Source organism: Anomaloglossus baeobatrachus, chromosome 1 (assembly GCF_048569485.1).
Source record: "Anomaloglossus baeobatrachus isolate aAnoBae1 chromosome 1, aAnoBae1.hap1, whole genome shotgun sequence".
Classification (NCBI taxonomy): Eukaryota; Metazoa; Chordata; class Amphibia; order Anura; family Aromobatidae; genus Anomaloglossus; species Anomaloglossus baeobatrachus.
The window spans coordinates 16,844,495-16,916,583 of NC_134353.1; positions in this window are offsets into that span (position 1 = coordinate 16,844,495).

A 72,089-nucleotide genomic window follows, 5' to 3' on the forward strand; every position below is an offset into this window, starting at 1 on the left:
TGTAGAGCATATAATAGCTGGACTAAAAGCAGCTTTTGAATCCACTGCTGGCAGCCGGGCTAAAATGAGGTTCTTTGGATGCAAGCAAAAACCTAGAGAGAGCGCAAGAGACTTTGCCTTAAACTTGCAGGAGGCGCTCAGAGCACTTAAATTAGCAGAACCTGCCTTAGCCCCTGGAGCAGATAAGCTGCTGATAGACCAATTCCTGGATGGACTCTCATCCCCTTCCCACCGGGGACAACTGAGCATGATGGTGATCCAGGATCCAGGACTAACATTTGCCCAGCTAAAGGATAGAGCCATCCGCCTCCAGCAGGTGGAGGAGCCGCAGGATATAGACTCTGTTCAACACCTTACAGTGGCACCCCAGCAGCCAGTAGTGCCGGTGACATCGGCCATGTCAGCGGCTGCTGCTAACCACCTGGAGCCCATCACTAATGAGGCTCTCCATCAAAAGCTTGATGCTCTGACAGACACTGTTGCTTCCATGGCTAGAATCGTCCAGGAGCTGCGTGGATCCAAGTCTGCACCCAAGATTGAGCTGGCGACCAGCAAGGAGGATGTCCCATGGATGAGGCCTAGGAGATACCAAGCGACGAGAGGACGACCCAGCGACCGCTACCAGCCGGATGGACAGCCCATTTGCCGCCGTTGCAATGAGCCAGGTCACTTTGCCCGTGAATGTGCTTTAAATGGGGATCCCCTGGGGAGGCGGGCCGCTCCTCAGGAATGAACTCTCAAGGTCCTTCACCCTGGCACGACAAGTATGTGGGGGGACGTCCAGTCATCCCCATCGTGCTGGATGGCATTCCGCTCAACGCCTTGCTGGACACTGGTTCCCAAATATCATCAATTCCGCATGTCCTTTATAAGAGGTACTGGGCTGATTCAGACGTTAGCAGTGGTCCATCTAATGTTGCATTGAATATATGGGCTAGCAATGGTGAATTAGTACCACAGGTTGGGTTCAGAGAAATGACCATTAAGATTGGGAGAGTAGAATTGCAGAATCAGGGTATTATCATTGTTGATGTTGACCGACGAGAACGTGAACCAACTATGCTGCTAGGAATGAATGTAATTGAAAATTGTTTTGCAGAGGTAATTACTGTCTTGCAGCAGATCGTCGAGACTGCCAAACCTGGGCAACAGAGACTCCTGCAGAAGGAAATTAAAGCCTTGATGCTGAAGCAGCAGGTAGAAATGTCAGGAGGTGAAATTGGCAGTGCAAGGGTAAGTGACCCAATACCTATTGTAATTCCTCCCAAAACAGAAATGCTGGTCTGGTGTAGAGCTGCAATAGGCATCAGAGGGCGAGACTATCAGGCCCTGGTAGAACCCGTGTACTCAGACAGTAGGCCCACTGTACTGACGGCCAGAGGAATAGTTGAGGTACACAGGGGGAGAGTGCCAATACGCCTTCTAAATTGTGGGGAAGATGAGGTCACCCTACCTAAGTATGCTACCATGGCTAAGCTATATACGGTTGATAACAATGCCATCACCACCGTTGAGCCCTTGAAGCCGTCAAATCAGGCGGAGGACAATGGCTCAGAGGGAAAGCTGGAGGATTGGTGCCAAAAGCTACATGTAGGTACCAATTCTACACCCTCCCATCAAAAGCATGGAGTATACAGGGTAGTGAAAGAATATGAACAAATATTCAGCAAACACCCATTAGACTTTGGGCAGATCAAAGGGGTAGAGCACACTATACCCACAGGTAACCATCCACCCATAAAGGAGAGGTATAGACCAGTACCACCGGCTCACTACCAATGCGCCAAAGACATGCTCAAAGAAATGAAAGAGGCAGGGGTAATAAGAGACAGTTGTAGCCCCTGGGCAGCCCCACTAGTGCTAGTTAAGAAAAAAGATGGGACCATGAGGATGTGCGTAGACTACAGACGGATCAACCGCATTACACACAAGGATGCATACCCATTACCTAGGATAGAAGAGTCATTGGCTGCATTAAAATCCGCTACTTACTTTTCCACCCTGGATCTGACTAGTGGGTATTGGCAAGTTCCTGTGGCAGAGGCTGACAAGGAGAAGACAGCATTCACCACGCCGATGGGCCTCTGTGAGTTCAATTGTATGCCGTTTGGACTCTGCAACGCACCTGGTACCTTTCAGCGACTGATGGAGTGCTGCCTAGGACATAAGAACTTTGAAACTGTCCTCCTGTACCTGGATGACGTCATAGTCTACTCCAAGACCTATGAACAGCATCTACAAGACCTGGCGGAAGTGTTTGAAGCCTTATCCGGATACGGAATGAAAATCAAGCCATCCAAGTGTCACCTTCTAAAGCCAAGGGTACAGTACCTGGGACATGTCGTGAGCTCAGAAGGGGTAGCACCAGATCCTGAAAAAGTTACTGTGATCAGAGATTGGCCGAGACCCACCAGCGTGAAAGAGGTGAGGCAATTCCTGGGACTGGTGGGCTACTATAGAAGATTTATAAAAGGGTTCACGAAGCTAGCAGCTCCCCTTCAAGACATCCTGGTAGGACAGTCAAAGAAGTCTGCAGCCCGAAATCCTCCTTTCCAGTGGGGTGATGAGAGAGAAGAGTCCTTTAAGAAGTTGAAGTGGGCACTGACAGGAGAAGAGATCCTGGCATATCCAGATTACCATCAACCCTTCATTTTGTACACGGATGCCAGCAACGTAGGACTGGGAGCAGTATTGTCTCAAAAGCAGGAAGGCAAGGAGAAAGTTATTGCCTTTGCAAGCAGGAAGCTCCGGCCTACAGAAAGAAACCCAGAGAATTACAGCTCCTTCAAGTTAGAACTACTGGCAGTAGTTTGGGCTGTAACAGAGCGTTTCAAACACTACCTGGCAGCTGCAGAATTTACCATCTTTACTGACAACAATCCATTGACCCACCTGGACTCGGCAAAATTAGGTGCACTGGAACAGCGGTGGATAGCCCGACTGTCAAACTACAACTTTGTCATCAAGTACAGGGCAGGCCACAAGAATGGGAATGCAGATGCCTTATCCCGGATGCCACACTCGGGGGACGTGGAAGAGGAACCGGAGGGACTGGAAGAAATTGAGTTACCGGCCTTTCACCGTCCTAAGGTGGGACAGTATCAACCAAGTGTCTACCAAAAACAACAGCAGGCAACTCTCAACCCATTAGCACACCACGGATGGGCTGAAACACAAGACAGTGATCCAGCTGTGAAGCTAGTGAAAGAACTGCTTACACAACAAGGTGCATACCCTAATCAGAATGCCCCAGCTGAGACGCAACATCTCTGGAAAGAGAGAGGTAAATTGTTCCTGTACCAAGGGAAGCTCTGTAGAAGGCACACCAATCCAAAAACACATGAGTTGGTCTGGCAGATCATCGTGCCCAAGAGAGACGTCAAGATGGTTCTGGAAGCTTACCACGACGGTGCTGGTCATTTTGGTTGGAAAAAGTTGGAAGTGCTCTTAAGAGAAAGATTCTACTGGGTTGGCATGAGAAAATCAATTGAAGATTGGTGTAGAAAATGCGGACCGTGCAACCTCAGAAGAAAGGATCAACAGAACCAGAGAGCTCCACTCCAGTCCATAGTAACCAAGCAACCACTCGAGCTAGTCGCATTAGACCACGTCAAGTTGTCACCAAGCCGGTCTGGCTATGTCTATGCCTTAACCATCGTGGACCATTACTCACGCTTCTTAGTGGTGGTACCCGTGAAAGACCTTACAGCTAGAACAGCAGCTAAAGCATTCCAGACGTACTTTTGCAGACCCCATGGTTACCCAGAACAAGTCCTTGCAGATCAAGGTCCAGCTTTTGAATCACAGATTTTCCAAGAATTCTGCAACATGTATGGCTGTAAAAAGATCCGCACAACAGCATACCATCCCCAAACAAATGGCTTATGTGAGAAGATGAACCATATTGTGATTGACCTGTTGAAGACCTTACCAGAGTCAGAAAGAAATCAATGGCCAGAGAAATTGCCAGACTTGGTGGACTTGTACAATCATGTCCCGGTGAGTTCTACAAACTGCACCCCCGCTTACCTCATGCGTGCAAGGCCCGGTAAACTGCCAATTGATTTAGATATGGGAATTCTGAAGCCAGATGCAGAAGTTCAAGAATCCAATTGGGATACCCTACGTCAGCAGCAGTATCGCCAAGTACAAGAGTGCGTAGAGAAAAGTCTCCAACAAGCTAGGGGAAGACAGGAGAGAACCTTCAACCAGCATGCTCTAGCAACCCCATTGCAACCTGGTGACCAAGTTCTCAAGAGGAAACGGCGCACAAACAAATTGGATAATCAGTGGGAAACCACCCCATATACAGTCTTACCATCCAGTATGGATAATCCCAAAGTGTGTCTAATCAGTAAGGATGAAGGAAGGACATCAGCTGTCGTGTCAAGAGATCAACTCAAACTGTGTCCTGAAACCCTGAAGACACCAGAAGTCACCTTACCCATACAGGTACAACCTGTCAAGAAGGAAGAAGATGTATTCCATACAGTCTTAGGAGATTTCCCAAAAACATGGCCAAATTACTATGGAGCAGTAGTAGTCCCAATGATCGCCTTCCCTCAAGTGGCAGAATCAACATCAGAATCCATACCACAAGAAGTCTCAAGACAAGAAGAACTGGAAGTTGAAACCGTAGAGGAAGAACAGATTCCTGGTCCCAGTGAGCTTGCCAGTCCTACAGTCAGTCCACCATCCTCGCAAGTATTAGAAACACCAAATAGGTACACTTCCACCCACACCATTATGCTAAGTACACCCAGTACACCAGCAGTACGCAGGTCACAGCGTAGTACTCAGGGTCAGATACCAGCAAGATTTAGAGACTAATGTGTAATTGCATATAAAATGTACATATGTTATAATGTTTATATGAAAAACCGTAACAGTTTAGTGTACAGAAAAGGTGAGAGAAGAGTGGTGTAAGGTGGCAGCACGGAGAGTTACAACTTGATCACATTGTTGGTGGCCCGAGGGCCGTGAGGTCTACTGCACTTACGACCAGAGTAGAGACACCTTTAAGAAGTGTTTGTTGATTGAAATGTTTATTTAATTGCAACGTTAAGACCAAAAGCCCAGTACCTACAGAGACTATACTGTATGAACACTTACATATTTCTGAACATTTTGGACTCTTTTTGAGCTTTAAGGTTTTTGTATTTTTTTTCCTTTTGAGACTCTGTATATATACAATTGTTGTGATAACTTGTTTGTTTGTTTCACAGTCCCGGAGTACTGTTCTTCACTAAGGGGGAATGTGGCACCCCAGGGTTGCCACAGTAACAACACAAAGGGTTAACTCCCCACACACAACACCAAGACCTCCTGGCCAGAAGGGGGAGACCAAGATGCTTCCCTGTACATTCTGCTGGGGGGGAGGAAATGGTCAGGAGTAGTTTCAGTTTGGAAGTTCAGTGCAGAGCACTGAGGAGAAAGGATCTGTAGGTTGGAAGCTGGCTTTAGCTCACCTCAGGATCCACTGACCAATTCCAGGCCTAGCTGAGGGTCTGAGGAAAGGAGAAAGCGTACACAGAGGAACATTCCTGGGAGACAGAGCATTGCTGAGATTATCCCAGTGGAGCACACAGAACGGATGCTGGATCCGAGACTGCAAGTTACATACTGCACAGTTACCACCAGAGAAGTGAAGATTCCAGATCTTTCACCTGTACCACAGACACAAGCAACAAGCGCAGAGTTCAGGAACATACTAGTAAGGACTCGAGTTGCCTGTCATGTGGGTACCGAGGAGCACAGGGCCGGCTGCATAGTTCACACAGCGGCAGGGCCACAGACACACAGTGCAGGCAAGGAAGCCAAAACGGCCCGGCTGGGTGGGAGAAACCCTGAACCCCTCACAGACTCCGTGGACAGTACTCTGCTGAATACCATCATCAGTAAAGGACAAAGAAACTGCAAAACCGTGAGTCTGCCTGTTTATTGTGCTCGTGTCCTGCACTCCCCCCATAGACTAACATACTGCCCCGGGGAAAAGGCTCTACCCGTGGGGAGCCGTCCCATCTCAAGCTGCCTTCCATCACCCCGGAGGTTCTGCAGCAGCGGTGGTCATCTCTGATCACATTCCACGGGTGGCGTCACGAACATAACCCCCCCCTTTTATTGTGGAACCAGGGAGCACGGACCGGGTCACGACACCGTGATCCCCTTTCCAGAAGCAACCCCTTGGCCCGGTTCTGGGTATCCCCTTAACCCCTGGCGACACATTTACATTCATTCCTCAGCTGCGACATGACTTCAGGGACAGATGCAACAAAGTAAGCAGCTAACGGAGTGTACTTATTTACAAGTCTCAGGTCCACAACCATGCGAAAGCTACCATCTGTCTTCCTGACAGGCAGGATGGGGCTGTTCCACAGGGACTTTCTATGCACGACCACTCCCTGTTTTTCCAACCCAGAAACTGCCACCCGTATGTACGGGATGGCTTCTTCAGGAATTCGGTACTGTCGCTGGAAAGGTGGTAGCTTATCACCATCAATTTTAACCTGAGTTTGCATTAGACCACAATCAGTTTCATTTGAAGTCCACAATTCTGGGAACAACTGTTTCAATTCATCTTTTAAAGCATCATTTGCAACATTTTCCCCAAAATTTCATCAGTACATAGATTCAAGCTGGCAATGTCTACTTTATGACTCTCCAGCTCTTCTTCCACAGGCACAATAACGGAACAAACAGTGGCTCTCTTGTCACGCCACAGAGCTTGGTTACATAAATCAACAATTCCCAATGCTCCTAGTACATCAGTTCCCAAAATAGTGGAGTCCAACTGTGGATTTACCCAAAAAGTACATCGAAGACCCCTTTGCTTCGATCCCCCTGAGTCCTGAAATCTCAGGTTCACTGGACGGCTTTTTGCTGCTTGAATACAGGAGCCTTCAAATCCTACCAAAGTGGTAGTTTCAGGCAGTCCAGGGGGTGACTGCAATTTGTGCCCAGTTACAAAACCGAGGCTCCTGTATGAACGAGAAAGTCTTCCCACGATAGCCCCTCCATTCTCCCTCTGACATATGGTCGTCCATCCGTGCCCAGGGAAAGATGGGCAAGAAAGGTGAGGGGAACAGGGGGTTCACGGCATCAATCCGTGTCTCCCGCCGTGGGAAGCCCAAAAAAATCCATCATTCTCGTCTATGAGAATCTTTCGCCCCACAGCCCCCACCTCTGCCCCAAAGAGACCATCAGCGAGAGCCCGGTCCTCATATTCCTGCAGCTCCTTCACTGCCGGAGCATAGAAACGAGGAGGGGTGGCTCCACCCTGAATAGCATTGATCTCTGAGCCTGTGTAATTAAGAGCTAGGGGGGCGGAAGGTCCCTGAGTGGCAGGGTTATCCATTTGAAGACCATTGCACTGCTGATACTGCCGGGGATCATCCACGAGGGGATAAGGAGGTCTTACTCCCTGTGGATGGGGTCCGGGAATACCTCGGGACATGGGGGGGTTAAATGGTACCCGAGGTATGTTCCTCTGCTCCAAATGAGGACACTGACGTTTGATATGTCTCACCTGTCCACAGAAATAACACACCAGAGGACCCCTATTGGGGTTCCGAAAGGGGGGCTCTGCCGACTGGGACCAGCCCATTCTCGGCAGCTGGCCATCCCCCCCTGGAAACCCTGGTCTCCGTGAATCAGCAGATGCAACCCAAGGCGCGCGGTAGGCAAAAACATTAGATTCGTCTCCCTTCGTCTCGGACTGCATGGTTCTGACATTGGTTAACAAGGCTTCGACTACATCCTCAATAGATTCAGCATTATTCAAAACCCCTGACTTGAAAGCCCCGTCAAAGGGTAATTTCTTCACAAACTGTTCCATCATCACATTTCTATTCCCTTGATCCATACTACTCAATAACTTGTCAAACACTACGCACCAGGCTGCAACCCACTTACTTGCTTCAACTCTAAGCTCATCCCCTTTCTTAATTTTGAAGGACTCTAACAATCCTGGATTAGACTTTCTCCCTCGTGTCTTTTGGGAGATCACTAACTTCATCCTCCCCTGAGAATCTGTAAGGTCATAATGAATCCCTCTTCCTTCTTGTACTTTGTAGTGGGACAAAAATTCAGGAGGAACAAAGGACAGAAAGTATAGGGCAGCATCCTCTGTGGACTCAATTTGAAACTTATTCAACCATGATTCAAAACCAAGAACATTACGAAACACCCCTTTACTTTCATCCCAATTGGGCAGGTTTTTAATTAATTTAAGATGTAACAGGGACGCCTGGCCGGGAGCTATTTTAGGGGTAGAAGTGGCATTAGGTTTATCCTCTATCTGGGATGAATCGTCCCCATCATCAGATTCCCCTGCATCTCTCTTTAACTGCTCCTGCATCAACTGAATATGTTTTATCACTACTTCTTGCTTTTCCATATGTTCTCTCATCCAGTTCTGTAACCTAAGTCTCCATTCCTCAACTTTCTTCCCTGTCACACTCTGACTCCGTGCCAGCTCCCCCTTCTCTTTCATCGCTGCATGCTGGTCCCGGAGCTCATACCCCTCCCTTTGTGCTACCTCTGCTTGCTTTAATGTCTCATTCAGCTGTGCTTCTCTCTCCCCATACATTACTCCATTTCGCGTGACCCCACTAATATGCTGTCTCTGAGGCTGTCTTTCAATTGTCTGGTCAAAAGCCATCACTATCTTACACAAAGCCGCTACTCGGCACCCTTCCCTAACTAGCGACTTCTTTCTGTCTAATTCTCTATTCTCTTGCACAAACCAGTGCATCCTTTTTAACGATGTAACTTCTGTATTAACCCCTTCCACCTGGGGTGTGACAGCGTGCCTTTCTGCCTGTCTTTTTAACCACTCCATATCAGTTCAGTGGTCTACAAGGACGCGTTTTAAGTCTGCTCTAGTATCAACCAGTGCGATTCAAGCAAGAGTTAGATACTCACACCTCTCTGTATGGAAGACCCGTGTGCCGGCTTGAGTCGACCAAGTGAGATGTAGTTGCTTTCCAGCCTCACTCACTACGCTTGCCAGGCGTATCCCTCCGTCTTTTAAAGCCTCTTTGCTACCGTGGCACAAAAACGGTTCTCCACGTCCTTGTAGATAAACTCACAAAGAGGTTTCTTCTTAGTTAAACATAAATCTGTATAGTCCTTAGTCTCTTATAATAAATAAAAAAAAAACAATCGGGCAGACTGGGATGCACTCGTGAGTGGTTCTCTTCAGGCTGGCTTCCTTTGAGTGACTTCCACGTGGCGCCACGCTTTTTTCTTCTTTTTCCCTTCCAGTCCTTAGCTCTCGTCTACAAATTCTTCCTAGGTTCTTCTTGGAGGCAGCCACCGTCCTGGCTTCTCCTCCTTAGCTGAGCTCGCCACTTGAAAGAAAAAGGTTCTCGTAGACCTCGAGAGCTAAGAAGACGTTGTAGACAATCCGTTCCAAGCAAAGACTGAAGTTTATTCCGAGATAGCAACAGAGCAGATAAGACAGGTTAGCGGCAGGATGACACACGCAGGTGTCTTGCAGAACAGCAGAATTAGCAACAGATGAAGAAGTGTCCCCGATAGGCGTGTGGGGTTTTTATACATGTTAGACAAAGGAAAGCTCATACTGCAGAGAAAGGCGTACACATTAGAAAACAAAGAATATAATGATACATCATGACATTATTTACGAGCATTGCGGTAGAAACTTATCAGATCCCTATGGGCCTCCATGGTACTTTTAATTAATTCAGTAATGTCGTCATTGCTAACATCTTTGATCCCTGAAGGCGCCTCTACTTCACATAACTCTTCAAACACTGACAACTCTATTGACAACTTTGTTTCTTTATCAATTCAATATACCTGCTATTCATGACTACACATCACCATCTATCAACTGACGCAATTGTATTCTTCTATTCGATTTAACCTTTTTAGACTTTTTCTTATACTTGCTAATAACACTGATATCATCTCTCTCCTCTCTGGGGGGAGAACTCGAGCCAATGCATCTCATTAGCTGCAAAGTTAGTTTGCTCAAGTCTGCCCAAGATGGCTATTAGATACAACATGGCTGCTCCGCATATTATGGCTGACTATTCTCTAACACCCACCACAGGGGTAGTGCAAGAATCTGTAGACTCTCCTCTGGCTGTGTTTGCAGGCGAGGCGGACACACTAGAGGATGTTATAGAGATGCCAGGTCTTGAGGAGGCCCGTGATAATTTCGGGACCGCTCAACACCAAGATCCTACTTTAACAAGGGCATGGGAAAATGTGAAGGTCTCTGAGGGAAACCCAGTGTACCCAGGGGCTCAAAATGAGTTTCCACATGTGGCAGTACAACAAGGCATGCTATACCACATTGACAAGATGCGAGGAGTGGTGGTGGAACAGCTAGTGGTACCCAAATCCTTTAGTCAGGTGGTTTTAGACCTGGCACATAAACATCCCTTGGGGGGCCACCTGGCGGGAGAAAAGACAAAAGACCGTATTCTGCAATGCTTCTTTTGGCCGGGTCTGGTGGGAGATGTAACTCGGTACTGTCAGTCCTGTCCTACATGCCAGTTGACTGCGCTATGACACATTTTAGAAGCCCCCTGGTACCCTTGCCAATAATAGAGGTGCCCTTTGAGAGGATAGCAATGGATATAGTCGGTCCATTAGTTAAATCTGCCAGGGGTCATCAATACATTTTGGTGGTACTGGATTATGCCACCCGTTATCCGTAGGCTGTACCCTTACGGAATGACAATGCAAAAGCAATTTCAAGGGAGCTTTTTAACATGTTTTCTCGCACAGGCATTCCGAAAGAGATACTTACAGATCAGGGGACCCCCTTTATGTCTCGTATACTCAAAGAACTATGTAAATTACTAAAAATCTCCCACCTGCGTACCTCAGTGTATCACCCTCAGACGGACGGTCTGGTCGAGCGCTTCAATAAAACCCTAAAGGGGATGTTGAAAAGGGTAGTGGATAAGGACGAGAGGGACTGGGATACTCTCCTGCCATATCTCTTGTTCGCCATACGAGAGATACCCCAATCCTCCACGGACTTTTCACCTTTTGAATTGGTCTATGGACGGTGTCCCAGAGGCCTGTTGGATATTGCCAAGGAAACTTGGGAGCAAGAGGTGACTCCTTATCGCAGTGTAGTTGAACATATAACACTTATGCAGGACAGAATTGCGGCAGTTATGCCAATAGTCAAAGAATGTTTGGAGCGCGCACAACGCGCCCAAAGCAGGGTGTACAACCGGGCGGCTATAACACGAGTTTTTCAACCCGGGGATCGAGTGTTAGTCTTGGTACCTACTGTAGAAAATAAATTTCTTGCAAAATGGCAGGGGCCATACGAGGTGCTGGAAAGAATAGGTGAAGTGAATTATAAGGTTCACCAACCAGACAAGAGAAAACCTCAACAAATCTACCACGTAAACTTGCTTAAGTCCTGGCGGGACAGAGAGAGTCTGGTAGTGGAAACTACCCTTGATAGTGCGCCTCGAGTGGCACCAACGTCTGAGGTAAGTGACCCCCAGATAGTACCACCAGAGGTGGGTATTGCAGACACACTATCCAAGACCCAAATACAAGAAACCAAAGAGTTTGTACAGAGAAATGCAGATATTTTTTCAGAACTACCTGGCCGTACTCACCTTAAACATGACACTGTCACCAACCCTCAGACACGAGTACGGTTAAAACCGTATCGAATTCCTGAGGCTCAGAGACAAGCCATTGCCCGGGAAGTAGAGAAAATGCTGGCGCTCGGGGTTATTGAGGAGTCCCGGAGTGAGTGGGCTAGTCCTATCGTGCTGGTGCCCAAGCCCGATGGGACTATCCGGTTCTGTAACGATTTTCGCAAGTTGAATGAGGTATCGAAATTCGATGCCTACCCCATGCCAAGAGTTGATGAACTTAGAGAGACTAGGTTCAGCCAGATACATATTCACTATTGACTTAACAAAAGGTTATTGGCAGATTCCCCTCAGTGACTCTGCCAAAGAGAAAACTGCCTTTGTTACGCCACAGGGACTGTTCCAGTACCGGGATATGCCATTTGGTTTGCATGGAGCCCCAGCCACCTTCCAACGACTAATGGATATTGTCCTAAAGCCCCATGTCCAGCATGCATCCGCATATTTGGACGATATCATTATCTTTAGTGATAACTGGGAAACTCATTTGCCAAAGGTGCAAGCTGTCTTGGACTCTCTAAGGGCTGCCGGGTTAACTGCCAATCCCAAGAAGTGTACATTGGGGTTGGAAGAAGCTCGCTATCTGGGATACATCATTGGTAGGGGAGTTATAAAACCTCAGGCAAACAAAGTGGACGCCATTCAGAATTGGCCACAACCGGTCACCAAAAGACAGGTCAGAGCCTTTTTGGGGATCGTTGGTTATTACCGGCGGTTCATCAAAAATTTTGCTACCATCACAGCCCCACTCACGAATCTTACCAAGGGGTCCACCTCTGTCTCAATAAAGTAGAACGCAGAAGCAGAGGACGCCTTTCAACGGTTGAAAAAGGCTTTATGTGACCAACCACTGTTGGTTACCCCAAACTTTACATGGGAGTTTATTGTTCAAACAGATGCCTCTGGTGTTGGCCTCGGCGCGGTGTTTTCACAAGAAGTGAACGACGAGGAACACCCAGTGGGCTATCTAAGCAGAAAACTTACGGAGGCAGAACAAAAATACAGTGTGGTTGAGCGAGAAGCCTTAGCTGTGAAGTGGTCCCTAGAAACCCTGCGCTATTATTTACTAGGACGCCGATTTAGGCTAGTGATGGACCATTCACCCCTGACATGGATGTCCCAGGCAAAAGAGAGCAATGCGCGGGTGACACGCTGGTTCTTGGCGTTACAAAATTTTAAATTTTCAGTGGAGCACACAGCAGGCACGGCGCATGGGAACGCAGACCCGTTGTCTAGAACGCACTGCTTGGTAAGTCATTGTGTCCGACCCCACGGGCTCGAACAGAGGGGGAGAGTATGTGAGATGCCGAGGGGAGAAGTACTAGAGAACAGGTATGTTTCCCCTCGGTTCATTTCATATGCCTCCATGTATTGATTGTGGAGCGGTCGGCCCATGCAAAAGGGCTGGGAAAAGTTGGGAAAGTTATATCTGGCTCAGCAATAAGTTAGTCACTGAAGCCTGTTTATTTCAGTGTAATTTTGGGTTCGGTTTTTCCTGGAGCAATCAGTAGGAATGGCAGTGGGACTGGTTGCTCCCTTCTCCACATTCAATCCAGGGTTTTGATTCCTCACTGGATCAGCTGAAATAATCAGGAGGCATTCAGAACAGAGAGCCTGCTGAGGAGAGCAGTCCAGGCTCATGGCTGCTGGGGCTGAGACTCAATACCTCCACTGGATGTGCTGAGGAACTGACACAGTAAGAGAATACTGTTTTGTTTGTTACATAGGTTTATTTTGTAGTTAGCATTCTGTTGTTAGTTAGTGACCAGACAGCCTTAGACGTTTATTTTCCTGTTTTTGCATGTGTAACACTGAGGGATAAGTGTACACAATAAACACGGCAGTGGCCGTATCTGTGTGGAACCTGCCAGTCTGCTGCTGTCATCTGTGAATCCATAGCCACTCGCTTGGACCAAAGCAAAGATCCCAGCTGAGCTATATCCCCTGTCTCACAATATATATATATATATATATATATATATATATATATATGTTGCGCCCTTGAGGCTCTGGTCGCCACAGGGTACCGCACCTCAAATAAGGTGCGGTATCCATCTCAGGTAAGTGTGGAGGTTAATCACCGGTGTTCCACATTCACACTACATACAGCTCAGGAGCCTTCTCACAGGGTGGGGTAGCTCAGGGTAGGTAGGGGGGTGGCTATCACTATACATGGGACTTCCCTGGTCACTGAAGCCAGCCACCTGTGGGGCAGGGTCCACTTGGGGTAGATATAGGCGTAACACACTCTCATCTTAGAAATCCATCGGGACCATAGTTCTGACAAGACACTTCTGGAATTTTTGGACTCTATTAGGCCCGGGGCCTGGAGTGGGAGCTCGGCCGGGGTACCTAATGGCGGAAGGGAATTTCCTAGACCAGTGACATTCTCCTTTTCTCTCTCTCCTCAAACACCAGTGGTGACCCCTTTTCTTACCTGGGATTGACCGGAGCCCACGACGGCAGAGACCAGCACCTGGGTGCAGCTTTTAATTCAGTGAGTAAAAGAACCTTGAACCGCAGTTGCCGACTCAGACTCTCATGAGCGACGCCATCGTCCCGCGCTCCGGCGCTTCCAAGGGACCGCAATCCCACCGTCATCCACCCGGGGCCCGCTCTGCCTGTGGGGAGCAACATCATCCCGCCTGCCATAACACCTGCCCTGGCAAGAAATTCTGCAGCGGCGGCTACTACTGGCCGCAATCCACAGGTGGTGTCATGACAAACTTTCCCCAATAACCCCACTTTCCCCATCATTTACTGCATGCCTCAGGGCAACGGAACCGGGCTAGGCCACCCGTGACAACACCTGACCCGACCCGAAGAGGCCCAGCAACGAGAAAGTTAACCACCTGCCCCATGGGGTGCTGCATATATTCATATAATCTGTAGTCTCCAGAGCTCTCACATCTCTTTACATTACTGGTGATTTACTAATCTGTACTCTATAAATTCATTTCAATCGACTAAGACTATGATAGCCCTCCAGTGGGCACTGTAGCTAAATTATTGTAACAAATCATTACCATTGTTTCTGTGGATAAGATATAAAGTAGCCAGGCTGTAATACTAGGTGAATAACAAGTGTGTGAGTATTCCATTATATGTTCTGATAAGTAGGAGGGTCGTCCTAAGGAGACCTAAAAATGGAGTCATATTCGTTGATGCAGTAAAGACTCACAGAGGAGATCCTGGGCAGAGGACCAATGATTCCCTTTGCTGCTGTATTTTAAAATTCTATACTTACCAAAAACTGTGTCACTTTGGGAGACATCAGTGAAGGCCCTGTTACACACAGAGATATATCTGCGGCAGATCTGTGGTTGCAGTGAAATTGTGGACAATCAGTGGCAGGTTTGTGGCTATGTACAAATGGAACAATATGTCCATGATTTCACTGCAACCACAGATCTGCCAAAGATTTATCTCTGTGTGTGACGGGGCCTTAAGTCACAATAGATCTGTTAATGATTCCTATGGGCCATATGTTTATTCCATGGACAAATACACCCTTGTTGAAAATATTTCTCCAAGTTTATTTTTATTATGCATGTTCTGTCTTCATACACGTTCTCACAGCATGGAATTTGACATACAGCATAAACCTCTGTCTACCATAAAAAGCAGACAGATTCTCTGTAGTCTAAACTTGTTTATTGGTGAACAGTGCACTTGGTGCGCAAGAGCATATAGTTAAACTGTAAGATACAAACAACAACGATAAGTACTGAGCACATAATGCACATCGCTATTACATTTATATAACAGAGGAAGTGCTCTACAAAATGAAGCCTGCACATACATGTGAAAATAAATTCCTAACAGACACAATCTCCCTATGCAATAGCTGCTATACAGCACTATAGAATCATAGAATGGTAGAGTTGGAATGGACCTCCTGGGTCATCTAGTCCAGCCCCCGGCTCAAAGCGGGATTCACTAAATCATCCCAGACTGATGTCCGTCCAACCTCTTTTTAAAGACTTCCATTAAAGGAGACCTCACAACCTCTCGTGGCCGCCTGTTCCACTCATTGATCACCCTCACTGTCAATTTTTTTTTTCTAATATCTAATCTGTGTCTCCTCCCATCAGTTTCATCCCATTGCTTCTAGTCTTTCCTTGTGAAAATGAGAATAAAACTGATCCCTCTACAGTGTGACCACCTAAGATATTTGTAGACAGCTATTAAGTCTCCTCTCAGTCTTCTCTTTTGCAAGCTAAACAATCCTAAATCCTGTAACCGTTCCTCATAGGACATGGTTTGCAGTCCAGTCACCATTCTGGTCACTCTTCTCTGAACTTGCTCCAGTTTGTTGATGTCTTTTTTAAAATGTGGTGCCCAGAACTGAACACAATATTCCAGATGAGGTCTGACCAAAGAGGAGTAAAGGGGGATAATGACTTCACGTGATCTAGACTGTATGCTTCTGTTAATACATCCTAGAATGGTGTTTGCCTTTTTTGCTGCTGCGTCACACTGTTGACTCATGTTCAGTCTGTGATCTATTAGTATACCTAAGTCTTTTTCACATGCTGTTGGATAGCTCTATTCCTCCCATGCTGTATATGCTCTTTTCATTATTCTTGCCCAGATGTATGACTTTGCATTTCTCCCTGTTAAAAACCATTCTATTAGTTGCTGCCCATTGTTCCCGCTTGTTTAGATCTTGTTGAATCCTCTCTCTATCTTCTCTAGTATTAGCTATTCCTCTTAGCTTTGTGTCATCAGCAAATGTAATCAGTTTACCCTTAACCCCTTCACGACCGGCCGATTTTTCGCTTTCCGTTTTTTTTTTTTTTCGCCATTCTTTTTCTGAGAGACGTAACTTTTTTATTTTTCAGTCAATATGGTCAAGTGAGGGCTCATTTTTTGCGGAACGAGCTGTACTTTTAAATAAAACCATCAGTTTTACCATATAGTGTACTGGAAAATGGCAAAAAAATTCCAAATGCAGAAAAACTGAAAAAAAAGTGCGATAGCACTATTGTTTTTGTGATATTTTATTCACTGTGTTCACTATATGGTAAAACTGATGTGTGGGTGTGATGCCCCAGGTCAGTGCGAGTTCATAGACAAAAAACATGTATAGGTTTACTTTTATATATGGGGTTAAAAAAAATCGGAAGTTTGTCCGAAAAAAGTGGCGCACGTTTTACGACATATTCCGTGACCCATAGCGTTCTCATTTTTCGGGATCTATGGCTCAGTGATGGCTTATTTTTTACGTCTCGAGCTGACGTTTCTAACGGTACCATTTTTGCGCAGATGCTACGTTTTGATCGCCTCTTATTGCATTTTGCGCAAAAGTTGTGGCGACAAAAAAACGTCGTTTTGGCGTTTGGAATTTTTTGCCACTACGCCGTATACTGATCAGATTAATTGATTTTATATTTTGATAGATTGGGCATTTCTGAACGCGGCGATACCAAATGTGTGTATTAGTGATGAGCGAGTACTAAAAAGCTCGGGTGCTCGAGGCTCGGGCCGAGCATCCCAAGATACTCGTGTACTCGGCCCGAGCACCGAGCCCAATGTTATCCTATGGGAGACCCGAGTATTTTTATGAAATGACCCCGGTCAGCATGTAGAAACCCTAAAAATGTCACAAAAGTCTCAGAAGAGTGCTCAAATGACATGGCAACAGCATGGGGAAGACCGCTTGAAGCATTTATCACTCAAAAGTCACAGCTGTGAACAATTTTGTCCGCGTTTTACGCCATTTTTACGGACTCACCAGAAAACCTTCAAAAATGACACCAAAATGAATTTTCATGGCAGAAATGTTAAGGGCACATACCCAATAGTGAGATAGAGCTAATGTATGTTACTTTTTGAGATTAATACATGAAAGATTTTACGTAAAACATTGCGTGGCACTCCGATGTCCCTGAGAAGAGACGTACATAAAGGCCTCTCAGTCTAATGTGCCCATTTTGAGGAAGTGAGTCTTTGTAGTATTTTCCTTTGCCAGGGCAGTCCAAAATTGTGAGGTTCACCAATACCCCTGCATACAGACGTGCATGATGGCCTGTAAACCTGAAGTGCCCATTGTCAGGAAGTGGGTCTATTGTAGTATAGCCCTTTGGCAGGGCAGCCAAAAATTGGGAGGCTCCACGTTGTCCCTGGATAGAGACGTGCATGAGGGCCTGTAAACCTGAAGTGCCCATTGTAAGGAAGTGGGTCTATTGTAGTATAGCCCTTAGGCAGGGCAGCCAAAAATTGGGAGGCTCCACATTGTCCCTGGATAGAGACGTGCATGAGGGCCTGTAAACCTGAAGTGTCCATTGTCAGGAAGTGGATCTATTGTAGTATAGCCCTTAGGCAGGGCAGCCAAAAATTGGGAGGCTCCACGTTGTCCCTGGATAGAGACGTGCATGAGGGCCTGTAAACCTGAAGTGCCCATTGTAAGGAAGTGGGTCTATTGTAGTATAGCCCTTTGGCAGGGCAGCCAAAAATTGGGAGGCTCCACGTTGTCCCTGGATAGAGACGTGCATGAGGGCCTGTAAACCTGAAGTGCCCATTGTCAGGAAGTGGGTGTATTATAGTATAGCCCTTAGGCAGGGCAGCCAAAAATTGGGAGGCTCCACGTTGTCCCTGGATAGAGACGTGCATGAGGGCCTGTAAACCTGAAGTGTCCATTGTCAGGAAGTGGGTCTATTGTAGTATAGCCCTTAGGCAGGGCAGCCAAAAATTGGGAGGCTCCACATTGTCCCTGGATAGAGACGTGCATGATGGCCTGTAAACCTGAAGTGTCCATTGTCAGGAAGTGGGTCTATTGTAGTATAGCCCTTAGACAGGGCAGCCAAAAATTGGGAGGCTCCACGTTGTCCCTGGATAGAGACGTGCATGAGGGCCTGTAAACCTGAAGTGCCCATTGTAAGGAAGTGGGTCTATTGTAGTATAGCCCTTTGGCAGGGCAGCCAAAAATTTGGAGGCTCCACGTTGTCCCTGGATAGAGACGTGCATGAGGGCCTGTAAACCTGAAGTGCCCATTGTAAGGAAGTGGGTCTATTGTAGTATAGCCCTTTGGCAGGGCAGCCAAAAATTGGGAGGCTCCACGTTGTCCCTGGATAGAGACGTGCATGAGGGCCTGTAAACCTGAAGTGTCCATTGTCAGGAGGTGGGAGTATTGTAGTATAGCCCTTTGGCAGGGCAGCCAAAAATTGGGAGGCTCCACGTTGTCCCTGGATAGAGACTAGTGATGAGCGAGCATGCTTGTCACTACTCAGTACTCGCACGAGTATCGCTGTACTCGGGCTGCTCGGCGGGGACCGAGTAATCTCGCGATACTCATGCTGTACTCGTGGTCTTCATTTCTGCATGTTGGCGCTCTTTTGAGAGCCAGCCCTCATGCAGGGATTGGCTGGCAGACCACTGCAATGCCACAGCCCTGTTAGTTGTGGAATTGCAGTGATTGGCCGGCCTGCACAGCGTGACCGAGCCTTTATATCGGCCGGCGCGCTGTGCTCTGCTCACAGCTATTCAGACAGTCAGTGTAGGGAGAGTGTCGCTGATTCAGGGAAAGCTTTGCGGCCCTTTATAGCTTTTTCAGTTGCAGGGCTGCAAACAGTGTGACCAAAAGTCCTTCTCAGGACTATTCTAGTTGTATACAGGCAGGCAGGGTATAGCCAGGTCGGAGTACAGTAGCAGAGTCCTTCTCAGGACTATTGTTGCTATATACAGGCAGGGTATAGCCAGGTCTGAATACAGGCTAGTGACCAAAAGAGTCCTTGTCAGGACTATTGTACCAGTATACAGGCAGGCAGGCAGGCAGGGTAGTGGTGACCGTATACCAGCCTTCATCATATCTGGGGCTGGTGTACACAGTGTAAAACAGTCCAGATAGTGTCTGACTTGTCTGTAATTGTCGCTCCCCAAAAAAACCTGTTAGGTTATTATTGCGTCCGTGCTTGGTTTTTAAAACCGCACGTGTGTGCCTGTTGGTGGCAGCGTACAGGTGCACTTGTGTGCAATTTCCACACACTTTGATATAACGCACAAGTAGTGAATATACACGTCAGCAGTGCACAGCATTGCAAAATGCGCAAGGGCATTGGCAAGGAACAAGGAAGTGGACGTGATGGTGGTGCAGGCAGAGGCCGAGGTCGTGGGCAAGCTCTAATTTCGCCACAACAAAGGGCCACATCTAGTCGCTCACACGTCCTGTCCCAAATTCTTGGGGACCGCAGCAGTACACCGCTCTTGAACCAAGACCAGTGTCAACAGGTTGTTAGTTGGATAGCAGATAATGCTTCCAGTCAGATTGGCACCACCACAAACACTCTGTCTTCCACACGGTCAAGTGTCAGTAGCCGTGATACTGCACCGCACATTTCTGAACCTGATCCTCCTTCCTACCACCAGGCTGAGTACGCGTCCTCCTCGGACATTAATGATCCCACACTTGGACACTCGGAAGAGCTGTTCACGTTTCCATTCACACATTCTGGCCTCTCGCCAGCTCATATTGAAGTGGGTCATGAGGAGATCGTCTGTACAGATGGCCAAATATTTGAGCAGCCACGTTCTCACGAAGTTGGCAACGTGTCTCAACAAGTGGTGGACGATGATGAGACACAATTGTCAGCAAGTCAGGAGGAGGAGCAGGGTGCGGAAGAGGAAGACGACGTGGTGGATGGTCCAGTAACTGACCCAACCTGGCAGGAGGATATGCAGAGCGAGGACAGCAGTGCACAGGGGGAGGGAGGCGTAGCATCACAACAGGCAGTAAGAAGCAGGGTGGTGGCCCCAGGCAGAAGTCAGGCAACCGTTCCCCGGAACAACACGACGACACAAGGTGCCTGTACAAATGTTAGGTCTTCCCGAGTCTGGCAGTTTTTTAAGTTGGATCCAGATGATTCAAAAAAGGCCATTTGCAACACCTGCCGTGCCAGCATCAGCAGGGGTACCAAAACTAGCAGCCTGACCACCACCAGCATGATCAGGCACATGTCAGCCAAGCACCCGACTTTGTGGGAAGTACAACAGAGTCGAGGAGCAGTGCTTGCTGATGTCACTGCTACGTCTTCGCTGGTTGTGCATGCGAGCCAATCCTCTGTCCATGCTGCCTGCGAACAAGCCTCCTCCACTCCTGCACCTGCAGTTGCCTACGCAGAAAGAACACCATCATCAAGCACGTCCTTGTCCCAGCGCAGCGTTCAGTTATCCATTCAGCAAACCTTTGAACGCAGGCGCAAATACACTGCCAACACCCCACATGCCACAGTTCTAAATGCTAACATTTCGCGACTGCTTGCGCTGGAAATGTTGCCTTTTAGGCTGGTGGAGACTGAAGCATTCCGTGACCTGATGGCGGCAGCTGTCCCACGTTACTCGGTCCCCAGCCGCCACTATTTCTCCCGGTGTGCCGTCCCCGCGTTGCATAACCACGTGTCACAAAACATCACACGTGCCCTGAACAACGCTGTTTCACCCAAGGTCCACCTAACCACAGACACGTGGACAAGTGCTTGTGGGCAAGGCCGCTACATCTCGTTGACGGCACACTGGGTTAATATTGTGGAAGCTGGGACCCAGTCTGAGCGAGGGACGGAACACGTCCTTCCCACACCAAGGTTTGCAGGCCCTACCTCAGTCAGTGTTTCACCCACACTCTACAGCTCCGGAATGTCATGCTCTTCAGCCTCCTCCTCCTCCTGCGCATCCTCATCCACTGTGCCCTCCACACCAGTCACAAGCTGGAAGCACTGCAGCACTGCCTCGGCGAAGCGGCAACAGGCTGTGCTGAAGCTAATCTGCATAGGTGACAAACCCCACAATGCAGAAGAGCTGTGGACAGCTCTGAAACAGCAGGCAGATCACTGGCTCACACCTCTGAACCTAAAGCCAGGAAAGGTCGTGTGTGACAATGGCCGGAACCTGGTGGCGGCTTTGAGGCGAGGCCAGCTGACACATGTTCCATGCGTGGCCCATGTGCTCAACCTCGTGGTTCAGCGGTTTATAAAGTCATACCCAGAGCTGTCTGATCTACTGGTAAAAGTTCGCCGCCTGTCTGCACATTTTCGAAAGTCACCTACTGCTTCAGCCGGCCTTGCCGGCTTTCAGCGCCGTTTGCATCTTCCGGCTCACAGACTGGTGTGTGATGTCCCCACGCGTTGGAATTCAACTCTGCACATGTTGGTCAGGATATGTGAGCAGAAGAGGGCAGTTGTTGAGTACCTGCATCACCTAAGCCGTCGGGAAATGGGTCAAACTCCACACATAACACCTGAGGAGTGGAGATGGATGTCAGACCTATGTACCATCCTCCAAAACTTTGAGGACTCCACCAAGATGGTGAGTGGTGATGACGCCATTATTAGCGTCACCATACCGCTACTCTGCCTTCTAAAACGGTCTCTGCTGAAAAACAAACATGATGCATTGCAGGCGGAGCGCGATGAGTTGCAGCAAGAAACAGTAGTGGGTGTGGGTGATAACACACAGCCCAGCCTCGTCTCATCACAACGTGCAGTGGAGGACTATGACGAGGAGGAGGATGAAGACATGGAGCAACTCTCCGGCCAAATTGAGGATATGACATGCACACCAGTCATATCCTCGGTTCAGCGTGGCTGGCCAGAGGACAGGGTAGATGAGGAGGAGGAGGAGGAGGAGGAGGACAGCATGTTCAGTCATCTTGTTGGTCAGGCTACTGAAGTCCTGGCTGTTAAGAGTCTGGCGCACATGGCTGACTTTATGGTAAGCTGCCTGTCTCGTGACCCTCGCGTTAAGAACATCTTGGCCGACAATCATTACTGGTTGGTAACACTGTTAGACCCACGCTACAAGGAGAACTTTTTGTCTCTTATTCCCGTGGAGGAGAGGTCAACCAAAATGCAGTAGTTTCGGAAGGCCATACTCACGGAAGTAGGCAAAGCATTCCCCTCACAAAACGCTAGCGGCATAGGTCATGAATCAGTGGACAACCGAGGCGTACAGCCGAGAGAGGCACAAGTCCAATCCGCCAGAGGTAGGGGAACAGTCTTTAAGATGTGGGACAGTTTTCTCAGCCCCTCACGTACCACAGCCCCTGAGGTGCGGGGTAGTGCCACAAGAAATCCTAAGTTTGCCCAGATGCTGAAGGAGTACCTTGCAGATCGAACAACAGTACTCCGACATTCCTCTGTGCCTTACAATTATTGGGTATCCAAGCTGGACACGTGGCATGAATTGGCTCTCTACGCCTTGGAAGTCCTGGCCTGCCCTGCTGCTAGCGTTTTGTCAGAGCGTGTTTTTAGTGCCGCAGGTGGAATCATTACAGATAAACGCACCCGCCTGTCAACTGAAAATGCTGACAGGCTGACTCTGATCAAGATGAACAAGGGTTGGATTGGGCCAGACTTCACCACACCACCAGCAAATGAGAGCGGAATTTAAAGTTTGCCATGTACCTCCACTCACCCATGGGTACACACTTCTGGACTTTGGATAATCGCTGGACTCGTCCTCCTTCTCCTCATGCGCCACCATGATGATGACCGTTACAAATTGCAATACTTAGGCCTTTGTTTCAGGTATACCCCCAGTGGTAAATTTTTTCGCCCATTCTTTGCAGAATGGACATTACAACGACAGGAGACCCGCTCCTTTGCAATGGGAACAATGTTTTGAGGCCCTCATGCACGTTTCTACCCAGGGACAACGTGGAGCCTCCCAATTTTTGGCTGCCCTGCCTAAGGGCTATACTATAATACACCCACTTCCTTAAAATGGACACTTAAGGTTTTGAGGCCCTCATGCACGTCTCTACCCAGGGACAACGTGGAGCCTCCCAATTTTTGGCTGCCCTGCCTAAGGGCTATACTATAATACACCCACTTCCTTAAAATGGACACTTAAGATTTTGAGGCCCTCATGCACGTCTCTACCCAGGGACAACGTGGAGCCTCCCAATTTTTGGCTGCCCTGCCTAAGGGCTATACTACAATAGACCCACTTCCTTCCAATGGGCACTTCAGGTTTACAGGCCCTCATGCACGTCTGTATGCAGGGGCATTGGTGAACCTCACAATTTTGGACTGCCCTGGCAAAGGAAAATACTACAAAGACTCACTTCCTCAAAATGGGCACATTAGACTCAAGAGGCCTTCATGTACGTCTGTTCTCAGGGACATCGGAGTGCCACACAATGTTTTCACGTAAAATCTTTCATGTATTAATCTCAAAAAGTAACATACACCAGCTCTATCTCACTATTGGGTATGTGCCTGTGAGGTAAATCCGGAGATATGACGATAAATCATGACATTCAAGTCATGTCAGGAAGCCCTCTCCTGGTGTCACCCCCCCCCCTTCCCTTCACACAACTGGTTTAGCAACAAATCCATGGCCATGTCCTGTGATATGGAAATTAGGTGGCTTGAGGACAATGGACACAGGATGACTCCCTGCCGTCACCCTGTAGTAGGAGCTGCTAGCTAGTTAGCAAGGCTATGGAAATAGCCAGACAGAACGACTCCAGTAAAAAATGGTTCATATCTCGCAAGCCATATTTCCGATAAATATGGCAACCATAAAAATGGTGTCTCCGCATGCGGACGATGCCGGCACACCCTTTTTATGGGAGCAGGACATTGGGAAATGCCCCAGGCGTGATATCAGCCAATGGGGAACTGGCAGACAGGTCATGAGTCCCCTCGTTCTGTAGCTAAATTCATAACTGTCACAATGAGAGCATTGGCGTCCGCCTACGACGCTCCCAGGCAAAGTTATGGCCAATATCCCCTTGGCTGGATAATTCTGATCCATGCAGGGGGAGTGGCAGTGCTTCCCTGTGAGGTCACTAAGGTAGGAGGGGACCTGGATCTGCCCAGGTTGATAACCCTACTTCGGCCATTTTCCAGCGTTCTTCTGCTCGGGGGCCTGGTTGGGAAAGACCTGTGAGAGAGTTCCTAGAAACCTGGTCTACAGCGCCCCCCTGTGGCCAGACACACAAGGTAACTGATGTAATTGTATACCTGTTTGTAACCCATGCTTTATCTGTAACTGTACTCTGACATATGTATATTCTGTAGATTCCCTATTGTATATATTGTAGTTTCTAGTGTGCTTTAGGCGATTAAATTATATAATTAATCCTGGGCTGTTCTGTTATCTCGATCTAGAATCCCACGTCTGTGTGTTCGGCTAATAGTTACCGTGAAGCGGTTGGTGGCAGCGAGTTGTGCCAAGGATTATTGTGGGGAGGCCAGTGAGATTCGGGAAGATATTATATATTCCGCCCGCGGAGGTCGGGGGAATATATACCCTACTCTCACCGGGGACCCTTCAATAATCGGCATAAGTAGTATAGCGGCCTCCTTGCTTATCGTCGGGCAATTCCATAATTGGCCTGACTATAAGAGGGGCGCTAGAGAGCGCATCACGTGCTCTGTCTGTCGGTCGGGAGGTATAAAGGAGGGGTGACACCCCACTTGTTACCCCCCGATTGTGACGTACTGGTAGCCAGCGCGGGGGATTTCTGAGTGACCCCCCCCGGTGGTTTGTGACATATTGGTGGCAGCGGTGGGATCGAGATAATAGTGTGTGTGAGTGTGAGACCCATACTCCCAGACACTAAAGACTGCCTGCAGCAGCTGTGGCTGCTGGGGTCTTCAGACCAGCTCAACACTAGAGTGTCAGAGTGCAGATACTGTAAGGTGTGTGGAGGCATCAGGTGTCAGTTCTGTGTCAGTGACCAAAGTCTGCAACAATGGCTGATAGCACCAGGAGCAAAGCCAAAGGAATGGCCGATGCTCAGGCCAGAGACGATGAGGAGGTTGTCCACGAGTCCTCCAGGAGCTCGACGCCAGAAAACAGCTCTGCAGAGGACATTGCACAACCGGGCACTGCTGGACAAGATGAGGAGCAGCTCGCCCAAGGGTCCTCAACGAGCCAGATGCCAGCCCTCCGCTCTGCAATGGACAGTGAATCACCAGGCTCCGCAGCGGGCCGCAGATCACCACGTGCCATTCCACCGAGCCTGGGAGGCTCGGATAGCCTTCTTCAAATGGCTATGGCCCTACGCCAGGCTGGAGACCGGGAGGGCTACAAGGAACTCATGGCCGAGCGTGAGCGGCAAGCAGCGCGTGAAGAGCGCCAGGCAGAGCGTAACTACCAGCTGCAGCTAGCTCAGCTCCGGCCCTCATCAGCCACACGTGACCTTCGAGACACCAAACTTCCAAAGGTCCGTGTTGAGGACTTCCCAGTGCTGGAGAAGGATGGAGACTTGGACTCTTTCTTGACTGCTTTTGAACGGACTTGCTTGCAGTACCATCTGGACAAGGACCAGTGGGCCAAATACCTGACCCCCCGTTTAAGGGGTAAGGCCCTGGATGTCCTTGGGGACTTGCCTGCTGAGGCAGATCAGGGCTACGACACCATCAAGCGGGCCCTGATCCAACAGTACAACCTCACTCCAGAGTCCTACCGCAAGAAGTTCCGGAGCCTACAGAAGGGACCAAAGGACTCCTGGGCTGACCACCGGCGGGCACTTGCCCGAGCTGCCGACCACTGGACCCAAGGCCTGCAGCTTTCCACCGGACCGGAGATCCTGGACTTGTTCATCACGGAGCAACTCTTGTGGAACTGCCCTGAGGATCTCCGCCAGTTCATCCGAGACCAGAAGCCAAAGGGATCCACGGCTACAGCTGCCCTGGCAGATGACTACACCAACAATCGGGCTCCTGAAGCCAGGAGAGCAGCCACCAGCAGCACCTGGAGAGGGGGTAAGATGAACTCTGCGACTGCCCCACCTGCCCCTAGACTGCAGGGGGTGTCCCCCTCAACTCCCCTCTCCAGGCCCGTGGCAGAGCCAAGACGGTGCCACCAGTGCAACCTACCTGGACACTTCAAGGCCATGTGCCCTCAGCGTCCCAAGGCCCCGGCTCCGTCCCCGTCCCAAGGGCCGCCCAAGGTGTATTGTGTGGGTGGGGGTGGTGGTAGGTCCCTGGACAGCTTCCAACCTGTCACCGTCGGCCAGTCTGTGACCATAGGACTGCGAGACAGCGCCTCGGAGGTGACTCTGGTGCGGCCTGAGATGGTGTCCCCCCAAGACTTGATCCCTGGAAAAACCCTCGCTGTCTCCGGGATTGGAGGCATTGACCCGGCGCTGCCTGTTGCTGACATTTATGTGGACTGGGGCGCAGGGCGAGGGGTGAGGGAGGTGGGGGTAACTGATCGGATCCCTGCAAACGTGCTACTTGGGACAGATTTGGGGCAAATAACCTCCCAGTTTGGCCCCGCCCCAAAGGCTGAACCTTCAGCCAGTGCTGACGTGCCTCCGGACAATGTTAATGTGTTATCTATGAATGATGTAAGGGAGGAGGGAGTGAACTCTGATATTTCTGCTTGCACAGACACCATAGACACACACGCAGCTGCAGCTGTGACAGGGGAGGGGGTCAGAGAAAGGTGTGACAATGCCTCTACAAGTAACCAGCCTGTGAGCTGGGATCTGCTGCCCTCTGCAGGGATAAGCAGAGAGCAGGGTGCTGCAGGGGGAGGACCAGTGTGTGGGGTGGGGGCTACCACAGCAAATGTGGGGTCCCCAGAGATTTCACAGCGGGGTTCTGTTGCTGCAGGGGGGGAACAGGCAGGTGAGATTGGGGCCGGTCCAGGAGCGGAAGTGCTCCCAGGTAAGATCTCGGTGCAGGGTTCCCCCACAACCGGGGTGTCAGGAAGCCAGGTAGGTCTGCCTGAACCGGCGACTTGGTCAGGAACGGAGGAGGAGCAGGCACGACCCACGGTCGCAGCGGCTGTGGCCGCTGTCACCCGCAGTGGCAGTGGGAGTGCTGGAAGCCAAGGGGCCTCCCGGAGGTCCGATAGCTCTTCCCCTTCTGACCAAGTGGCAGCCGAGTCAGGTGGAGGCCAGGACACAGGTCCCGGGGTACTGACCGAAGATGTGACAGTCTCGTCGATTCTGGCCACATCTAGTCAGGGGTTTCAGGCAGCGTTAGAAGCTGACGACAGCCTGAAAGCTCTAAAGGAGCAGGCGGCACAGCCTCCCTCGGACTCGGACCCGGAGCGAGTGGTCTGGGACCAAGGACGGCTGTACCGGGCCACGGTCCAGCAGGGTTCACCGGAGGCGTGGCCCAGGGACCGACAGTTGGTGGTACCCTATCCGTTCCGGACGGAGTTGTTGCGGATCGCACATGAGATTCCGATGGCCGGACACCTAGGGATCGCTAAGACCAAGGCCAGGTTAAACCAGCATTTCTACTGGCCAAAAATGGGGGCCGATGTGGCTGCCTACTGCCGTTCGTGTGAAACCTGTCAGAGAGTGGGGAAGGCGGGGCCACGCCCCAAAGCCCCACTGGTATCTCTGCCCATCATCGATGAGCCTTTCAGGAGGGTGGCTGTGGATCTGGTCGGCCCGCTGGCCATCCCCAGCAGCTCCGGGAAACGCTTCATACTGACGGTAGTGGACTGTGCCACCCGGTACCCAGAAGCAGTGGCCTTGTCGTCCATTCGGGCTGACAAGGTGGCCACCGCATTGCTGGAGATTTTCTCCCGAGTGGGTTTTCCCCAGGAAATGCTCACTGACCGGGGGACCCAATTCATGTCCCAGCTGATGGAGGCCCTCTGTAAGCAAGTCCAGGTGCGACATCTGGTGGCCAGCCCGTACCATCCACAGACTAATGGCCTGTGCGAGCGGTTCAATGGCACCTTAAAGCAGATGCTTAAGATGTTGGTCGACTCCCACGGGCGTGACTGGGAGCGGTATCTCCCACACCTGTTATTTGCTTACCGGGAGGTTCCACAGGCCTCAACAGGATTCTCACCGTTTGAGCTCCTGTACGGGCGACGTGTGCGGGGCCCCCTGGCTCTGGTGAAAGAGGCTTGGGAAGGGGATTTGGCCACCCCTGGAGTGTCGGTTATCGAGTATGTCATGCGCTTCCGGGACAAAATGCAGGCCTTGACGCAACTGGTACACGACAATATGGCTCAAGCCCAGGCCGATCAGAAGCGTTGGTACGACCAGAACGCTTGTGAGAGGACCTACCAAGTGGGTCAAGAGGTGTGGGTACTGGTCCCCGTACCACAGGACAAGCTTCAGGCAGCCTGGGAAGGCCCATACCTCGTGTACCAGCAGCTCAACCCTGTGACGTACCTGGTCACCCTGGACCCTGCCCGTGGAAGGCGGAAGCCCTTCCATGTGAACATGATGAAGGCACATCATGAGCGGGAGGCATGTGCACTCCCTGTGTGCAACCTGCCCGAGGAGGGAGAAGCGGAAACCCTCTTGGATATGCTAGCCCAGGTTAGGGCAGGCGGATCCATTGAGGATGTGGAGGTTGGCCACCAGCTCTTGGAGGACCAACGGTCCCAGCTGTGGGCCACCCTACACCCCTTCCGGGGGTTGTTTACCAACCAGCCCGGAAGGACTGACTTGGCTGTCCATCACGTGGACACTGGGGATCATCCCCCGATCCGGCGTTCAGCATATCGGGTCTCCCTGGAGGTGCAGCAACACATGCGCCAGGAGATTGACGAGATGCTGAAGCTGGGGGTGATCCAGGCATCCAACAGCGCTTGGGCCTCGCCTGTAGTCCTCGTCCCTAAGAAGGACCGAACCACGCGGTTCTGCGTGGACTACAGGGGGCTCAATGCTGTCACGGTCGCCGATGCGTACCCAATGCCACGCATCGATGACCTGCTCGATCAGTTGGCCGGGGCTCAGTACCTGACCATCATGGACCTGAGCCGGGGATATTGGCAGATCCCCCTGACTCGCAAGGCCAGGGAACGCTCTGCCTTTATTACCCCATTTGGACTGTACGAGTCCACGGTGATGCCATTCGGGATGAGGAATGCCCCTGCCACTTTCCAGCGGATGGTCAACACCCTGCTCAAGGGACTTGAAGGGTACGCGGCCGCGTACCTGGATGACATTGCCGTCTTCAGTCCCACCTGGGAGGACCACCTAGAGCATCTAGCACAGGTGCTCAGGCGGATCCACCGGGCAGGTTTGACCATCAAGCCGGGAAAGTGTCAGCTGGCCATGAGCGAGGTCCAGTACCTCGGTCACCGGGTAGGTGGGGGAACGCTGAAGCCCGAGCCTGAGAAAGTGGAGGCCATCGCATCCTGGCCCACCCCCAGGACCAAGAAGCAGGTGATGTCCTTCTTGGGGACCGCTGGGTACTATAGGAGGTTTGTTCCATGCTATAGTAGCCTGGCAAAGCCCTTGACGGACCTCACCAAGAAGAAGCTGCCCTCTGCAGTCGATTGGACAATGGACTGCGAGACAGCCTTCCGGGCCCTAAAGGACGCCCTGTCCAGCCCGCCCGTGCTACAGGCAGCCGACTTCACGCGGCCGTTTGTAGTACAGACCGACGCCAGTGACTTCGGCCTCGGTGCGGTGCTCAGCCAGGTGGACTCTGCGAGCCAAGAGCACCCAGTCTTGTACCTGAGCAGGAAGCTGTTACCAAGGGAAGTGGCCTATTCTACAATGGAGAAGGAGTGCCTGGCCACAGTGTGGGCCCTGCAGCGTCTGCAACCCTATCTATACGGGCGCCACTTCATCGTGGAGACGGACCACAATCCCCTCAGCTGGTTGCACACCGTCTCTGGGACGAATGGGCGATTGTTGCGATGGAGCCTTGCGCTCCAGCAATACGACTTCACCATTCGCCACAAAAGGGGCCGTGACCACGGTAACGCAGACGGGCTGTCCCGACAAGGGGAGGTCGCGGACGGGCGCACGGGGGAACACCGGAGTGTGCTGCCCCCTAGCGCCCTCAAAAGGGGGGAGGTGTGAGGTAAATCCGGAGATATGACGATAAATCATGACATTCAAGTCATGTCAGGAAGCCCTCTCCTGGTGTCACCCCCCCCCCTTCCCTTCACACAACTGGTTTAGCAACAAATCCATGGCCATGTCCTGTGATATGGAAATTAGGTGGCTTGAGGACAATGGACACAGGATGACTCCCTGCCGTCACCCTGTAGTAGGAGCTGCTAGCTAGTTAGCAAGGCTATGGAAATAGCCAGACAGAACGACTCCAGTAAAAAATGGTTCATATCTCGCAAGCCATATTTCCGATAAATATGGCAACCATAAAAATGGTGTCTCCGCATGCGGACGATGCCGGCACACCCTTTTTATGGGAGCAGGACATTGGGAAATGCCCCAGGCGTGATATCAGCCAATGGGGAACTGGCAGACAGGTCATGAGTCCCCTCGTTCTGTAGCTAAATTCATAACTGTCACAATGAGAGCATTGGCGTCCGCCTACGACGCTCCCAGGCAAAGTTATGGCCAATATCCCCTTGGCTGGATAATTCTGATCCATGCAGGGGGAGTGGCAGTGCTTCCCTGTGAGGTCACTAAGGTAGGAGGGGACCTGGATCTGCCCAGGTTGATAACCCTACTTCGGCCATTTTCCAGCGTTCTTCTGCTCGGGGGCCTGGTTGGGAAAGACCTGTGAGAGAGTTCCTAGAAACCTGGTCTACAGCGCCCCCCTGTGGCCAGACACACAAGGTAACTGATGTAATTGTATACCTGTTTGTAACCCATGCTTTATCTGTAACTGTACTCTGACATATGTATATTCTGTAGATTCCCTATTGTATATATTGTAGTTTCTAGTGTGCTTTAGGCGATTAAATTATATAATTAATCCTGGGCTGTTCTGTTATCTCGATCTAGAATCCCACGTCTGTGTGTTCGGCTAATAGTTACCGTGAAGCGGTTGGTGGCAGCGAGTTGTGCCAAGGATTATTGTGGGGAGGCCAGTGAGATTCGGGAAGATATTATATATTCCGCCCGCGGAGGTCGGGGGAATATATACCCTACTCTCACCGGGGACCCTTCAATAATCGGCATAAGTAGTATAGCGGCCTCCTTGCTTATCGTCGGGCAATTCCATAATTGGCCTGACTATAAGAGGGGCGCTAGAGAGCGCATCACGTGCTCTGTCTGTCGGTCGGGAGGTATAAAGGAGGGGTGACACCCCACTTGTTACCCCCCGATTGTGACGTACTGGTAGCCAGCGCGGGGGATTTCTGAGTGACCCCCCCCGGTGGTTTGTGACAGTGCCCTTAACATTTCCGCCATGAAAAATCATTTTGGGGTCATTTTGGAAGGTTTTCTGGTGAGTCCGTAAAAATGGCGTAAAACGCGGACAAAATTGTTCACAGCTGTGACTTTTCAGTGATAAATGCTTCAAGGGGTCTTCCCCATGCTGTTGCCATGTCATTTGAGCACTCTTCTGAGACTTTTGTGACATTTTTAGGGTTTCTCCATGCTGCCGGGGGGTCATTTCACAAAAATACTCGGGTCTCCCATAGGATAACATTGGGCTCGTTGCTCGGCCCGAGTACACGAGTATCTTGGGAGGCTCGGCCCGAGCTTCGAGCACCCGAGCTTTTTAGTACTCGCTCATCACTAATAGAGACCTGTTAGGTTCTTAGTGCCTCCGTGCTTGCATTTAAAAACCGCACGTGTGTGCCTGTTGGTGGCAGCGTTAAGGTGCACTTGTGTGCGTTTTGCAAAAACTTGGATATAACGCACAAGTCTAGTGAATACACGTCAGCACAGCATTGCAAAATGCGCAAGGGCATTGGCAACGAACAAGGAAGTGGACGTGATGGTGGTGCAGGCAGAGACCGAGGTCGTGTGCAAGCTCTAATTTCGCCACAACAAAGGGCCACATCTACTCGCTCGCACATCCTGTCCCAATTTCTTGGGGACCGCAGCAGTACACCGCTCTTGAACCAAGACCAGTGTCAACAGGTTGTTAGTTGGATAGCGGATAATGCTTCCAGTCAGATTGGCACCACCACAAACACTCTGTCTTCCACACGGTCAAGTGTCAGTAGCCGTGATACTGCACCGCACATTTCAGAACCTGATCCTCCTTCCTACCACCAGGCCGAGTACACGTCCATGGACATTACTGATCCCACACTTGGACACTTGGAAGAGCTGTTCACGTTTCCATTCACACATTCTGGCCTCTCGCCAGCTCCTGTTGAAGTGGGCCATGACGAGATTGTATGTACAGATGCCCAAATATTTGAGAAGCCACGTTCTCACGAAGTTGGCAAGGTGTCTTAACAAGGGGTGGACGATGATGAGACACAATTGTCTCATAGTCAGGAGGAGGAGCAGGGTCCAGAAGAGGAAGACGACGTGGTGGATGATCCAGTAACTGACCCAACCTGGCAGGAGGATATGCAGAGCGAGGACAGCAGTGCACAGGGGGAGGGAGGCGTAGCATCCCAACAGGCACTAAGAAGCAGGGTGGTGGCCCCAGGCAGACGTCAGGCAACCGTTCCCCGGAACAACAACACGACACAAGGTGCCTGTACAAATGTTAGGTCTTCCCGAGTCTGGCAGTTTTTTAAGTTGGCTCCAGATGATTCTAAAAAGGCCATTTGCAACACCTGCCATGCCAGCATCAGCAGGGGTACCAAAACTAGCAGCCTGACCACCACCAGCATGATCAGGCACATGTCAGCCAAGCACCCGACTTTGTGGGATGTACAACAGAGTCGAGGAGCAGTGCTTGCTGATGTCACTGCTACGTCTTCGCTTGTTGTGCATGCGAGCCAATCCCCTGTCCATGCTGCCCTCGAACAAGCCTCCTCCGGCCCTGCACCTGCAGTTGCCCACGCAGAAATAACACCATCATCAAGCACGTCCTTGTCCCAGCGCAGCGTTCAGTTATCCATTCAGCAAACCTTTGAATGCAGGCGCAAATACACTGCCAACGCCCCACATGCCACACTTCTAAATGCTAACATTTCGCGACTGCTTGCGCTGGAAATGTTGCCTTTTAGGCTGGTGGAAACAGAAGCATTCCGCGACCTAATGGCGGCAGCTGTCCCACGTTACTCGGTCCCCAGCCGCCACTATTTCTCCCGGTGTGCCGTCCCCGCATTGCATAACCACGTGTCACAAAACATCACACGTGCCCTGAACAACGCTGTTTCAGCCAGTCCACCTAACCACAGACACGTGGACAAGTGCTTGTGGGCAAGGCCGCTACATCTCGTTGACGGCACACTGGGTTAATATTGTGGAAGCTGGGACCCAGTCTGAGCGATGGCCGGATCCCGGGGACTCGAGCGGCGCTCCTCGCCCGTGAGTGAAAAGGGGTGGTTTGGGTTTTGGGGATATTGTCCGTGACGCCACCCACGGTTGTGGTGATTGTGTGGACACCACCGCTGCTCTGGACGGGGATCCCGGGAGCCTGTGACAGGGAGCAGCTTTGTTGTTATTTCTCCCCTCCGTGGGTAGGGGGGTTTATTTGTCCCGGGGCCTGGTGATGGGGTAGAGATGGATGACAGGCGGGTTGCGGGGCCTGATGAGGTGCAGGGTCGCAGGGGCAGCGCTGTGCCGCACGGCATGGAGGTACTCACTCAGCCCAATGATGATGACACAGTTCACGGTAAAACAAGTGGCTGGATGGACGGGTCCCTCGGACGGCTGCGGTTGTTCATCCCTGCAGGTTAGGGATGAATGTCTCTCCGTGCACCTAAGTTCAGTGTTGGTAGTGATGGTTTCCCACTGGTAACCCGCTCCCCGACCTGGATATGGGCCGGAGGAGCCCCTTTTGCCCACAGGCGCTGGCCCTGGGAGACGGTTGCCCTTGGTCGTGGCGGTGTCTCCCCTTCACGGTTGGACGGTTGCCTTCTATCGGGACTTGGCTGTTTGGAAACCCAGAGGTCCCCTTCACTAACGGATTTGGCAAATTCACGGCGACACCAAGCCTTGCCGGGATCCGAAAGGCCCCTGCCAATGGTGCTAGCTTCTCTTTGTATACCGGTCCGGTACAGCCGGGTCACCACTCGTCCACGGTCCTTACGGCAGACGCCAATCGGCCTCCACTGCAGACGGTCACCACATCCTGCCAACCTTGCTGTCCTGTCCGGGCCACACACCCAGACCAACTTCAGGCTCTTTGCTGTCACTTTTCTCCTCTCTACTACTTTCCTCCTTCCACTTCCTTAGCTTAACTCTCACTGCCTGTGTTTTCCCTCCTCCAGGACTGTGAACTCCTTGGTGGGTGGAGACCAACCGCCTGGCTCCACCCCCTGGTGTGGACAACAGCCCCTGGGGAAGGCAACAAGGATTTTGTGTTTTGACTATGATGTGCCTGCAGGGAGTGTGGGGTGTGTAAGTGTTGTGCTCTGTGGCCCCTGGCTTGTCCAGGGCGACACAGAAGCACTGCAGCACTGCCTCGGCGAAGCGGCAACAGGCTGTGCTGAAGCTAATCTGCATAGGTGACAAACCCCACAATGCAGAAGAGGTGTGGACAGCTCTGAAACAGCATGCAGATCACTGGCTCACACCTCTGAACCTTAAGCCAGGAAAGGTTTTGTGTGACAATGGCCGGAACCTGGTGGCGGCTTTGAGGCGAGGCCAGCTGACACATGGTCCATGCGTGGCCCATGTGCTCAACCTCGTGGTTCAGCGGTTTCTAAAGTCATACCCAGAGCTGTCTGATCTGCTGGTAAAAGTTCGCCACCTGTCTGCACATTTTCGAAAGTCACCTACTGCTTCAGCCGGCCTTGCCGGCTTTCAGCGCCATTTGCATCTTCCGGCTCACAGACTGGTGTGTGATGTCCCCACGCATTGGAATTCAACTCTGCACATGTTAGTCAGGATATGTGAGCAGAAGAGGGCAGTTGTTGAGTACCTGCATCACCTAAGCCGTAGGGAAATGGGTCAAACTCCACACATAACACCTGAGGAGTGGAGATGGATGTCCGACCTATGTACCATCCGCCAAAACTTTGAGGACTCCACCAAGAGGGTGAGCGGCGATGACGACGTTATTAGCGTCACCATACCGCTTCTCTGCCTTCTAAAATGGTCTCTGCTCAAAAAACAACCATGATGTATTGCAGGCGGAGCGCGATGAGTTTGAGCAAGAAACAGTAGTGGGTGTGGGTGATAACACACAGCCCAGCCTCGTCTCATCACAACGTGCAGTGGAGGACTATGACGAGGAGGAGGATGAAGACATGGAGCAACTCTCCGGCCAAATTGAGGATATGACATGCAGTCATATCCTCGGTTCAGCGTGGCTGGCCAGAGGACAGGGTAGATGATGATGAGGAGGAGGAGGAGGACAGCATGTTCAGTCATCGTGTTGGTCAGGATACTGAAGTGATGGCTGTTAAGAGTCTGGCACACATGGCTGACTTTATGGTAAGCTGCCTGTCTCGTGACCCTCGCGTTAAGAACATCTTGGCCGACAATCATTACTGGTTGGTAACACTGTTAGACCCACGCTAAAAGGAGAACTTTATGTCTCTTATTCCCGAGGCGGAGAGGTCAGGAAAAATGCAGCAGTTCCAGAAGGCCATAGTCACGGAAGTAGGCAAAGCATTCCCCTCACAAAACGCTAGCGGCATAGGTCAAGAATCAGTGGACAACCAAGGCGTACAGCCGAGAGGGGGCACAAGTGCAATCCGCCAGAGGTAGGGGAACAGTCTTCAAGATGTGGGACAGTTTTCTCAGCCCCTCACATACCACAGCCCCTGAGGTGCGGGGTAGTGCCACAAGAAATCCTAAGTTTGCCCAGATGCTCAAGGAGTACCTTGCAGATCAAACAACTGTACTCCGACATTCCTCTGTGCCTTACAATTAATGGGTATCCAAGCTGGACACGTGGCATGAATTGGCTCTCTACGCCTTTGAAGTCCTGGCCTGCCCTGCCGCTAGCGTTTTGTCACAGCGTGTTTTTAGTGCCGCAGGTGGAATCATTACAGATAAACGCACCCGCCTGTCAACTGAAAATGCTGACAGGCTGACTCTGATCAAGATGAACAAGGGTTGGATTGGGCCAGACTTCACCACACCACCAGCAAATGACAGCGGAATTTAAAGTTTGTAACGGGAATTTGCCATGTACCTCCACTCACCCATGGGTACACACTTCTGGACTTTGGCTAATCGCTGGACTGCTCCTCCTTCTCCTCATGCGCCACCATGATGACCGTTACAATAGTTAGGCCGTTGTTTCAGGTATACCCCCAGTGGCAAATTTTTTCGCCCATTCTTTCAGAATGGGCATTACAACGACAGGAGACCCGCTCCTTTGCAATGGGAACAATGTTTTGAGGCCCTCATGCACATCTCTATCCAGGGACAATGTGGAGCCTCCAAATTTTTGGCTGCCCTGCCAAAGGGCTATACTACAATAGACCCACTTCCTTACAATGGGCACTTCAGGTTTACAGGCCATCATGCACGTCTCTATCCAGGGACAATATGGAGCCTGACGCTGCCAGCGACTGCCACACACGTGCGGTTTTTAAATGCAAGCACGGACGCACTAAGAACCTAACAGGTTTTTAGGAGCGACAATTACTGAGAAGTCTGACACTATCTGGACTGGTTTAGACTGTGTACACCAGCTCCAGATATGATGAAGGCTGGTATACGGTCACCACTAGGAATGGCTATATACCCTGCCTGCCTGCCTGCCTGCCCGCCTGTATACTGCTACAATAGTCCTGACAAGGACTCTTCTGGTCACTAGCCTGTATTCCGACCTGGCTATACCCTGCCTGTATACAGCAACAATAGTCCTGAGAAGGACTCTGCTACTGTACTCCGACCTGGCTATACCCTGCCTGCCTGTATACAACTAGAATAGTCCTGAGAAGGACTTCTGGTCACACTGTTTGCAGCCCTGCTCCGGAACTAACTATAAAGGGCCGCAAACCTTTCCCTGAAGCAGCAACACTCTCCCTGCACTCACTGTCTGGATGGCTGTGAGCAGAGCACAGCGCGCCCGCCGGTATAAAGGCTCGGTCACGCTGTGCAGGCCGGCCAATCACTGCAATTCCACAACTAACAGGGCTGTGGCATTGCAGTGATCTGCCAGCCAATCCCTGCATGAGGGCTGGCTCTCAAAAGAGCGCCAACATGCAGGGATGAAGACCACGAGTACAGCACGAGTATCGCGAGATTACTCGGTCCCCGCTGAGTAGCCCGAGTACAGTGATACTCGTGCGAGTACCGAGTAGTAACAAGCATACTCGCTCATCACTAGTGTGTATATTTTTTATTTTTTTAACCCTTTAATTTTTAATGGGGCGAATGGGGGGTGATTTGAACTTTTAGGTTTGTTTTTTTTTTTTTTAATTTTTTAAAACTTTTTTTTACTTTTTTTTTTTTTTTTACTAGTCCCCCTAGGGGGCTATTGCGATCAGCAGTCCAACCGCTCTACACTATCTGCTGATCACAGCTACATAGCTGTAAACAGCAGATACGCTCACTTTCTTTTTCACTGTGCCACGGGCACAGCGAAAGTGAAAGCAATTCATGTGTAGTACAGGAGTCATCACATGACCCTGTGCTACCATGACAACTACCGGAAGTCACATGATCGCGTCACGTGACATCCAGTATCGGGCTTATAATGGCGCTGTCACATATTGACAGCGCCATTTAAGGGGTTAAACAGCACGAGCAGATAACGATTCTGCTCATGCCCAGCAGGCACACATCTCAGCTGGGGAAATTAGCTGAGATGTGCGCCGATTGCAGCATGCTGCCGCCGGCAGACCGCGGGCAGTAACGTTATGACCGCTAAGACGTAATTTTACGGCCCGCGGTCGTTAAGGGGTTAATTCCTTCATCTAAATCATTGATATAGATGTTGAGCAACACGGGGCCCAGGACAGAGCCCTGTGGTACCCCACTTGAGACAGTCTTCCAACTAGATGTGCAGCCATTTATGACCACTCTTTGACTCCGATCACTAAGCCAGTTACGAATCCATCTAACAGTTGCCTTGCCCATTCCATTGGTCATTTTTTCAATAAGGATTGTATGAGATACTTTGTCAAATGCTTTACTGAAGTCAAGATACACTATATCTACTGCATTTCCCTGATCCACCCAGTCAGTGATTTTGTCATAGAAGTAAATTTAGTCTGACATGACTTATTAGTTACAAACCCATGCTGGCTCTGGTTAATCACTTCATTTTCATCCAGAACTTGCATAAATGTTGTTTAATAATTTGTTCAAAGATCTTTCCTGGTATGGAAGTCAGGCTCACAGTCCTGTTGTTCCCTGGGTCCACCGTCTTCCCCTTTTTGAAGAAAGGGACAACATTTGCTCTTCTCCAGTCTTCTGGAACTTCTCCTGTTGTCCAACAATTTTCAAAAATTATGAAGAGTGGTTCTAATATTTCCTCTGCTATCTCCTTCAGTACTCTGGGGTGTAATTCATCTAGACCTGGGGACTTGAATTCATTAATGTTAGCTAAGTATTCCCTCACTATCTCTTTGTTTATTGATGGCCTGGATTCTTCTAATCCTAGAATAGAACGGTGAAGATCAGTTGATTTTACTTTTACTTTTTCAGAGAAAACAGATGCAAAATAACAATTTAAAAGTTCGGCCTTCTCAGCTTCATTTTTTACAACTCACCATTCTCCTCCTGTAAAATTCCTATAACATCTTTGACTTTTATTTTATTTTTGACATAACTGCAAAATCCTTTTTTATTGCTTTTGATCTCTCTTGCAAGCCTTATTTCATTATCAGCTTTGGCTAATCTGATGTGTGCCCTGCCGGTTTTGCAGATGGTGTTATATTCTTCTTTAGATATGCCTCCCTCTTTCCATTTATTAAACATTTGTTTCTTCCTTTTTAGCATGTGTTTAAGTTATGTGTTCATCCATCCTGATTTCCTTAAATGTTTCTTATTCTTCCCTCTTTTAGGGATTGTTAACAATTGCGCTTTGAGAATCTAATTTTTCAAGATGTCCCATCCTTCCAGGACATTTCTGTCCTTAAGGACATAAGGCCATTGAATCCCTGCTATCCTCTTTTTGAGTCCCTTAAAATCTGCCTTTCTGAAATCCAGCCTTGAAGTCTGAGTTTTCACCGGTCTTCCTCCTCTAGTTATCCAAAACTCTATGATGGCATGGTCACTGCTTCCCAGGGTCCCAGCCACCCTTACCTCCTCAACCAGTTCCTCCCTGTTTGTAAGGATTAGATCCAAGGTAGAAGATCCCCTTGTTGTCTCCTCTACCATTTTGGAAGATAAAGTTGTCAGCAACAGAGGATAAGAATTTGTTGGAACTGTTACTTTTGCTTGAGAGAGATTCCCAACAAATGTCTGGATAGTTGAAATCTCCCATGATCACAACATCATATTTTTTTGAGAAGTTGGTCATCTGATGTATAAAGAGTTCATCCATATTCTCCGCTTGTTGAGCCGGCCTGTAGTACACGCCTATAATGGTGTTCTTTCCCTTGTTTTCTCATTGTATTCTTACCCAAACAACTTCCACAGAACTCCCAGTCTCTGAAGCTTCAATCTCTGTGGAGATATAGGATTTTCTAAAGGCTACTTTACATGCTGCGACATCGCCAGCGATCTCGTTAGCGATGTGAAATTCTAGATCGCAAGTGCGATCTTTCGAGATCGCACATAGGTCATTTTATTGCACATCGCTAATGAGATCGCTAGCGATGTCGCAGTGTGTAAACTACCCTTAACATATAATGCGACACCTCCTCCTCCTGGTTTATTATGTCTGTTTCTTGCAGATAAGTTGTATCCTTCTAGCCTTGTATTCCAGGCATGTGTGTATTGTTCCACCAAGTTTCAGTGATGCCAATGACATCATATTTCCTTTCCTGATTTAGTAACTTCAATTCTCCTTGTTCGTTGCCCATACTCTGCGCATTTGAAAAAAAAACATTTTAGGCTATGTGCACACTAGAAAAAGGATTTTTCTTAAGAAATTTCTTAAGAAAATATCTTGAGAGTGAAGGAATAGCGCACCTGCGTTAAAAAGCGCATCAAAAACGCACCTGCGTTTTTACCGCGATTTGGTGCGTTTTTGGTGCATTTTCGGTGCGTTTTTGGTGCGTTTTTACCGCTGGTTGCACCCTGCGTTATTGTGCCATTATCTATGGTAACTAACGCAGTAAAGCTGGGTTTACACACTGAAACTTTCTAGCGATCCCACCAGCGATCCCAACCTAACCGGGATCGCTACAAAGTCTCTGGTGAGCTGTCAAACAGGCAAACCTGGAAAACGACGCAACAGCGATCCGGACCTGCAGAGCGACCTAGCTGGTTGTTGGGGACGTTGTAAAGCAGCTTTTTGAAAGAGAAGTCGCTGTAAAGTCCCCTTTACACACTGAAACTTTCTAGCGATCATGCTGCACAGCGGGAAACAAAGGACCTAGAAATGGTCCTGAACGATTTGTAGCGATCACAACTTCACAGCGGGGGCCAGGAGCTGATAGGTTTCACACACTGCAATGTCGCTGGGGAGGTCGCTGTAACGTCACAAAACCGGTGACGTTACAGCGATGTCGTTTGCGATGTTGCAGTGTGTAAAGCCAGCTTTAGCTGCAGAAAAGAAGTGACATGCTCATTCTTTTTCTTAAGAAAATCTACTGAAAGAATTTTCTTAAGAAAAAAACGCAGTGTGCGCACAGCTAATTTTTTTTGCCATAGGTTTGGCTGGGGAATGTCTGCAGAAAGGTTACAAGAATTATTCAAGAAATTTCTGCAGCAAAAACGCACCAAAAACGCAGGTAAAAAACACAGTGTGTGAACACAGCCTTAGTTTGTGATTGTGTATTCTTTCCCCCATATTTTCATTATTCTGATTTTTTTGTCTTAGTTCTTCCTTTCCATTTCTAACAGCAGTTTTCAATAGTATTTGTCACCTGTATGGCTTTCCCTGGCCTTTTTCTTCCTTTCCACCGCTGTTCTAGTTTAACGCTCTCTTGATGAGCGTAGCAAAAACAGATATAACAGATCTGAAAATTAGGACATCACATACAACAGTCAATTCCTTACCAGATATGCTTTTACAAGGATAATGGAATTTTAACAAGAGGACAGAAGTGCACAGCTTCCCTGTGGTGAATACAGACCTAAGATGGCCACTACCCAGCATGCTTAGAAAATCTCCCATAATACATCAGGGCACGCCTACAGAGGAAATATTAAACATTGCAGAAATAAGCCACTAGATGGAGCTCTAACAACACTTAACATCATTGCAAGTCTAATAGCACTTACTCTATGACAATTACAACTTTTTATCTGCTTTTAGTCTTAAATGGGCAGAACACTTGTACCGCCCCGCGCTCGGCTGCAGCCGAGCCGCTCGGATCCGGGCTCGTTGGTGGGTGGCTCGAGCGCCTCCGGAGCCGGGGTCACTTCGCTCTGAAAGGGGATGCTGGCGCTTTTGGTGGGGGTTAGGTAGGTGCACGGATGGAGCCGCGCTTGAGTTTGTGACGCCTCCCACGGGATGTGGTGAAGGTAGACACCACCGCTGCAGTTATGGGGCACCCGGGGGAGATGGTAGTGCAGCAAGATGTTAACCCCTCCGTGGGCAGGGATGATGGCCCCGGGGCCCATTGGGGGTAGCTGGGCAGTGCAGGGTGGTTCACGGCCACGTGGCACTGTTGTATTCCCTGTTATTGACGCACACAAGTCTCTGGTAAACAAAGTTGATGGTGGTCGGTGACCGCAGCCGGCTGCGTCTGGTCCCCCACCCAGTTCGGTGGTCTTTGCCTTTCTCCTGCACAGTTTAGTGTATGTGTAGGCTGCCTGCGCTTCAGCGACAGGAGTCCACTCCCCGGCTGTGTGTATGTCGGGAGAGCCCGTTTGCCCGCAGACGCTGGCCTGTGGGATCTCTCTGCCTGTGCGGTGGCTTTCTATCCCCCTCGGTAGGCTGTTGTCTTCAGTCGGGACTTGGGTGGGAAAGGACCTATAGTCCAGACCGCAATCAGTTAATTAACTCAGTCCAGTGGGTTCTGGACCTCGTTTTAGGGTTTGAATACCCCCTGTGTGCTCCGGTTTCCGAGTCGGTTCCCCGGGTGAGTACCGGTGGGTCACTACTCTGTCCCAGTCTACCACGGTTCCACTGAGCCATCTTCCCAGCTCCTGCAGGCTAAGGCCACCGTCTGCCTCCTAGCCAAAGGTGCCCGGGCTCCAACCCCGGCACCTGTCAGACTCCTCCACTCTACTCACTGACTACAACTCCTCTCAACTGACAACTGACAACTCACTCTGTTTTCCTGCCTCAGGCCCTCTAAACTCCTCGGAGGGCATGGCCAACCGCCTAGCTCCGCCCCTGGTGTGTTCGTCAAGCACTTTGGAGGTGACTAGGTTATAATGGTTGGCTGATGTTACCTTTTTGGGGGACAGGTGTAATGCGGGGGTCTACCTGTGACTACCTGGCTAGTCCAGGGCGTCACACTCCCCCTTGGTTAACTACAGACCATCTGTGGGCTGTCCGACCACCACCATTTATTTTGTAACTGCAAAAGATAAAAGAGAACATATGTATAATTATAATAGCAGTATTTACAATCAAGCATATTTGTGTTTTTCCCCTTGTGGGAGGCATGTTACTTAAACGTTGCAAACATATAAAAACATTTTTATTAACCGGGAACGGGACGGGACCGGGTTCTTTCATTTGCCCACCCAAGCAAACCTAAACCTTGATGCTGCCTCTAAAAACAGGTCAGCACCCCTTTTCCCCAGTCCAGGAATCGGGTTCAGGTCCGGGTATTGCCCATACGGTCCGGGTAAAAAGTTCCTTACCCAGCAGTCTCTCAGAGGCCCCACGTCCAGGGGACCCTTGACCCAGAGGGTTGTCATCGGTTCCAATGGTGACGGGACCTCGGCCTAGAGCATTCCGCAGTCCCTTTCTCCAATTAGCCTCCCCGGGGACTGTAGGACCTGAAAGGGTGGTCCGGGATTTTTTACAAGCCCAAAAGTTTTTGGGTGGCTTGCAAGTTCTCAGCCATGTTCATTGTAAAACGGGGTATTTAACGGGGATCAAACAAAGTCCCAACGAGGACGGGCAGTATGGTAGCCAGGAACCGCTACCCTTTTAACACTCGTCTTTGTACTCCGCAGGGCTGTATGGCGGGGGAGGGGACTGCGGCTCACCCTTCTTTTCACATTGAGGGCGAACCATCCCCTCTCCCCACAATGCCGGGTGTAGCTCACCAGCTCTCCAGGCTCCAGGTCCCGCTTGGGGTGACCAACGGGCAGGTGCGGGTACACTTCCCTGTGGGACACAAACACTTCCACCTCAAGGCCGGGCTCAAAGATAAACCCCCATCCACGGCTGGGTTCAAACTGCCAGACTTGGCCTTCGTAGGTCGGGCCCTGTACCCGATAAGTGGTGCTGCAGAGGTTCTCTTTTTCCCTGAAGGTCCGGGCCAGCACCTCCGCCTTCTGCTTCTCACGTGCCACGATCTCCCGGACCAGCTGGCACTGCTGCCGCTCCCAATAAGGAGGGTCTGCCTGCTCCCTTTGCGCAGGGGTCGGGCCCAGACGGAGCTCCCCCGTGCTGGCTACGACCGGCACCTTCTGCACTGGGGGACTCCGCTGTGATGTGGCCTTTTGTGCTGCCTTGCAGCGGCAACCCTGCGACGCCTTAGCCGAGGCCTGGTTTGTGGGAGCAGCCAGCTTGGCCTGCTGGACCTCCTTCCGGTCACCGGGTACTTCCATCTTAGCCGGGTGGACTGCTGGAGCCTGGATTAGCTGGGGCGCGGCTACTTCCGGGACAAAGGGGCTCGCTCCAGGGCCGGACACCTCTCGGCAATCAATCTTCCATGGAAGTGGGATTGGCATTGATTGGGTGGCTGGCCGTCCTTGGGCTGCTTCCACCGGTGGGTCCTCACGGGCAGATTGAACGGGCTCTGCTGCCGGTGTTGGGGGTAGCGGACCGACCGGGGAAGCGGCGGCAGCCGGTACGGGTGGTCAGGGAGGCAACACAGAGGGCAGGGGCAGACCGGGTCCCTCAGCCACGTCGGCCGGTCCCTCGGGGACACAGGGGCGTGGGTCGCTTACCCGCAGCTCCAAAATTGCCTCTGCTTCACGTACCCGCACGGCCGCAGCTATCTCCTCTATCTCAGCCACCCACTGCTCCATTAGAGAGCGCACCTGGGCCTGCAGACGGCGGCACATCAGTGTCGTCCGGGCTTCCACCCACGCTGCTGTTCCAGGCGCGGGCTCCGGTGCTGCGGGCTTGCGGGACGGGTCAGCCATGGTGCTTTCGCGGGGTCCAGGAACCAGAAGTGTGGCAGAGTCCTGGATTCTCTGCCCTTTATGAGCTCGGTCACATGTCGCTGAATCTTCACCCGCCCCCCTTGGTCTTTTCGCGGCACTCCCTTCTTCAGTCGATCAGTTTCGCTTCTCGACCTCTCGCTTTGCTGCACGGCCGCATTCCCAGGGGCGGGGCTTCAGTTTTTTCATGCCCTTTCTGCGGGGAAGAAGACTCTGGCAGGAATCTTCATGCCAAAAGATGGGGGCAAGATGGCGGATTCTGCAAATTTCGCAACGGATCACCGCTGACTTCACTTCAAGGCGCACTTCACTAGGTAAGTGAATATCCTGTTCGTGATGCCAGAAGAGTCGAGGTGTACCGCCCCGCGCTCGGCTGCAGCCGAGCCGCTCGGATCCGGGCTCGTTGGTGGGTGGCTTGAGCGCCTCCGGACGCCGGGTCACTTCGCTCTGAAAGGGGATGCTGGCGCTTTTGGTGGGGGGGTTAGGTGGGTGCACGGCCGGAGCCGCGCTTGAGTTTGTGATGCCACCCACGGGATGTGGTGAATGTAGACACCACCGCTGCAGTTACGGGGCACCCGGGGGAGATGTTTATGCAGCAAGATGTTAACCCCTCCGTGGGTAGGGATGATGGCCCCAAAACCCGTTGGGTATAGTTGGGCGGTGGCACTGTTGTACTCACTGTTATTGACACACAGAAGTCTCTCGTCTGGTCTCCCACCCGGTTCGGTGGTCTTGACCTTTCTCCTGCACCGTGTAGTGTATTTGGGCTGACTGCACTTTAGCGATGGAAGTCCACTCCCCGGCTGTATGTATGTCGGGAGAGCCCTTTTGCCTGCAGACGCTGGCCCATGGGATCTCTCTGCCTTTGTGGTGGCTTTCTATCCCACTCGGTGGGCTGTTGTCTTCAGTCGGGTGGGAAAGGACCTATAGTCCAGACCGCAATCAGTTAATTAACTCAGTCCAGTGGGTTCTGGACCTCGTTTCAGGGTCTGAGTACCCCCTGTGTGCTCCGGTTTCCGAGTCGGTTCCCCGGGTCAGTACCGGCGGGCCACTACCCTGTCCCGGTCCACCACGGTTCCACTGAGCCGTCTTCCCGGCTAAGGCCACCGTCTGCCTCCTAGCCAAAGGATCCCGGGCTCCAACCCTGGCACCTGTCAGACTCCTCCACTCACTGACTACAACTCCTCTCAACTGACAATTGACAACTCACTCTGTTTTCCTGCCTCAGGCCCTCTGAACTCCTCGGAGGGCGTGGCCAACTGCCTGGCTCCGCCACCTGGTGTGTTCATCAAGCACTGAGGGAGGTGACTAGGTTATAATGGTTGGCTGATGTTACCTTTTTGGGGGACAGGTGTCTACCTGTGACTACCTGGCTAGTCCAGGGCATCACACACTCCCCGCCTGGCCTTAACTGATGCCACTTTAGGTTCTTTCGGTCAAAACAACAGAACAAGTTCTGCTACTGGACTGAGGAATAGTTTACTCTCACCAAACTTACGCACTTTGACTTCAACTTTGGGTACATTTCCGTCTTCGTGACGTGGCCTAGTGGCCACTCATTTCAGTGTGACTGGCTGTCTTTCATAAGCACAACATCACCAGATCTGATGTTTGGTTTGTTGTCCTGCCACCTCATCCTAGTTTGTAAGGTAGAGGGGTAATGCTTTCTCCATCTGTCCCAGAAAACAATGGAGCACTGAGAACACTGGTTTTCTGAGTGAGTGAGATGGCAGGAGTGAGAATTTCCAGATCTCCAGAATTGCCAGAAAGTGTTATCAATGGTTTGGCATTCATGATGGCTGAATCTTCTTCCAAGAATGTGGTCCGACTTTCATGTCTTTAGCACCTGAGTGCTAATGTAGACATAAAGGTAATACTGTAAGTTATGTTTCAACAGTACCTTAGTGCTACCTTGCTGTCAGTGTAGAACTCGATATCCTTGATTTCCAGGTTCATTCCTGCAGAGATACAGTCATTTCATAAGTTCAGCCAACTCAACTGCAAGCACAGCAGTGCAGAGTTTCAGTCTGATTATTCTGTTTTTGCAGAGTGGTGCCTGTTTTAACAAGAGGACACAAGTACACAGCTTTCCTGTTGTGAATACAGACCTAGGATGGCCACTACCCAGCATGCTTAGGAAATCTCCCATAATACATTAGGACACGCCTACAGAGGAAAAGTTAAACATTGCAGAAATAAGCCACTAGATGGAGCTCTAACAACAACATCACTTCAAGGTTAATAGCCTATGACAATTATAACTTTATATCTGCTTTTACGCCTGAATGAGCAGAACAATGCAAATATAAAAATTATAACTCCTTACACTTATTTCTGAAACACACCTTAGTATTGAGGGATTGAATATCAGGTATTAACTTCATATTTCCAGATTAGTTATGGAGCCAGAGATCCACTTCTCAGCAACAGAAAACTGTATCCAAACTTTTTCCGAACCGTCCAAGACTATGAGACACAACATGTAGCGACTGCAAAGTTAATTAAACGTTTTGGATGGAACTGGGTTGGGATAATAACATCAGACGATGACGCTGGAGAACGTGAAGCCGAACATCTCATCAAAACGCTCAGTAAATACGGAATTTGTACTGAATTTAAGTCCAAAATTACACTCAAAAAGTTTACTCCATTTTATGAAGAGCTGGAAGCTTCATCTTCTGAGATTGTTATCATTTGTGGGACAATATCAATAATTTATTTGAGGACATTTGGTCATATAGCACATATTTTAATGAAAAGAACCATTATCCTTCCGGCATCGTGGTCGATTGCCATAGAACTCATATACCAAGAGGAGGATGATAGACTGGATCGCAGTTTGATGTTCGCTCCTCCAATACGTTACGTCACTGGATTAAAAGAACATTTGTATACTTTCCATCCATCCAACCGACCAGATGATACATTGCTGGAGGACGTCTGGATGTACTCATTTTCATGTCTGTCAGGAGATCATGAGAAAAATGACCTCTTTAGAAGACTTACAGACAGGTCCCTTCATAAATGTACTGGAAGGGAGACGTATGCACAGATGTTTGATTATTTTAGAGATTCAGCAACCTACAAAGTTCACATCTCAGTCATGATTATGGCACACGCTCTACATGATTTATATACCGTCTTATATAAAAATGGAGCAAACGGATTGAAGCCATTTACATTCCAGCATAAAGTAAGTGATCGCATTTTATACTGTATATATTTATAATATGCTGCCAAATGATCAATTGATCTCATTTATATCAGAGCAAATCCTCATAGTTATTGGACTGAATAAAAAATACATGATCAAGCTAATCAACGTTTGTGCACTTTTACCCATTATCTGCCTTGACCAAAACCAATCACACATCTGGTTGGTTACACACAGCGCTTCCTCCATCAGATCAAAACCCAATGTCAGGGATGCTGGCTACAGAAGAGTAGATTGATCCTTGGAGGATTCACTTTGAGTCAACATTCCTCAAATTTGCACATCACTGACAATTCAGAGGCATTACAATTCAATTTCTAATGATGATGATGAGCGATCGCCCAGATGGTCGTGATCGGGGAGCCTCGCCTGATCGTTTTGTAAAGATCGGGATCGAGATAACACGATCTTGCATCCCATCACCGATCTCGGGCTTTACAGTTATGGGATGGGTCAGGGGGTCTGTAAAAGAAAGAATATAGTTAATAATAAACATTATCATTATACCTACAGGTCCTGCCATGGGTCCTGCAGACTCTGTCTCTCGGACGCTTCTGCTTTATCATTGCTGTGCCCCCGGGTTAAAGGACCTTTTGTGACGTCATGGCCATGTGACCAGTCAGGTGTGAATGTTGTATTACCTCGTTGGTTACAGACTGGTCACATCACTATGATGTCCTCAAAGGTCCTGTCCTGTTAACTGAACTTTGACTGTCATTGTATGAGTGTCACTTCACGGTGCACACTCTCCAGACAGCAGTGGGTCAACTGCATATATTTCTATGCAGCTGAGGCGCTCCTGTCCTGAGAGTGTCAGGCTTTCCAGGGTGATGCAATGCGACATGCAAGTGCAATTATACCCTCACTGTCACCTCTGCTACATTGCTCTGCACAGTGCGATGTAGCAGAGTTGACAATGCTCTCTCTGCTTCTCACTGTGTATAGACTTTCTGTACAGAGTGATGAAGCAGAGTTGACATTGCTGTCCCTGTGGATTATGTTGGACTAAGGATTTTATTATGATAAAGATGGAGTCTCTAAATGTTTTGTTTATTTTTTAATAATAAAAATGTTGTGTTTTTTTTTTTTTTAATTTTTACTGTTTATTAGAAATTCATGGTAGCCATGTCTAATTTGGCATGACACCATGAATTTGGGGCTTAGTACCATCTGAGAATACACAGTTGGTATTAACCCCTTTATTACCCAGCTTGCCACCAGGGTCACTGGGTGAGCCGGGTAAAATGCCTCAAAATGGCGCTAAGAAACAATGTGCCATTTCCAGGGGTGGCTGCGGAGAATCCCAGCCCCCAGCTGCCTGGCTTTACCTGACTGACGATCAAAATCCTGCGAGAGCCCACGCATTTTTTTTTAATTTTTTTTAAATAATTAAAAAAAAAATGAATGGGCTTAACTGTATTTTGATCGCCAGTCAAGGTAACGCCAGGCAGCTGGGGGTGGGGGTGGCAGTCCATAGCCGTCTGCTTTATCTGCGCTGAGAATCAAAGTTACCGTGGAGCTCTACGTCATTTTTTAAAATTATTCATTTTTAGACAACTATATATTGTGTAGATTGTGTACATATTGTGTACATTGTATCAATACATACAGCTCTGGCAAAACTGAAGAGACCACTGCAAAATATTGTGTTTCTGATTTTTCTCTTTATAGGTATACTAGCTGTAGTACCCGGCATTGCCCGGGATAGTAACTGTCTCTTTGTGTCTCTCCCAGTCTCTGTCTGTTTGTGTCTATCTCTGTGTGGCTGTCTCTGTCTGTCTGTCTCTGTCTGTCTCTGTGTGTCTGTCTCTGTCTGTGTTTTTCTCTGTGTGTCTGTCTCTGTCTGTCTGTGTGTCTGTCTCTTTGTCTCTCTTTCCGTATCTGTCTCTTTCTATCTCTTTCCGTGTCTGTCTCTTTCTCTGTCTCTGTCTGTCTGTGTGTCTGTCTCTTTGTCTCTCTTTCCGTATCTGTCTCTTTCTATCTCTTTCCGTGTCTGTCTCTTTCTCTGTCTCTGTCTGTCTGTGTGTCTGTCTCTTTGTCTCTCTTTCCGTATCTGTCTCTTTCTATCTCTTTCCGTGTCTGTCTCTTTCTCTGTCTCTTTCTCTGTCTCTGTCTGTCTGTGTGTCTGTCTCTATCCATGTCTGTCTGTGTCTCTCTGTATCTCTCTATCTCTCTCTATCTCTGTGTCTGTCTCTCTTTCTCTGTATCTGTCTGTGTCTCTCTATCTCTGTGTCTGTGTGCATGTGTTTGTCTGTCAGACTCTTTCCCTGCCTGTCTCTTTCCCAGTTTGTCTCGTTTCAGATCTGTCTCTTTCCAGGTCTGCCTCTTTCCAGGTCTGTCTCTTTCCATCTGTTTCTTTCCCCATCTGTCTCTTTTTCCATCTGTCTCTCTCTTTCCCTATCAATTCCTTGTCTCTGTCTCTTTCCCTTTCCCTGTCTCTGTCTCTTTCCCTGTCTCTGTCTCTTTCCCTGTCTGTCTTTGTCTGTTTTTGTCTGCCTCTGTCACTTTGACTGTCTGTCTCTGTCTGTCTCTGTCGGCCCCTGTCTATTTGAGTGTCTGTCTCTCTTTCTGTCTCTTTGTCTGTCTGTCTCTGTCTTTTTCCCTGTCTCTCTCCCTGTCTGTCTGTCTGCCTCTGTCTCTTTGACTGTCTGTCTCTCCCTGTCTGACTCTTTCCCTGTCTGCCTCTTACTCTGTCTGTCCCTATGTCTGTCTGTCTCTCTCTATTTCTCTGTATATCTTATTACCTCACACATAAGCTTGTTATACTGTGAATGTCTTTTGTTCCTATAGCAACCACTCACAGCTGCTAGTAATAACCTATAGATTGTAGCTCCATTGACTTTAACGGAAGCAGTTTTGTTGGAGAGTAACTGTAAAGCGCGGGGTTACATTTTCCTATCAAAACATAGTCTATGACATTCCCTGGGTGACATGAGGCATCTGTGCAAAATTTCGTGATTGTAATGCGATGGTGCGGATTCCTTTAGCGGACATACATACACACACACACACACACACACATACACTCAGCTTTATATATTAGATTTTTGAGTAAAATGTAAATTGTTATTTTATTCTATAAACTAGTATTTTCAGAAAATACATACAAAATTTTTTGCTTGGAAATTCGGAGACATATTGTCAGTAGTTTATAAAATAAAACAACAATTTACATTTTGGTAGTCCTAAATTCTTGGCGAAACCTCATTAATGACAACATGAGTGAGACACCCAACTACTCAGCTCATGACTGAGGTGTTGATCACAGAAGAAGGAAGAAGCAATACATGCTGGTGATTTGGTGGCCGGTGGTTGGGTAGGCATTGTAGTCTGCATTTTAATGCAGTGAGATTACCATAGTAATTCATGATGTTTGCGCATGTGACAGTTCATGCATGTAGCACTAACATTTATTGAATTTTTGACTCTACTAAGTTGTTTTTCACAATGTTTGCAAATAAGGAAGGAAATATTGAGGTAGATGACAGACAGGTGTAGGGCTGGTGCTCCCATACCAATGACACTGCAGACAAGAGCCAACTTGAACACCCATCTAGGAGCCTCGAGATTCAAAAACTTTTCAGGCACATAGTAAAGCACTATAGTATCATCAATTGCACCCTCCCCATAGGGCCTTAAAATACCAAGGAGTTATGGTCCACGAAACATGTAGGTTGTGAGCCGGTATATTAAAAAATAAAAAAACCAAGACATGCATTAATGAGCCTGTGGCAGGCCACTACACTTGCAGTAACCTCTACACAACATTTGGAGACACATTTTTTAGTCTCTCCCTTCGAATACAGCAGTACATTACCATCATTTGCATCCTTCCCATAGGACTTTAAAACAGTAGGGAGTTACAGTCCCGATAACACACAGGCTGTGGGATGGTATTTCAATTTTAAAAATCCACATATGCCTGAGTGCCAGGATTAGGCCTTTTGCCCCCCAGAAGACTGGCACTACAGGCCAAAAAAAACTTGGAGACCCTGCTTTGGGTCTCCACATTTCCAAAAATTAAGACAAGGCAACAGGAAAAGTAGCAACAATTTGCACAGAATACCGATAGGCAAACAAAGCAACATGGCTGTGTGGGATTGGCAGCAGAACAAGGCCTGGAACACCATGTGTTTCATCACCAGAGCAAGCAAGGTGACAAACAGGCATAGGCCTCTTGCTCCCAGAAACATGACACTACACTATCGCCTAGTCTACACAATCTAGGACTGGGGTGGCAAACTCACTGGACATCCATGACTTGTTCATCTTTATGAACGTTAAGCGGTCTACACTTTTAGTGACAGCTGGCTATGCTTATCCATCAATACACTGCCAGCAGCGCTGAGGAAACGTTCTGAGAGAACGCTGGCTACCGGGCGGGCCAAAACTTCCAAGGTGTGACTGGAGAGCTCAGGCCACTCTTCCATTTTTGAACACCAAAATGCAAAAGGGTTTAATCCCTACTTATTAAATCCATATTGCGCTCTAGATAATCCATCACCATTTTCTCTAGTCATTGACTGTGCATCAGACTTCTACCCTGTTCTGCTGGTGCATGCAATGGTAAAAAAATGTGTTCCAACAAGCATATAAATTGGTTCTGCCACTTGAACTGCTGCTGCTGCTAGGTTTTTGCGTTGAGGATGCAATGTTCCCATGGTTGGAATTATAGAACTGCCATGCATGCTGTGTGCCTCCCTGCTCTCCTGTGGAAAACTACTGTTAAGATGGTCTACAAGCGTATTTCAATACTCCAGCATCCGCACGTCCATTTCCAGGGGTGGAAGCATCCTGCTCAATTGACTCTTGTAACGTGGATCTAACAGAATGACAACCCAGTAGTCAGCATTATTTCTAATATTAACGATACGGACATCATGTTGCAAATAGTGCAGCAAGAAGGTGCTCATGTGTCGGATGCTTGCATGTCGTCCAAGCCCATGTTAGGATGGTGGTTGGTTAATGCTCAATTTTGCCTCCTCCATCTCCTCCCACCAACCAGGGACAAAAGACATGTGATCAATATCTTCTTTGTCTCCCGAGTATTCTGCGCCCATCACCTCTTCCTCTTCGATTTCTTCATCAGCTCCTGCACCTTCATTACCATTTTTGTCTGTTACCATGAGCTTGCCTCGGTCCATGGAGTCTACCCTCGCCTTGGTAATGACTGTGCAGACCTTACAGGACATGTTATCCCTTCCTCATCTTCCTCTGCTTCCTCCTCTTCCACGGGGACCCCAAACTCCTCCCGACTATTCAAATTGTGCTCCAACATGTACTGTAGATCAGCAGAATAGTGATGCTGATGACGGCACCGTCAGCACTAACCATGTTTGTAGCCATTTCAAAACCGTTATGGAGGGTGCAGAGAGCCTTGATTTGTGCCCACTCCGCAGATAACACAGTGCTTTTCATAGTTGTATCACTACATCTTTGTGCGGATATTAGCACGATAACGTCCTTGCCTTCCTCCTCCTCCTCACCTGCTGAGCTACTCAGCTGAGAGCTTGTGGGTTGAGAATAAGTGGGATCTCCAAGTTCATCTTCATGCTCTATGTTGTCCACCTCCTCCGCTTCCTGACCTGACTTCATAGCACAGTTTGTATGCGCCTCAAATATCTGAGTCTCATCATCATAATCACCTCAATCCCCCAGGGGTTATCGTCAGTTGACGAGGCTATGTATCCTGCTTCGTCTCTAATTCATCCCATCCAGTATTTAACTCACAAAGATTTTGGTCATCGGTGAAGATGCTTTCCTCCTCTTCAGTCTGGCAATTCTTGTAGCGGACCTGTGATGTCCGTTGGATAGAATGTGTGAACATCTCTACAGACTCACCCATGTGTGCTTCCCCATAGTCAGTTTACCAATTGAAGATTTCTGATGCGGCCGCAGACAAGTGTATTGGGGTGGAACCTCTGAGGAAGGAACTCTGTGTGATATGGAGGTGGAGTAAAAGAAGGAGAGGCTATTTCATGCTATGCTGGAAACCCACTTTACCACCAGATGTTGATGAGCCTCATTTTGAAGTTGAATCGATATATGGCTGCCAAATAAATCTAATCTAGTAGGCTGTCCAGTAACGGAAGTTGTTCTCATTTTTCTTTGGACAGGTTGAGCCGGTGTTTGCTCTCTAGAACTTTGACTAACAGGACTTCCCACACGTACACCTGCAACACCCCGCCTATTCCGCCTTGCCCAATAACCTCATCATGATTTACCACTCATGGTTGATGAACCCTTCACCTTTCAAACAGATGTTTCGCAAACCTACGCCCACACCTGTCTGACACCTGACACAAAATATTAATTATTTCCTGCCTGAGTTGGTTATATTGTGAAGGCACTAAAAAGTATAGTTACCCACAAATGTGTTTCACTGTGTGATTTAGAGCAGACACAGAATACTGCCAAGAAGACCTTTTTAGCTTGTTTAACAGCAAATTTTCAGAACTTCCTACACATAAATCTCTAACACCCCACCTCTTCCCACTTTCATGACCACCTCATCAGGATTTATAACTCATGGTATATGTACCCTTTCAAACAGATGTCTCTCAACCCTACGGCCACACCTGTCAGACAAGGCACTCAAAAGATACAGTTAGGTCCAGAAATATTTGGACAGTAACACAATTTTCGCGAGTTGGGCTCTGCATGCCACCACATTGGATTTGAAATGAAACCTCTACAACAGAATTCAAGTGCAGATTGTAACGTTTAATTTGAAGGTTTGAACAAAAATATCTGATAGAAATTGTAGGAATTGTACACATTTCTTTACAAACACTCCACATTTTAGGAGGTCAAAAGTAATTGGACAAATAAACCAAACCCAAACAAAATATTTTTATTTTCAATATTTTGTCGCGAATCCTTTGGAGGCAATCACTGCCTTAAGTCTGGAACCCATGGACATCACCAAACGCTGGGTTTCCTCCTTCTTAATGCTTTGCCAGGCCTTTACAGCCGCAGCCTTTAGGTCTTGCTTGTTTGTGGGTCTTTCCGTCTTAAGTCTGGATTTGAGCAAGTGAAATGCATGCTCAATTGGGTTAAGATCTGGTGATTGACTTGGCCATTGCAGAATGTTCCACTTTTTTGCACTCATGAACTCCTGGGTAGCTTTGGCTGTATGCTTGGGGTCATTGTCCATCTGTACTATGAAGCGCCGTCCGATCAACTTTGTGGCATTTGGCTGAATCTGGGCTGAAAGTATATCCCGGTACACTTCAGAATTCATCCGGCTACTCTTGTCTGCTGTTATGTCATCAATAAACACAAGTGACCCAGTGCCATTGAAAGCCATGCATGCCCATGCCATCACGTTGCCTCCACCATGTTTTACAGAAGATGTGGTGTGCCTTGGATCATGTGCCGTTCCCTTTCTTCTCCAAACTTTTTTCTTCCCATCATTCTGGTACAGGTTGATCTTGGTCTCATCTGTCCATAGAATACTTTTCCAGAACTGAGCTGGCTTCATGAGGTGTTTTTCAGCAAATTTAACTCTGGCCTGTCTATTTTTGGAATTGATGAATGGTTTGCATCTAGATGTGAACCCTTTGTATTTACTTTCATGGAGTCTTCTCTTTACTGTTGACTTAGAGACAGATACACCTACTTCACTGAGAGTGTTCTGGACTTCAGTTGATGTTGTGAACGGGTTCTTCTTCACCAAAGAAAGTATGCGGCGATCATCCACCACTGTTGTCATCCGTGGACGCCCAGGCCTTTTTTAGTTCCCAAGCTCACCAGTCAATTCCTTTTTTCTCAGAATGTACCCGACTGTTGATTGTGCTACTCCAAGCATGTCTGCTATCTCTCTGATGGATTTTTTCTTTTTTTTCAGCCTCAGGATGTTCTGCTTCACCTCAATTGAGAGTTCCTTAGACCGCATGTTGTCTGGTCACAGTAACAACTTCCAAATGCAAAACCACACACCTGTAATCAACCCCAGACCTTTTAACTACTTCATTGATTACAGGTTAACGAGGGAGACGCCTTCAGAGTTAATTGCAGCCCTTAGAGTCCCTTGTCCAATTACTTTTGGTCCCTTGAAAAAGAGGAGGCTATGCATTACAGAGCTATGATTCCTAAACCCTTTCTCCGATTTGGATGTGAAAACTCTCATATTGCAGCTGGGAGTGTGCACTTTCAGCCCATATTATATATATAATTGCATTTCTGAACATGTTTTTGTAAACAGCTAAAATAACAAAACTTGTGTCACTGTCCAAATATTTCTGGCCCTGACTGTATATTTTTTATTTCCTGCCTGAGTTGCCAAGATTGGGAAGGCACAAAAATGTACCGCTGCCTACAATAGTGTTTCACTGACTAATTTTAAACAGACACGGAAAAGTTTAAAGAACAACGTTTTACATTGTTCAATAGTAATTTCTCAGCAGTCACTAGTAACAATGCCTATAAATTGATTTCAGGACGTAATTTACAGCAGACCCAGAAAATGGCAATAAATACTTTTTAGATACTGCACTAAAATCTTTATTAGTCCTGCCAGGAATACATGGCTATACCCAGAGCAGTGATTTTAACATTTTCTAAAGGCAATTACAATTGTCAACATCAAGTGTGTAGATACTGCACTGACAATACCTATAAATGTGTTGGCCTGTGTAATTTCGAGAAGACAGCCACTCCCATTTGGAGGCCTCACTGGCAACTGTTTTTCATGCACTATAGGTACCTGCAATCCTTTTTTCGATTTCTATGATTTTATGTGCCGATATGTGGCATAACCAAACAACACACTCTCTTTACACTGCATGTCCCTATTCTAACCTTTCGATGGCCTATCTAGCTAAACTGCCCCGCATTAAACTCCTAACGTCACTGTCTAGCAGCAGCCCTAAATTTGAAATTGGCAAACCTTTACCAAACAGGTTCGCTCATCTCTAGTCATCAGGTGGCCTTTGCTTCAAATTTTAAGAGGGTCATCCGTGGGCCCTCACTGACAATGTTAAGAGGGAAATTGGGCAGCCCTTGCTCAAAATCTTTTGAGGGTGAGTAGGCAGCCTTTGCTCAAAATTTTTAGAGGGTCATCAGGTGGCCTTCGCTCCATATTTTTAGAATATCATTAGGTGGCCCTTGTTCAAAATTTTCAGAAGATCATCAGATGGTCCCCACTCCAAATCTTTGGAAGGTTAGCAGGCAACTCTCACTTAAAATATTTAGAGAGTCATCAGGTGGCCCATGCTCTAAAATTTTTAGGGGGTCATCAAACGGCCCTTACTCAAAATGTTTTGAAGTTTATTATTGTGACCCTCACTCAACATATTTGGAGGGTAATAATGCTGCTCTCTCCCTAAATATTTACAAGGTCATCAGGTGGACCTTGCTCCAAATTTGTATATTGGTCTTCATGCAGCCCTTGTTACAAATTTCAAGAGGCTAAACAGGCAGTCATTGCTCAAACTCTTTAGAGGGCTATAAGGTGGTTCGTGCTCAAAATCTATTGAGGGTTATTAAGTGGCCCTCACTCAAAATATTTAGAGTCATCATGCGCCCTTCAGTCCTAATCTTTAGAGGGTCAGCAGGCAACTCTTGTTCCAAATTTATAACAATACAGGTATAAGTTTTTTTAACCCTTGCAATAAGTACATAGTTCCAGTCTATGAGTCACATTACTTGAAAATGGAAAAAAAAATATTATCTAGGTCTTCCTCCATGTGTCGTCCAGGGTGTATTGCAGTTACTTCTAATTTTTGGCAGCCCTAGCACTTAGTGCATAACCTTTATGTAGCAGTCCCACTAGCTAACCATTTTAAAAGAATGTGTATGAGGCCCTCCTTTATCTTTATGTGTAATACAGAGTGTATCGGAGTCTCTCATCCTTCTACTTTTTGTCAGTTTTTACATTTTCCACATAGGCTTTGTGGGGTTCAGAGTTTGACCATATCACACACTACATGCCCAGATAAAGTAGTAAAATATTAAAATTACATTTACTGGTGGGTTATAGTGTTATTTCCCCCTCTACTATGTCATCCACTGTAGTCATAGGTGATGGGGAAATACAGAGAGAGCTGGCCTGGCTTTTAAGAGGTGCAGGAGGCGATATTTTATTTATCATCATAATTTTCCTTACATATATCAGTACACAGGAGAGAATATTTCCTAATATTAGTTTCATGTAAAATGCATTTTAGCCTTGGTTTTCTATGTTTTATTGTCAGTCCATAAATGTAGTGTAATTCTCTGATAAGATTGTTCCCAGCAGTGACCTGTGAGGCAGAGATATGTCCAAGTGTCTTCCCCATGCAGTTTACATTCATATCAGTGATTTTTTCCTGTGCTTCAGCTATCCCGGGAGGGTGTTCAGAAAAAATGCTCGAATTTCCCATTGACTTCCATTATTGTCGTTACTCGAATTAAGTCCTTCCAAATGTCTTACCTGCTCAATTAAACAATCAAGCATTTTTTTTTACTTGCTCATCACTATTCAGAACTAGAGATGAGCGAACCCAGGTTTCAGTGTTCAGTTTTTGGCCGAACATTGACTTTTTTAAAAAAACAAAACAGAGTTCGGGCACTTTATGTATGAACTTCCCTCATGCAAGCATCGCTGTGCTCAGGTATGCTCGGTGGTCTGCCCAGTGCAAGCTGTTTGTGTGCTGCCCCTGAGGCTTCAGTCGCCACAGAGGTACTGCACCTCATCCAGAGGTGTGGTATTTCATCCCTGGTAAGGAGGAGGTCAAAGCCGGTTCATGCAGAAACATAGCACACTCACTTAGTAACACATAAGCAAACATGGTAAGGGCGTGATTATACCCGAACCAGACCGGGGGTGGAGTAAGCTGAGTGGGAACAGAGGTGCAGTGTACAGTCAGAAAAAGGAGAAGGAAGTTGAAGTGGAGGAGAAAAGACCTGTGGTCTGGAACTGGCACCATTCGGCCCGGGCATAGCAAGAAGGGTACCAGAGCCCACTTGAATTCCTATACTACCCCGTGGCCTCGTTTCACACATAATCACTGATTGGAGGGGCATGGTCACAATTCGGGGACTGGTCTCCAGGCTAGAGGAGAATAAACCCATGGGCTCCCGAGTGAAACCAGTGGCTGAGGTGTCTTCAAGCACCGAGGCTACCACTGCACACAAATTCACTTGAAAGTGTCCCAAAACAAACCAGAGTGATAGAGCTTCACAATGTCTAACAGGGTTCATGGGCACTGGACATGTTCAGTGAGGGAGGGCGCAAGGCAGGAGGGCGAAGCCAGCGCAGAAGTTGGCCAGAGAAAGTGTATATTAAAGAAAGGTGCAACGGACTTGACCTCCGAGCTACCTGGGATCGGTTAGAGCCCATCACGGTGAATCCCGGCACTCCAAGGATGGTCCACAGCTTGTGTAACCAGCTACAGTGATAAACATCTATTCACTGCATCCCTGACTCGCTCCATTATTCACCCGCTATAATAGACTGCTACTACCACACCTATCCGCCCTGGGGCTCAGCTCTACCTGTGGAGAGTTACACCATCCAAGCTACATCACCATCAGCCCCTGAGGTCCCTATCTCGCAGCGGCGGCATCCCACCTTGCCACATACCACAGGTGGCGTCACAAAAACAACCATCATCCCCTACATCTTTATTAAACAACACCGTTGGGGTCACGGAACAGGGCTAGGCCACAGCGGCGTCACAGAACCAGAACCACGGCCCGGTATCGAGTCTACCCAGGCTCCGGTGGGCGCCTCACTTGCAGTGTTTTATCGGCTCACACTGGGGGTAACAACAACGTTATCAAATGTAGTGTGCAACAAGAAAAAAAATGGAAAACACTTATCCACCTACCCATAGAAGTGATCTGCTTATGCCTGGCTGTATGGGGGCGGAGACCAGCACCGCCAATTATTGACCTCCATTGTGGCTTGGGCCAAGTCTAAACCCGTAAAGGTATGGTTCAGTTGCACTCGCTTAACCAAACTTCCACGGGTTCGCTCATCTCTACTCAGGACCTTTCCTAAATTCCTGCAGCAAAATGTAACCTTTTCCTACCCTGAGTCCCCCCGGGGGGGGACATTCCAAAAATTCTGTTATGCTCCTTTGTCCTTTGTCGGGCCACTGCCTTGTTTATCATTCACATGTGAATAAATTGATTTCCTGTTGATTTATTTTACAAATTTCATTCATATTGCAAAATTCTGTTTTGACGTTTCTTCCCAATTATAATAGGATTTCAATGGGCAGAACAGGAAATTTTATTGGCTAGGAAAAGGTTAAATGATAGTGCACTACATCTGTAAGTATAAGTGTAATGTGTTGCTGCACATACACCCTGCGGCCATTAACAAACAAATATAACTTACAATAAAGAAAATCCATAGAAACCCTACAGTAATTACATAACACATGCAAAGAACAGAGGACACTCACTTATCATGCACTCATTCAGGACGGTCCCTACTCCAGCAATTCACATTGCCACGTGCCAGCAGGACTCTAATAAAATCTTTCTGAAATTGAAGTAGTACAACCCCTGGCAAAACGTCTGGCCTCCCCTGGCTCGGAGGATGTTCCTTCAGTTGTTTACTTTTGTTTAAAAAAAAAGCAGATCACAGACGGCACAAAACTAAAGTCATTTCAAATAGCAACTTTCTGGCTTTAAGAAACACTAAAAAAAATCATGAAAACATAATATGCTAGCCAGTGACGGTTACTTTAATAGACCAAACAGGGAAAAATTATGGAATCACTCAATTATGTGGAAAAAAAATTATGGAATCATGAAAAATAAACAAAAAAAACACTCCAATATATCACTAGTATTTTGTTGTACCCCCTCTGGCTTTTATAACAGCTTGCAGTCTCTGAGGCATGGACTTAATGAGTGACAAACAGTACTTTTCATCAATCTGGCTCCAACTTTCTCTGATTGCTGTTGCCAGATCAGCTTTGCAGGTTGGAGCCTTTGCATGGACCATTTTCTTCAACTTCCACCAAAGATTTCCAATTTGATTGAGATCCAGACTATTTGCAGGTCATAAATCCAAAAGCGGAAATAGAGATCCATAATCTATATATGCATGTCCACCAAACAGAATATATATAAACCTACACTAGACCTGCGTAATTACATAGTACACCAATGAAAGTACACATTATTTCAAAAAGTATTACAAAATTTTATTAACAGGATACCAATAGACAATATATCACATGATTCGAGACGGATATCATAAGAACACACAGTAAAAAGTCATTACCCCTTAAAAACACAGAAACAATCCTGGGACAGTGTGGTCTTAAAGTTGGTACATTATAGTGGTCAGAAAGGGATATATACATGCACCCCAAAAATACATCAAAGATAATACTGCAAAACCAGCAATCTGGTATACTGTAATCACAAAGGATGCATGCATAAGTCCCAAATACATCAAAAGTGGTAATACAAAACTGGCACTCCAGCAGGAATAAATACTGATGTATAAATTCTCATATCATACAATTGTAAACATGTGGTACATAAAGAAACCCTTGCGGATTACATAGATCAAAACATCCTGCAATGAGATTTTTAGACATACCCCACATGAAGTTATGCCAGCATTCAGGTCAGTATGATGCCATCCTATCACCCAAGAGGGGGGAGATGGGGAGAAATCAGACCTGAAACACTGCTGGAGGCAGATTGGAGTTAATGGGAGACCACTACCTGATGAACCACACTGCCCGGCACCTCTACGCGCACGTTTCACACTAGCTTCGTCAGGAGATGCTGTGACAGGGAGATGGTCATCTTTTATGGCGCAGGACTCACCTGAGGCCCATCAGTGGCGCGCAAAGTGCGGCGACGGCCATGCCGCCCTCTCCAGCCAGCGTCCCGGAAGCCGCATTGTGCATGCGCGCTAATCGCTTCACTCATTGGGCGCTGGCTGCAGGGGAGGGACAGTCACCGACACATAGAGCGCGCACGGGCATCAGTAAATCCAGCGCCATCTTGGATGAGGGCAGAAGTATTGGCAAACAACACAAATCGGGAATTCACATAAGCATTTTACCAAAATATTGTTCCCAAGCAATAACAATAATATACAAATGCATAATCACATATGGAGTTGATACAGATACATAATCTCATAAAAAGGTATGAAAATGCAGCACATATAGATGCCAAAAAGACATTATTCAGCCATCTATAGCAGAGAAATAATCAATCAATTCACGGCCATCCCATGTGCTGCATAATCATAACCCTGATTTTCATCATACAATCCATAAGGGCCAATCAAAAGAACATCTAATACATTAGTTAATGCGCGTGGATCCCGGAGTGTGGTTCCGTCATATATGTAGAGGGTGTACATCCCACACATGACTAATTTCCAAAAAATCGCTCTCAACAAGCTCTGTATATAAAAAATCAAGAAAAGAAAGGAAAAAACAATTAAAAAAATGACCATAAAAATCAAACAGAGAGCAATAGGCCCAAAGAGGCAGCCCAAACCAGACTCAGACAATAAGTACAGAACATGATTAGACAAGGAAGATCAATACGTACCAAAAAGCGTATGAGAGCAGGATCAAAACCAGGAGTATCCATAGGGAGGGCGATCACAGGAAGGGCTTAAAGGACATCAGATCATTTAAACCCCGAGGCTTAGTGGTCTCCAATGTGGTAATCCACTTCACATGCATGCATCCTTTGTGATTACAGTATACCAGATTGCTGGTTTTGCAGTATTATCTTTGATGTATTTTTGGGGTGCATGTATATATCCCTTTCTGACCACTATAATGTACCAACTTTAAGACCACACTGTCCCAGGATTGTTTCTGTGTTTTTAAGGGGTAATGACTTTTTACTGTGTGTTCTTATGATATCCGTCTCGAATCATGTGATATATTGTCTATTGGTATCATGTTAATAAAATTTTGTAATACTTTTTGAAATAATGTGTACTTTCATTAGTGTACTATGTAATTACGCAGGTCTACTGTAGGTTTATATATTTGCAGGTCATGTTATTGACCTTATGTGTCTTCTTTCAAGGAATGTTTTCACAGTTTTTGCTCTATGGCAGGATGCACTATCATCTTGATAAATGATTTCATCATCCCCAAACATCCTTTCAATTGATGAAATAAGAAAAGTGTCCAAAATTTCAATGTAAACTTGTGCCTTTACCTGACATGCAGCCCCGTATCATCAATGGCTGTGGAAATGTAAATGTTCTATTCAGGCAGTCATCTTTTTATTGTTTAGCTTTTCTGTGTGTAAATCCCATTTCCTTTAGGCGGTTTCTTATAGTTCGGTCACAGACAGTGACTCCAGTTTCCTCCCATTCGTTCCTCATTTGTTTTTTTGTGCATTTCCTGTTTTGGAGACATATTGCTTTAAGTTTCCTGTCTTGAAGCTTTGATGACTTCCTTGGTCTACCAGTATGATTGCCTTTAACAACCTTCCCATGTTATTTGTTTTTGGTCCAGATTTTAGACAGCTGACTGTGAACAACTAACATCTTTTGTGTCATGATTTACCCTCTTTTAAGAGTTTGATAATCCTCTCCTTTGTTTCAATTGACATCTCTCATGTTGGAGCCATGATTCATCTCAGTCCACTTGGTGCAACAGCTCTCCAAGGTGTGATCACTCCTTTTTAGATGCAGACTAACGAGGAGATCTTATTTGATGCAGGTGTTAGTTTTGGAATGAAAATTTACAGGGTGATTCCATAAATTTTCCTGATAATTGAGTGATTCCATAATTTTTCCCCCTGTTTGGTCTTGAAAAGTAACCGTTACTGGCTAGCACATTATGTTTTCATGATTTTTTTTTTTTTAGTGTTTTTTAAAGCCAGAAAGTTGCTATTTACTTAACTATTTACTAGTTACTTTAGTTTTGTGCCGCCTGTGATCTGCTTTTTTATAAACAAAAGTAAACAACTGAATGAACATCCTCAGAGCCAGGGGAGGCCATAACTTTTGCCAAGGGGTGTAATAGATTCAGGTAATAGGCAATTTTAGTTGGTGAATTTAAGTCAAATGTTTGGGTTTTTTAATTTTCTTTTTTTTTTTTAAAGCTTAAAACGTTTCTAAAGAACATGAAATTCTATGACAAGTATAATGAATTATATAGATTCAATGAGAAAGGAGAAGTTCCTGAAAATCTAGAGATTCTGAATATTGTAAAACAAGAAGACATCCAGAACAATCGCACTTTTCGAGATCTTTATCGAGTTCACGTGGGCGACTTTAATCCATCACTACGAGAAGATCAACAGCTGACTATATTTCCTGAGAGGATAAAGTGGCGGCATGGAAAGGTAAGAAGAATACTCCAAATATTAAACATAAGATATTTAGAATAAATAGAAAACCCAGAAACTATAGGAAAAATAATCAACGGGGGCTGATTCACACCAGTAACCAGCCTAGAAATCACGCATTTCCTTACATCTCTTCCATTTTGCTTGTAAATGAGCTGACAGGTTCGGGGTAGAGGTTTAACTATCAAAGTTTTTAAAGTTTAAGGTAGATACTAATATAAATCCATTGGTTCAACCTATAAACAAAATGGTTGATGCAAAGGAAGGCAAAAACTCCAGGAGGCAGATGCTAATGGCCCAATCAGGTGGTAGTCTGTCCTGAAACATCAGACAAGTTCCTTGGATGAAGGTACCATCACTGAATTTAGTATCCATGATCTGTAGGATTATATTTTTCAAGAAAGACATTCAGGCCTCCTTGAACCTTTTTAGTGAATAAACCAATAAAACATCATGTGGCAGAGTGTTCCATAGTCTCATTGTTCTTACAGTAAAGAATCTGCATTTGTGATTATAATTAATCCTTCTTTCCTGTAGATGTAGAGGATAGCCCCTTGTTCTCAGTGCAGGCTTAGTTGTAAAAAGATCAGCGTCAATCAAAAGTGTAACAATGTTCTGAACGTTAAACTTTTAGGCTCCAGATATCACCATACACTACAGCTTGGAGCTTGAGATGACCTACTTTATATAGACAATCATTTCTGATATCTCGTACATAAATTTCACTTTCAACTATTTAGCACATGATTACTTCTGCAGATTCTTGTCAGGTCTCTGCATTGTTACCATTTTGCTCCTTAAAATCTAAATTTTACATTTTTATTATTTTTTTAGTATTTTGTAAATCAACCTTTGTCCTTCAGCTCTGCCTAACCACTTCTGAGTTGTCAATCAGAATCCAGCATGTTCTGAACGACATCTGATCCCAGGTCTCTTCTCCACATTCCCAGTGTTGGTGTATACTGGTCATGTTTCTTCTCCACATTCCCAGTGTTTCTGTATGCTGGTCAGGTCTCTCTCCACGTTCCCAGTGCTGGTGTATACTGGTCAGGTCTCTTCTCCACGCTCCCAGTGTTGGTGTATACTAGTCAGGTCTTTTCTACACGTTCCCAGTGTTGGTGCATACTGGTCAGGTCTCTTCTCCATGTTCCCAGTCTTGGTGTATACTGGTCAGGTCTCTTCTCCACGTTCCCAGTGTTGGTGCATACTGGTCAGGTCTCTTCTCCATGTTCCCAGTGTTGGTGTATACTGGTCAGGTCTCTTCTCCATGTTCCCAGTGTTGGTGTGTACTGGTCAGGTCTCTTCTCCACGTTCCCAGTGTTGGTATATACTGGTCAGGTCTCTTCTCCACATTCCCAGTGTTGGTGTATACTGGTCAGGTCTCTTCTCCACGTTCCCAGTGTTGGTGTATACTGGTCAGGTCTCTTCTCCATGTTCCCAGTGTTGGTGTATACTGGTCAGGTCTCTTCTCCACGTTCCCAGTGTTGGTGTATACTGGTCAGGTCTTTTCTCCATGTTCCCAGTGTTGGTGTATACTGGTCATGTTTCTTCTCCATGTTCCCAGTGTTGGTGTATACTGGTCAGGTCTTTTCTACATGTTCCCAGAGTTGGTGCATAGTGGTCAGGTCTCTTCTCCATGTTCTCAGTGTTAGTGTATACTGGTCAGGTCTCTTCTCCACGTTCCCAGTGTTGGTGTATACTGGTCAGGTCTATTCTCCACGTTCCCAGTGTTGGTGTATACTGGTCAGGTCTCTTCTCCACGTTCCCAGTGTTGGTATATACTGGTCAGGTCTCTTCTCCATGTTCCCAGTGTTGGTGTGTACTGGTCAGGTCTCTTCTCCATGTTCCCAGTGTTGGTGTATACTGGTCAGGTCTTTTCTCCATGTTCCCAGTGTTGGTGTATACTGGTCATGTTTCTTCTCCATGTTCCCAGTGTTGGTGTATACTGGTCAGGTCTCTTCTCCACATTCCCAGTGTTGGTATATATTGGTCAGGTCTCTTCTCCATGTTCCCAGTGTTGGTGTATACTGGTCAGGTCTCTTCTCCACGTTCCCAGTGTTGGTGTATACTGGTCAGGTCTCTTCTCCACGCTCCCAGTGTTGGTGTATACTGGTCAGGTCTCTTCTCCACGTTCCCAGTGTTGGTGTATACTGGTCAGGTCTCTTCTCCACGTTCCCAGTGTTGGTGTATACTGGTCAGGTCTCTTCTCCATGTTCCCAGTGTTGGTGTATACTGGTCAGGTCTCTTCTCCACGTTCCCAGTGTTGGTGTATACTGGTCAGGTCTCTTCTCCACATTCCCAGTGTTGGTATATATTGGTCAGGTCTCTTCTCCATGTTCCCAGTGTTGGTGTATACTGGTCAGGTCTCTTCTTCACGTTCCCAGTGTTGGTGTATACTGGTCAGGTCTCTTCTCCACGCTCCCAGTGTTGGTGTATACTGGTCAGGTCTCTTCTCCACGTTCCCAGTGTTGGTGTATACTGGTCAGGTCTCTTCTCCACGTTCCCAGTGTTGGTGTATACTGGTCAGGTCTCTTCTCCATGTTCCCAGTGTTGGTGTATACTGGTCAGGTCTCTTCTCCACGTTCCCAGTGTTGGTATATACTGGTCAGGTCTCTTCTCCATGTTCCCAGTGTTGGTGTATACTGGTCAGGTCTCTTCTCCACGTTCCCAGTGTTGGTGTATACTGGTCAGGTCTTTTCTCCATGTTCCCAGTGTTGGTGTATACTGGTCATGTTTCTTCTCCATGTTCCCAGTGTTGGTGTATACTGGTCAGGTCTTTTCTACATGTTCCCAGAGTTGGTGCATAGTGGTCAGGTCTCTTCTCCATGTTCCCAGTGTTAGTGTATACTGGTCAGGTCTCTTCTCCACGTTCCCAGTGTTGGTGTATACTGGTCAGGTCTATTCTCCATGTTCCCAGTGTTGGTGCATACTGGTCAGGTCTCTTCTCCATGTTCCCAGTGTTGGTGTATACTGGTCAGGTCTCTTCTCCATGTTCCCAGTGTTGGTGTATACTGGTCAGGTCTCTTCTCCACGTTCCCAGTGTTGGTGTATACTGGTTAGGTCTCTTCTCCATGTTCCCAGTGTTGGTGTATACTGGTCAGGTCTCTTTTCCATGTTCCCAGTGTCGGTGTATACTGGTCAGGTCTCTTCTCCATGTTCCCAGTGTTGGTGTATACTGGTCAGGCCTCTTCTCCATGTTCCCAGTGTTGGTGTATACTGGTCAGGTCTCTTCTCCATGTTCCCAGTGTTGGTGTATACTGGTCAGGTCTCTTCTCCATGTTCCCAGTGGTGGTGTATACTGGTCAGGCCTCTTCTCCCCATTCCCAGTGTTGGTGTATACTGGTCAGGTCTCTTCTCCACGTTCCCAGTGTTGGTGTATACTGGTCAGGTCTCTTCTCCATGTTCCCAGTGTTGGTGTATACTGTTCAGGTCTCTTCTCCACGATGCGACAGTTCTGGGACTGTACCCGGCTCTTCCCGATTTGCCCTGATGCGTTGGCAAATCGGGGTAATAAGGAGTTAATGGCAGCCCATAGCTGCCAATAAGTCCTAGATTAATCATGTCAGGCGTCTCCCCGAGAAACCTTCCATGATTAATCTGTAAATTACAGTAAATATACACACACATCTGAAAAAATCCTTTATTAGAAATAAAAAACACAAACCAATTCCCTCGTAACCAATTTAATAAGCCCCAAAAAGCCCTCCATGTCCGGCGTAATCCACGAACCTCCAGCGTCGCTTCCAGCTCTGCTGCATGCAGGTGACAGGAGCAGCAGAATACACCGCCGCTCCAGTCAGCTTCACACAGCAACTGAGGTGAGTAGCGCGATCAACTGCTGTCAGTCAGGTAACTCACGGCCACCGCTGGGTACGGTCCCAGAACTGTCGCATCTAATGTATGCGGCAATTCTGGGCGGCTGCTGACTGATATTGTTAGGCTGGGGGGCTCCCCATAACGTGGAGCTCCCCATCATGAGAATACCAGCCTTCAGCTGTATGGCTTTATCTGGCTGGTATTAAAATTGGGGGGACCGCTAGCCGTTTTTTTAAATTATTTAATTATTTATTTCACTGCACAGTATACACACGCCCACCGTCCACCGGCTGCTGTGATTGGGTGCAGTGAGACACCTGTCACTCAGCGTGGGGGCGTGTCTCACTGCAACCAATCATAGGCGCCGAAAAGCAGGAAAGCAGGGAATACGAGATTGTTTAATGAGCAGCCGGCTTTTTTAAAAGAGGAAAAGCCGCCGGAGTTTAGTGAACAGCTGAGCAGCGCCGCGGCAGTGATCGGGGAACGGTAAGTATGAGAGAGGGGGGAGACTGACCGACAGACTGTGAGAGGGGGACAGACAAGACAGAGAGAGACTGACAGAAAGACAGAGAGACCGACTGACGGACTGAGGGAGATAGAATGAAAAAAAAAAAATGACCGACATCGCTAGTAAAAAGCACAAAACGTGCGTTTTGGACATCGGAGTGCCACACAATGTTTTCACGTAAAATCTTTCATGTAATCTCAAAAAGTAACATACACCAGCTCTATCTCCCTATTGGGTATGTGCCCTTAACATTTCCGCCATGAAAATTCATTTTGGTGTCATTTTGGAAGGTTTTCTGGTGAGTTCGTAAAAATGGCGTAAAACTCGGACAAAATTGTTCACAGCTGTGACTTTTGAGTGATAAATGCTTCAAGGAGTCTTCCCCATGCTGTTGCCATGTCATTTGAGCATTCTTCTAAGACTTTTGTGACATTTTTAGGGTTTCTACATGCTGCCGGGGGGTCATTTCATAAAAATACTCTGGTCTCCCATATGATAACATTGGGCTCGGTGCTCGGGCCGAGTACACGAGTATCTTGGGATGCTCGGCCCGAGCCTCGAGCACCCGAGCTTTTTGGTACTCGCTCATCACTATCCATAACCTGTTCACCATTGGCAGAGAAATAGTGGCAACAATGGAGGGTCAATCACTGTTTTCAGTTAAGGACAAGCGGTCAATGAAAGCCAAGACCCTGGCATCCAGTGAGGCAATTGACGTTGCTAAGGATAGACCCCGCTCTTTTGTTCCAAAGGTTTATTGTGGTGTCTCAACCTGCTGATCTTTCCCTTGATGAGGTGATGGCCTATGAACTTTGACCATACTCGCCATCCCTCTTTGAGGCAAAACATCTCTTACGCAAACCAAACAAAGCACAACTGATGGCTGCTATAAAAGAACAGCGTTCAGATGACGCAGTACTCAAGGATGTACCAGAAGTGGAACATTATGTTCTTGACGGAGGTTCTCTTCTCCATCGACTGAAGTGGGCAGAAGGAAAGACATATTGTTCAATCGCTGAAGACCATGCATCTTTCACAGTAAAGCACTATTGAGTTCAATTGTGTTCGAATATGTTCGTAGAACTGTTCCATGAACACAGGTAAATTCGGCGAATAAAAACCCAACTGAACCTTGGGAGGTTTGCTCATCTCTAATCAGCACAATTTTTGAATCATATTTTTTTGTTAGGAGTGTTTAAATTTAATCAGCAGTATCTCATTTTTCCAACACAATTTACAAAACCATTTTTAAGGACCACATCACATTTGAAGTGACTTTGAGAGACCTGGAAAGAAAATACCCAAACGTGACACCATTCTAAAAACTGCACCCCTCACACTGCTCAAAACACATCCAAGAAGTTTGTGAACCCTTAAGTTGCTTCACACATGAATTATAGCAAAGTGGAAATAAAAAACAAATACATTTTACCTAGAAATGTTGCATTAGCCTCAATATATTCACTTTTACAATAAATAGTACCATGAAATGTACTGGTAAAATTTGTTACCCAGTTTCCTCTGAGCGTGCTAATATCCCACATGTGATCAGAAACATCTGTTTGGACAGGATGCCGGGCTCGGAATGTAAGGAGCACTAGTTGAAATTTGGAACACAAATTTGGCTGAAACAGATTGCGGGCAGTATGTTGCATTTGCAGGCCCCCTAAGGTACCTAAACACCGGAAACACCCACAGATGACCCCATTTGGAAACTAGACCCCTCAAGGATTTTATCTAGAGGTATAGTGATCATTTTGAATCCACAGGTACTTCACAGAATTTGATAACATTAGGTCATTATATTGAAAAATTTCATTTGCTCAGAAAAATGTTGCTTTATCACCAAATCTCTCCCTTTTACAAAAGGTATCGGCAAAAGTGGACCATACTATTTGTTATCCACTTTCTTATGACCATGGCGATATCCCATGTATAGTCAAAAATGTCTGTTACGACAAATGGGAGCATTTAGAATAGAAGGAGCAAGATTTGAATTTTGGAAAGAAAATTTGGCTAAGGCCAGAGTCACACTTGCGAGTGACTCTCATACACTCTCCTGACAGGAGCAGGTGAACTGCATGTATTTCTTTTTTTAAGATTTGTCAAAAAGAATTGTGCTGCATGTATTTCTATGCAGCGGAGATGCTTGTGTCCGAAGAGCCTTGGCCCATGCTGGGTGTTGAGATTTGAGACTCGCGCAAGTCACGCACGAGTCACTTGCAAGTTTAACTCTAGCCTAAAGAAGATTGTCGGCACCATGTCTCTTTTTCATAGCCCCTGAGGCATGTAAACAGCAGACATCCCCCACAAGTTACCATATTTTGGAAACTAGACCCCTTAAAATTTTCTCCAAGGTATAGTGAACTTTTTGAACTCACAAGTACTGTACAGAATTTGATAAAATTAGGTTGTCATATTGAAAATTTTCACTTTTTGCACAAAAATGTTGCTTTATCATCAAATTTCTCACTTTTACAAGAGATAACAACAAAAAGTGTACCTACATCTTGTTACCTGCTTAACTATTAGTGCAGTGAAACCCCACATGTAGTCAAAATGGTATGTTTGGTTCGGAATGGAAGGAGCAATATTTGACTTTTGGAAATACGTTGCAGCCACCTTTTCGTATTTGCTGAGCCCCTGAGGTACCTAAACAGAATAAACCCCCCACAAGTGACACTATTTTGGAATCTAGACCCCTCAAAGACTTTATCCAGGTGTATAGTGAGCATTCTGAACCACAAGTACTTCACAGAATTTGATAACATTAGGCTGTCATATTGAATATTTACATTTTTTCACAAATATGTTGCTTTATTACCAAATTTCACACTTTTACAAGACGTATCTGTCATGATGTATTTTACCTTCTCACTGTATTTGCTGTAATACTATGTCAGGATGTGATGTCACTTTCCTTTGGTTGTACTTACTGAACACTTTGAAATGTCTTGGGATGTAAGTAACCATACCTTCCCCCCATCTCCTGTGTCTCTGGGCCCATAATGCAATTATCTCTTGTCCACACAGCCAGGGGAACTTCTCATTGTTTCGTAAGCAGTGGATAACGCCAACTACACAAACCTGTAGACATCTCGGAGCCAACCTTCTAGAATCTTCTAGTGGGCCCAACCATTGCATAGACCCCTACCCTTGAGGGGCGGGCCCATGAGCTCAAACAATACACTCCTGTTTCTAAATGCAGTTGGGAGTTGAGTTTTTGAAGAGGAAGGGAGCGAGATCTGAATCTGCGGACAGACCTCGCCGTCCAGTGGATTGTGTGGTGTGACGGGGTGTACATCAGAGCAAAGAGAGACAACAGGCCGAGGATGATCCAACAGGTTTACTAACAGGAATACAGGAACAGCACACGACAAGTCCAAATAAAACAGATTCGGGGGCACCTCCCGATAATCCAAAGTGCCAGATCACAACGTAATAGTCCTTTTCAGAGTCCCAGAAATCCCACACAATCCACTGGACGGCGAGGTCTGTCCGCAGATTCAGATCTCGCTCCCTTCCTCTTCAAAAACTCAACTCCCAACTGCATTTAGAAACAGGAGTGTATTGTTTGAGCTC